Source organism: Nicotiana tabacum, chromosome 8 (genome assembly GCF_000715075.1).
Source record: "Nicotiana tabacum cultivar K326 chromosome 8, ASM71507v2, whole genome shotgun sequence".
Taxonomy (NCBI): domain Eukaryota; kingdom Viridiplantae; phylum Streptophyta; class Magnoliopsida; order Solanales; family Solanaceae; genus Nicotiana; species Nicotiana tabacum.
Window position 1 is genome coordinate 8,922,659 of NC_134087.1, and position 60,948 is coordinate 8,983,606.

At 37.3% G+C, this 60,948-nt stretch overlaps 3 protein-coding genes and 1 long non-coding RNA gene across 7 annotated transcripts in view; 2 read left to right on the forward strand and 2 right to left on the reverse strand.

Moving 5' to 3' along the window:
- The window catches only part of LOC107814273 (uncharacterized), a 6,424-nt gene extending 6,212 nt beyond the window's left edge, over positions 1 to 212 (forward strand). The window contains exon 7 of the mRNA XM_016639653.2: positions 1 to 212. This exon is cut by the window's left edge and continues 323 nt beyond it. The gene's annotated coding sequence lies outside the window, so the exon portion shown is untranslated.
- Positions 213 to 1,865: 1,653 nt separating this feature from the next.
- Positions 1,866 to 5,846, reverse strand: LOC107814272 (BIIDXI-like protein At5g11420). Its single transcript, XM_016639652.2, has 3 exons — positions 5,702 to 5,846; positions 3,662 to 4,174; positions 1,866 to 2,631 (listed from the first exon to the last, which is right to left on the reverse strand). Exons 1-3 carry the CDS (start codon positions 5,769 to 5,771, stop codon positions 2,096 to 2,098), a joined length of 1,119 nt encoding a protein of 372 aa, XP_016495138.1. The 5' UTR covers positions 5,772 to 5,846; the 3' UTR covers positions 1,866 to 2,095.
- Positions 5,847 to 20,000: 14,154 nt separating this feature from the next.
- LOC107814270 (cytochrome c1-1, heme protein, mitochondrial) lies at positions 20,001 to 32,591 on the reverse strand. Of its 2 annotated transcripts, XM_075218950.1 has the most exons (10): positions 32,364 to 32,591; positions 32,243 to 32,275; positions 32,057 to 32,142; positions 23,274 to 23,345; positions 21,935 to 22,122; positions 21,315 to 21,594; positions 21,175 to 21,246; positions 20,808 to 20,924; positions 20,662 to 20,727; positions 20,001 to 20,346 (listed from the first exon to the last, which is right to left on the reverse strand). In XM_075218950.1, exons 1-10 carry the CDS (start codon positions 32,365 to 32,367, stop codon positions 20,233 to 20,235), a joined length of 1,032 nt encoding a protein of 343 aa, XP_075075051.1. In that variant the 5' UTR covers positions 32,368 to 32,591; the 3' UTR covers positions 20,001 to 20,232. The 2 variants fall into 2 exon arrangements, with proteins under 2 accessions (XP_075075051.1, XP_075075052.1); XM_075218951.1 differs by lacking the exon at positions 23,274 to 23,345.
- Positions 32,592 to 47,363: 14,772 nt separating this feature from the next.
- LOC107809105 (uncharacterized) lies at positions 47,364 to 54,328 on the forward strand. Of its 3 annotated transcripts, XR_001653333.2 has the most exons (5): positions 47,364 to 47,933; positions 48,554 to 48,692; positions 52,294 to 52,384; positions 52,496 to 52,633; positions 54,097 to 54,328. It is a non-coding gene; the product is annotated as an uncharacterized LOC107809105 (long non-coding RNA). The 3 variants fall into 3 exon arrangements; XR_001653334.2 differs by lacking the exon at positions 52,294 to 52,384 and having other exon boundaries at positions 47,365 to 47,933; XR_001653332.2 differs by lacking the exon at positions 48,554 to 48,692 and having other exon boundaries at positions 47,366 to 47,933.
- The last annotated feature ends 6,620 nt before the right edge of the window (positions 54,329 to 60,948 follow it).

Here is a 60,948-nt window from a genome sequence, read left to right on the forward strand (position 1 = left end):
TCTTATTTTTGTTTTGCAGATTCTTATGCCCGGTTTTGGTTTCTGTTATTCACCACATAAAGAGTGGCGATAACATCTGTGTACTATTATTTTTTCATCTGAACATTGTAGCAGATTTCCTGCTACAATCTCTCTCTCCTCTCTCTCTCTCTCTCGTGAAAACCCTGAGGAACTGAATGATTGACTATAAGAATGTCAATTCTTTTTTGTCACACTTATTTCTGTTTGTACGTGCTTGTCATGGATAGTATGCATTGATATATTTGGTTGTAAACAATAAATTAATAGGGCGTTCTGCTATTTTGGTTCATCATATTGTATGATTATGGCCTTTTGCATGATTTCTGAAGTTCGCTTGAGAATATTTCATTTGTAAGGTCCTTTTGAGTATAGGAATTGAGGATTCTCAATTCATAGCAACTAACCATGACTGCGTTTTGACAATAGAGAGGGAGAAGGATTATGAAACTTTGGTAATTAAGTGACTGATTCTTTTTTTTTTTGGTTTTCCACCCGGTGTCCGGTACCCACATTGGTAATGGCAAAGCCACATATTGATAAGGGTGGTCCCTTTGTCGAAAAATTGCACTGTTTACATAGGTAAAATATTACATTTTAAAAATATATAACACATATTGAACATCCTTTGTTGGAATTTTTTCCACTTCTTTTAAATTTGAATATCCTTGGATAAATTCCTAGCTTGCCACTGCACATTGAAGCCCGACTATATTCGGATTTGTGTCGGGTAGGGCCCCATTTGAGAGGTAGCACTCCCTACCAAGGATCGCTACCAAAAAGGATTGAAACCTCTGGTTATTGGAGGAGCAGCCCCATCTGCTGCACCACATCTATTCTTAAATCTCAAGGAGGTTAGTTTTACGAATCAAAACCTGGAGAGAGCTAGGTCTCTGAAATTATTCCTAAGAAAATTGCAATTTATAGTGTTTTTCATTATATTTTTGAATTTATCTCAAATTTGATTTAAAAGAAAGAATTACTTTGGTCTGATCGAACTCCTATAACTAGTGAAATTTACTCTCAATAAGTGGAAGGTGCTGAACAAATTGGGGATATCTGCTCGTGTCACAGAATACTTGTTCTAACTCGAGATTGGTATTGAAATCCAAATAGTTTTCCACAATAGTTGACTTTACCACCAAAATTCATAAATGTGTGAATTTCATTCTGCATTACTATTTGACTATTTGTTTTAGTCTACTTATTAAAACTTCTCTAAGATGTGTTGATCTGTTGGTAGAAAAGGAAAAGGAGGAGAAGAAGCTAGCATGCCATCTACATAAATACATTTCTAGCCACTACATGGTTAATTTATAGAATTTATAAATAGGACAAAAAGTTGTTACAATTATATTTGTTCTTTAATTAAAAACATCTTGAACTCAAAGAAACCAATCTTTTTATTAAAGAAATTCGAAGGAGTGCACATGTCCTAAGAAAATTCATATACTCCTGAGAATTAATTGGAAGAAAGATTGAAACTCATTTCCTCTAACTTTCTATGGTTCTGGAAAATATAAAAAGTTACTTCCTCTGTTTCAATTTATGAACATGTTTGACTGGGCACGGAGTTTAAGAACAAATAAAGACTTTTGAAATGTATAGTCCTAAACAAGTCAAAAAGGGGTCAAGAATATTTGTGTGATTATAAAAGCTTTTCATTAAGGGTAGAATTGTATGTTTAAGTTAAATTGTTTCCAAATTTAAAAAGGGGTCATTCTTTTTGAAACGGGCCAAAAAAAAGTTAGGTTCACATAACTGGAACGGATGGAGTAATAAAGAAGTGATGATTGAGACTTGAGTCCCCAAATCCAATTAACGAAAAGAAGGAACACATACTATGCTGAACCAAAAAGGTTACTATTTAATTTGATTATTCGAAAACTTTACTAGGTACATGTAAAATGCGACAAATATAATGTAAAAAAATACATAATTTCAACTCTCTTGCTTATGTGACAGGCAAAAGCAACACATCAACTATCGTATTATAAGGAATAACATCTCAATATTCCGTCACATGCATAAAACTTAAACTCAATCAATAATTATCAGACTCAATTAATTAAAAAACCTATGGATGACGGGGATTGCGAACTCCAACCAATCTCACATCATCAACCACAGGACCACACAAAGAGCCAGAGTTATCACTCTTCATATGATAATATGTGCTCAAAAACCTAACTCTCGTACGTGGAGAAATTGCTGTGAACCTAAGCCTAGACCTTTTGACTCCACCTTTGCCTTTAGATTCATAAGGAAATTGCATAGTAATTTTCCCTGCAAATGCTTCTACAAGCATAGATCCTTCACAAGAATTACTAGCATCTCCAATTGAGAAAATAAGATCATATACTTTTCCAGGTCTAGTCCTCACTACTTGTGCTATGGCACTCTCTCTTCCGGCCACGAGCTCGACGGCGCGCTTGCCCTCGGGCACGGTGAAGTGTTCAGCGTCAATGTATTTTACTGCTTTAAGAGATTCAATCATCCATCCTAGCAATGGAGAATGGTCATCTTCAATGTTGGGAGGAATTAGAACACCCCATGTTGTGTTAGGAAATATATATGGACCCTCCTCAAAATTTCCATTCTTCAACATGTTGCCTGCATCCATATATATATCATCAATATGTTAGCAATATGGCATCCTAGTACAACAACAAATCGAGTGTAATCTCACAAATGGGGTCTCGCGAGGATAGTGTGTACACAACCATACCTCTACGTTGTGAAGATAGAGAAATTGTTTTCGATCGTAATGGAAATATATAACTCCCATTTTCGATTTTTAGAATTGAGAAGATATCATCATACTAATAGTAAATATAAACATATATATTGTCACGTCACGTACTCCTTGAATTTTTAAATTATATAACACTGAAAGAGTAAAAGAAGTTTACATTATCAATGTAATTTAACTGAATATAGCAATTAATTAGTAGGTTATTATTATGTTTTCTGGATTACTATACCAGACTTGTTGGGCAAAGTTATTGTTTGATATTTTAGGTCAACTTAATGTAAATTTTAAGAAAAGAGAGAAGACTTTTGAACTTGTAGTGTAAAATGAGACACATACAGCTTGTGTTGCTATAAATCATTGCATAAAGGTAAATTTTTTCCAAATAAGGAAAGAGGTCATTCTTTTTTGCACGGACTAAAAATGAAATAGGTTCACATAAATTGAAACAGACGGAGTACTTGTTTTTCAACGGATCATAACTTGAAAAGATAAATTAAAGATCTATAGATTATCAACACACAAACTTAAATCAGAGTAAACTAGTGATTTGGGAAGGATATAATTTATCTTACACCTACTGATAGCGCGAATGAATTTTTACACAATCAGTTGCGCAATTTAACATATTGTAAAAAAATATTTCCCTTATTTTTCAAGTTACTAACTGCACTCATAGTCATGAGTTTTACCTTTAAAGTGCAAAAAAATTATGTCAGTCATAGAAGTTAAATCCACTAGAAAAAGAATATAGATAAGGTTTTTTTTTTAATTTTTAGCCCGCGCCAGATATTATGTACATTTAATAACCGAAAAAGTGTATAGTATTTGTATAATTTTTATATATAACATACAAAATATATATATATATATAATTGTAGCCTAACTTACCTTTTGGTCTTTTAGGAGTTTTCAAAGCCTTAAGAGCAACAAAATCAATGAGTGGACCACAAGCTGGATCCTTTTCCACTGCAGGATTATGAATCACAACATCAATTTCATTAGCCTCAGCCAAGAAACCCCAAGAATAAGAATCCCAACCATCAGAACTATACATAGTTTGCATAGGCAACATTCCCCAATCATTTGGCTCAGAATTAGGCGATACAGATACGTTGAGTTTCTCTTCTTGTGCACAAGTCCTTGCAAATACAAATGAAAGAGAATAGAATACTCCTTTTGTTACTTTTACTTTGGTTTTTATTGAAGCATCTTCCCCAAGTCTAACTGCATAATCTCCAACAGGCACTGGAAGTAACATGTCACCTTGTGTTTGGCCTGATTTAATGTACTCTACGTACCCTGATATTTCCCAGTTAGGAATAGCGTGACGGTTTACCACTTTTGTGCCTTTCATTTGGGATGGTTTTGGACCTAGCTCGAAATTGCCATTTGGTAATATTCCTGATCAAATAAACAAGAAAATGGATTATAAAATGAACTATTGTTACATATATAATGTTAACCGCAGCCCGATACACAAGGCATACAACATACTCATTCAGAGGCGGATCCGGGGTTTTAAGAGGATGGATGCACTGTTGTGAAGAGTTGGATCTAGAATTTAATTATATTTGACTGGTTTAACTTTAGTTTCTTACCATAAAACCACTGTACTTTTGAAATTATAGGTTCAAAATTATATTCTTCTTAAAATTTTAGTTATTTTGAAGAAATATAACATTATTATACATGATTCAGGGAGAGGAATATGGGTTCATGGGACCCATATACATCAGCTTGGATACACCTCTGACATTCACGCAGGGTTCGGGAAGAGTCGCCACCACAAGGGGTGCGATATAAACAACACATCCTAATGCAAGCATTAATCGTTACTTACAAGGCTCGAACCCATGATCTATAAGTTAGAGGGAGACAACTAAGAATTAAATTAGATACATTGACCGTGTAATTATTTTTTTTAGCTTGTGATGGGCACATGATTGTGTAAGAAAATTTATACCAGTGTACGTCAAACTATAGTACTTATTCTCAAAAAGCCTTTAATCTAACTACTAGTGTAGATCTTGTATCAACTCGAGGGATCTAAGTTTACATGGATTTACTAAAGTAATATTTAAGTGGGAAAAAAGAGCATGGCCTGTTGGTACAACCATCATATTCTCTTTAGTTAAAATCACATGAAAAAAGCAAGTGCAGAACGTGTATATTTCTCTCTCCTTCCCTTATTCCTTTGGCGAAGCTATATGTGATCACCCTTCGTCAGAAAATTACATTTAATATATAAGTAAAATATTAGATTTTAGAGGTATATAATATATATTGATCAACACTCTTTCTCGGAGAATATTTTTACTTTTTTAAAGTTTGAACACCCTTAAGTAAATTTCTGGCTTCGCCACTGCGGCTTATTCATATTTAAAGTTTGTTCATAGTCCGATTTGATGCGATTTTATTTACAAAAAATCCAAATCAATTACTAAATCGGTTTCCTAATTTCCTAGCTGTTCATATTACCACTACTCCTAGGAAACTAGGACATATAGTCAAACCTGTAACAACCTTATTTATTCCGAATATTTTTGGATGCTATAGCGAAATGCTGTTATAGAGAACATATTTATAACATTATAACATGAAACTTAGTTTCTTAAAAACTTGGCTTTTATAGTGAAGTGGTGTTATATAGAGACGTTATAGAGTAGTATGACCATATATACTACTACTATATAGTTTGTGCTTCGCACAGTCATTTTTATCGTGAAGAATATACTTCAGATAAGATTTTACCAAACACTATAGCCTGCATGATCACGAATACAATTTAATTCCATAATTAAATTTTCATAATATAAACCATAACAAGTTTTAGTATCAATGCGCATAAAATGAAATGGAGAACAAGAATTATAATGATCAGATTGAAAACACAAAATGAAAACGGATATTAAAAGAATAAAAACTTACCATCCTTTTGAGATGAACAAACATGTATGGTGGCACAGAGCAGCACCAAAAATATGGCTGCTTTCTTCATTTTTCAAAGATAGTCAGACTCAAAGAGAAAGAGAGAGAGTGAGTGAAGATATGCTGGATGAAATTTACAAATGATCAACAGGCTTTTATGAATTTCTACTCGTCAAATTACCCCTAAGACAGAAGGAAATTACAGTAACTGCCACTATTTCTCTTTCCTAGTTGATACAGTAAGGAAGCAAAAGTGCACGTGCAATCCTCGTGCTGAGGGACAAAGATTTGGAATAAACCTAATTAAATACTAATATGCCTGTGAAATTCATTATCCTGTAGTAAATAAACCTAAGCTTACATATATATAATACTCTCGTGGGCATAGTGGGTTCAAGATTTGAAGGCAGTGAATGCATGGTTGATGGGTGCACTCGATCTTAATGAATATATATATATTTTACGTATTAGATAATTTATATACATAATACTGATATACACAGATCGAATTAATATATATTTAGCCTACGAATGATCGTCGTCTTCCCTCCGATCATCCTCAAAATCTCAGGTACAATGAATTATAGTCAGACAAAGGTCGTATCTGCAAGTCAAGATTTTGACCAGCTAGCGGCGATTGGACATGCTCTTCTACTAGTAGTTAGCTGAGAGTAACGTAGAGGAGCTAAGAATTTTTATTAAGGAATATCAAAATATAAAGAAATAAACTCACCAAGAAGTCAAGGGATGACATTACATAGTATATATACATATTTTTAAAAAGAATTACCGAGCTAAATAATGTAAAATGTCAACGAAGGGTATCGCCTACTGACACCCTTGAGTGCATGTGGCTCCGCCACTGTAATCATCTCATTCTGCTACTTTTACTTCATTCTTTTCACGTACAAAATTCAACTTTCATTGCAATGGTTAGGATAACCAACGACGACAACAACTAGCCTTAGTTCCAAATACGTATTATTATTATTTATATACTTTCACTAGCTCAAACTATTATGACAATATTGTTACGTTTTCTTGGTAAATTTACCATATACTGCTACTACTCTCTCTTCATCTTTTTCAAAAAATGATTATATCTTGTAAAAGCTAGTCCAATGATCAGTTGGAATGGACAATTAACTAATGGGAGTATATAGTTGAACCAATCACAGAGAATTCCAATACTAAACTTTAGATGACATACTTATAATTATATTGCCTTAAATTTTATCTAACAGTAGATTATAACTAGATTAAAACAACGTATTAAAAAGGAGAAAAAACATAAGAAAGATGAACAACACTTATGAATTTTCTCTACATTTTACTAATGAGAATTTTAGTTTATTGAGCATGTAGTATGATCCAAAAAGAGTTTAGATTTACAACCGACGAATCACAAAATGTTAGCCTGTCATGGGCACATGGTTGTGACAGGATAATGTTGGGTTTCGTTCCTTTTACAACCTAGGTATTGTACTCCAAGTTTTTGAAAGAGAGAATGACATAGTTATCCTTAAGAATTAATATCGATTTTACAAAAGGTACCTTGAAATCAGACTATTAAAACTAATGTAGAAGAGACATTCAAGATCTGGTACTGAAGCAGTCCCATGTGCAATTCAGTGCATTTTTAATTTATTTGTCTTACTGTCTTTTGAGAAGGAAAAAGAAAGAAGAAAATGAGAACGGTTTTGGCAACTCGTTTGTGGTGGGCAATAATTCGAAAATGTTTAATGAAGAGAGCATGTGCAATTAGTGAATGGACAAGGAGTAAGGTTTGCAGGTGTCACTGCTGCTATAACAGCAAGCATGTGTACAGTTCATTATCCATTCTTACTAATTAGTATAGCATCTATTATTAAACCCTCTACTTATAACACTACTAGAAATCCGGAAAAAGCGACCAAAGTTGGTCGCTTACAGGTCAAAAAGCGACCAAAAAACGTCCAAAATGGCTTGGTCGCTATTTTGCTGGTCCCTTTACCTAAAAGAACCAAATATTCCGGGTAAATAATATACCGACCAACTTTGGTCGCTTTAATATTTTAATAAAATAAATTTAGCGACCAAAGTTGGTCTCTATATTTAAATTACATTTTTTTATTTATTATTAATCAAAATATGGCGACCAACTTTGGTCTGTAAACCAAATATTATATTTTAAAATCTGGAAAATAGCGACCAAAGTTGGTCGCTTTTTTTTTTTTTTAATTTTTTAAACATAAGCGACCAAAATTGATCGCTAATTTCAAGAATTTAATTATTTTTTAAACATAAGCGACCAAAATTGGTCGCTATTTTCCAGATTTTTTTAATAGAATAGCGACCAAGGTTGGTCGCTTTTTAAGAAATCTAGGTTAATTAGCGACCAACATTGATCGCTATTGCCCAGAAAATATTTTTTTAAATAGAAAAGCAACCAACAAGCGACCAAAGTTGGTCGCTTTTCTGGGTATAATTTCGGCAGAAACTACCTGTTTTGGTAGCTACACCACCTGCCAGCATACCAAATTCCCTATTACAAGCAACAACAACAACAACAACAATACCAACAACAACACAACAACAACAACAACAACAACAACAACAACAACAACAACAACAACAACAACAACAACAACAACAACATTAACAACAACATTAAAACCAACAAAGTATAAAGTTCAATAGAACTAACACATTAAGCTAATCAAACTAAGTTAACTCTTATTACAAGCTCATTCGAAAATCGGTTCTATTTGTCTAGTTCAAAGTGTATAAAAGTCAAGGAGTATTTTGTACATCATTATCATCAACGTCTGATGAATTTTCATCACCAAGACGGTATCCAGAAGGGTCTACTTGTCGAGGACAGGAAGAACGATCACGAGGAGGACGAGAGGAACGAGCACGGGGAAGTCGAGCCTCTGGTGATGACTCACGAGACGGGGGAATCAGAAAACCTCCAGAAGCTAGGAAATATTTGAGTTGCTCTTGCATGTCCTGACACTGAGCTTGCATGCTAATGTACTGAGCATCTCTAAGCTTTTCTCTTTCGTTGGCCGCTTCTAGCTCGGATGTGAGCTTTGTCACAGTCTCCCGCATAGCGGAGAGGCTCTCCCCATCAAGTTGCTCGCTTGCGAGGAAGTCTCTATTCCTTGCATTCGACACTTATAGCGATGGAATTTCTTAGTAGGAAGCCCATATACCTTCCCCCATTTTGGACCGCCAGCAGCCTCCGTCCACATTCTTTCAGCATCCTCGTCCGAAGGTTGGATTGGCTCGCCCGACTCATTACATGGCTGACTGCGTATGAATTCATCCACTTCAATTGTGAAGCGACCTTATAAGAAAATTACATTGAATTAGTATTTCAAAATTTATATAAAAGTAAATCAAAATACTTAATAAAAAGTGAAAACTTACATGTACAGTCGAGGCTCGCCCCTCGACCCACCTTTCTTGATCCATCTCTTTTTTTTTTACAATATGAGTCTCGTTGAATAGCTCATCTTGGTTCATCGGACGCCCCAACTTCTTTTCCGGAAAACTCAAAATTTTTAGTAAATAAGCAGAATAGATATACTTTGAAAATTAAAATAAATTAAGCAATTACGTATCATTCTTCTTTTTACTGTCTCTAGGCTGATCGCACCTCCAGTGTACAAGGATCCTCCCTTCTCAGATGCGCGAGCTTTCTTTCCTTTTTCTCTCTTCTCTAAGAACATTGCGGTAAGCCATTGCCTTTGCAAATCCTCCCATAAATTCTGAAGCAACTAGCCAGGCTTCTGGTTCAACTTTCTAGCTTTCTCATTTTCAGTGGAGCAATTGGGAGCAAGTCAAAGAAAATGAATTTTCGTCCAAGTTTGGCATGTCGGAATAAAATACGGCCGAGCGGTAATACCTGATATTTATGAACTAGTACCATACAAGGTACCATATGATCATGATAGTATGATATATAAAAAGGTATATTAAAAATAAGTAGAATTTTAAGTAAGGTAAATCAATTTTTAATTATGCGGGTAATTGGTTAATTATCGGGTAACATGACTAATTACCCAATAAGCAAATTAAAATTAAAATTCTCACCCCACCCCACGTGGAAGCAAGCCCCTAATCAAACCAATGACTCTAGGTCATTTGGGATTAGGTGGCAACCAAGGTTCAAGACACATAGTTAGATCTTTTACAGGTTTGAGAATTCTGTGGCCTACATAATACTAACAGTCTAACCATTAAACCAAACTCTAACAAAATCTTTGCTCCAACATAGTGAAACAAAAACATCACCAAAACAACAATGCACTGCCAAAGAAGAAACTTGAACCCAAGAATTACATGACAATAAAAGCTCAAAGCACAAGTTTTTCATTAAGCTATCCTTGTAAGTTTGTGAATAGGGAGAACGTGATTTGTGATTGAAATTGTCATTTGTGATTCTCATAAGTCTTATGGGTTATTTGTGAATTGGATTAGAACGTTAGCTAATGCCAATTTGCCACACTAAAAAACGTGAATTCTTGCAACGAAAAGAAATCCAACGAGAATTATTAGAACCTTAGCAACGTAAAATTTTGCGGTTCTAAAAGAGTACGGTGCAATATTTTTCAAGAATATATACGGATTTTTTTCTACTCTAGGTATATTAAGGCTAAGTCTTTCCTTCATTTTGGCATGATCTCGTCATTACACAAGTTTGATAACGAGACATAAAGAAAAATTCATATCCCGGAATTTATGTATATTTTTCTAGTCTCGCAAGTTACAATATTTATTTTATCGGGACTTCATATTCATTTGAGTATTTCTTTCTACCAGTCAAGAGAGCAGAGAGTCTATATATATATATATACAGTATCACAGTATATTCATTACCATCGAGCTAATCGATGGTCAGACCTTATTGGGCAACTTCAGATCAGATGGTAAGTTATATACCGAGCCTACTGTGAACGAGCGCCTATGAGCGAGCCTACTATGGCAGAGCAGTTATATATATATATATATATAGAGAGAGAGAGAGCCGGACAACTATTTTACTTACTATATTGAGACAGTTAAGTCAGTATCAACAGGTAAGCATATATTCAGATTATCTTTGACTTCCAGCTACTTTCAGTTATTATAACATCAATTCAGTTTCAGCTTTCAGTTATATTATTGTCTTGCATACTCGGTACATTATTTCGTACCGACGTCCCTTTTCTGGGGGCGTTGTATAGGTTCAGACAAACAGATGAGTAGACCTCCTCAGTAGGTGTTGCCCGAGTTTATCTTTATCGGTAAGCTCCACATCCTTCGGAGTTTCCGGGTCTAGAGTTTTGTATTCATCTTGCGTATATATGTAGATAGGTTATGGGTAGGTGGGGGCCCTGTTCCGATCACGGTACGCCCATCAGTAGAGGCTTGTAGACATATCTTATCAGTTAGTGCAGTATGTTGGGCTTGTAGGTCCTCTATGTATATTTTATTGGCTTGTCAGTTACAGTGGTTATGACGGTCTTACCGGCCCAACTTTATATTGGTATTTCGTCAGCGTTAGTTTACATTCATTTTTATATTTTGTTTCGCTAATTGACTTGCAATGTGACCCCTAGCCAAAGTATGACATTATATATCCAGAGTTCTTGAGTCGCAAGTTGGTACGCAAGGATAGATGAGGCACTGGGTACCAGTCCTATCCCCAGGCTCGGGGCGTGACATTTTCGGATGTGTTTCCTGTTGTTGGTCATGTCACCGGACAGGGTTATTGATTTGGTGTTGGGCACTGTATCGTATGGCACCGGTGGAGTTAAAGGAGTTGAAGGAGCAGCTTCAGGAACTCCTTGGTAAGGGGTTCATTGGTAGGCCAATATAGATGTGTGTTCTAACTCGAGTTGGCTTGGTTGACACCGAGTTTTATTGTTGAGGGATGTGTTGATTCGATTGTTATTGAGTTTATTAGTGATCTGAGGATATCTATGAGTTATCTTTCCGTGTTGCGAAGCATAAGGATTTGTTGGTTATATGCACATGTGGTGCGGTTTTATTGTGACCTCCCAGTGGAATTCGAGCGGGAAGAGTATTGGGTATTGCTTGGCGGATGGCATATCGGTTGTGTCTTTTCGGATTTCTGTAATGTTATGTCAATTGCTTCGTCGTGGCTATGATGATTTGCTTTGGTTCTAGACATCAAATTGCGTGTGGTTGTCGATTTTAAGCATAGTGACTTGAGGTATTTTATGTGGACCAGTATTTGGATAGGGTCGCGCATTGCAACGAAGTTATGTGGATGTATGACCCTTCGGCTTAGATTCGTGTGTTTTGTTTCTATAATGTGTGACGAGTTCTCAGCATTGTGTGCAGTGGTACTGGTGAGCTTACGGTACAGCTATCTCATTTGAGACATTTTCATGATTTGAGTATGTTCAGATTGTTGCTTGTTGATACGCCGATTGCACGAGTTATGGCTTTAAATTTTATTGATGTGTCATGTCACCAGAGTAGTTGGGTTGGATTAGATGATATCGTTGGGATCCATAATGAATACAAACGGATTTGGTTTCAACATGTTGGAAGGATAATATCGATGTTCAGCTCAGAAATTTGCTATGGTCCTTGCCAACGGAGAAGTGGCTTCACGAATGGTTGATATGAGGAATGGTTATGGCTTTCTATGTGTTTCTTTTATCACTGGCAGTATACGAAAGTGTTAGAAAGAGGCTTTATTTGATAAGAGGCTTATTATCGAGATTCGGATGTTTTGAGCAATTGTTGTGATTAGAAGTTATCGCTACGAGTGTTTGAGTTATATGGTATATCATGTAATTGGATTTGAGGTTACAGGTATGGTTTATTACACCTTGTTCGGGCTTATTCAGAGTATAGATGTGAGATTCTGGTCTTGTGGATGAATTCAGAAGTGGAAATGTGGTTCTAAGGTTTATGAGTTAGGTTGGATGGTGAAATTTTAGTTACAAGGTGTTAGCGGACATATATGAGATATGTTGACATGGGATCACCCCCGGGTATGTGCATGGTAAGGTTACTCAACGATTGATGGTTTTCAAACAACTCTGGGCATGTTCGAGGACGAACGTATGTTTAAGTGGGGGAGGATGTAATGACCCGACCGATCGTTTTGAGCTTTTACATTTTGCTCGCCAATTCTCGGGCAATACCAGCCCCGTATGATATATTATGACTTATGTAAATCGTCGGTTTTGGTTTTCAGGGTAATCGGAGTGGATTTGAAAGAATAATTCTCAGTTTGAAGCTTAAAAATTTGAAAGGTTTGACCAAGTTTTGACTTGTTAGTATATAATCTCGGATTTGAATTTTTATGATTTGGTTAGCTCCGTTATATGATTTGGGACTTAGGAGCGTGATCGGAATGTGTTTTGGAGGTCCGGAGTAGATTTAGGTTTGAATTGGCGAAATTGGAATTTTGGCGATTTCTGGTTAATAGGTGAGATTTTGATATGGGGGTCGAAATGGAATTCTGAAAGTTGAAGTAGGACTGTTGTATCATTTGTGATGTGTATGCAAAATTTCAGGTCATTCGGACAAGGTTTGATAGACTTTTTGATCGAAAGCGGAATTTTGGAAGTTTTTGGAATTCTTAGGCTTGAATCCGATGTAATTTTGGTGTTTTGATATTGTTTTGAGTATTCCAAAGGTTGGAACAAGTTTGAATGAGGTTATGGGATATGTTGACATGTTTGGTCGAGGTCCTGAGGGCTTCGGGTGAGTTTCGAGTGGTTGAACGGATCATTTCATGTTGTAGGAAATTGCAGAAAATTATTTTTGGTGTTGCAGGTTTTTGACCTTCGCATTCGTGATGGATGTCCCGCGTTCGCGAAGAGTTAGGATGTGAGGCTGTAGAGTTAGCCTTCGCATTTGCAAAGGTGGTCCCGCATTCGCGAAGGGCTGAGGTGAATGGCCACGCGTTCGCAAGGTTTATGCCGCGTTCGTGAAGAGGAAGTGGAATAGCTGGGACCCCAAGGCATTTGTTCTACGCGTTCGTGTAGTAGAGGTTGCGTTCGTGAAGAGGTGAGTTCGTTATTCATCGCATTCGCGTAGAAGGAATTTTGGTTAGTGAAGCTTTGTGCTTCGCGAACGCGAGGGTGTTGTCGCATTCGCGATGAAGAAAATATCTGGGTAGACAGATTATATTTGGAAATCGAGGGTTTAGGTCCAATATCACAAAAACCATTGGAGAGCTCGGGAGAAGGTGAAATTGGAGGAGATTTTCAGTGGAGCAATTGGGGTAAGTATTCTTCACTCATATTTAATTTAATTCCATGATTTAGTCTTGAATTTCATCATTTAATTTAAGAAATTAGAGTGGAAATTGGGGAAAGCTTGAAAAAAAGTTTGAAAATTTCTTTTGGGGATTTGAATGGGCAATTGAGGTCGGATTTGGATGAATTTGATATGGATAGATTCGTGAGGAAATAAGAATTCTAGTTTTGTGGTTTTTATCAAATTCCGAGACGTGAGCCTGGGGGCGGGTTTGGCCAATTTCAAGATTTTGGTGTAAATTAAATATTTTTGAGTGAGCTTTGTTCCCTTAACATATTCTGATGGTATGAATCTGCTTTTGGCTAGATTTAGAGCATTCGGAGGCCGAGTCGAGAGGCAAAGGCATCGCGGGCTAGAGTTTGGATCATTTTGAGGTAAGTAATGATTGTAAATGTTTGTCCTGAGGGTATGAAACTCCGGATTTCACATCGTTGTGCTATTTTGAGGTGACGCACAAGCTAGATGACGAGCGTGGGGTCGTACATCGTTGGGGATTATGACTTAGTCCGTCTTGCATGACTGTTAATTCGCGTATTTGATTGAAAATGTTTGATATCATTGTGTTTAAGAAATTATTATCATGTTTTGGGCTGAATGCCATATTTGGACTTCGTGCCAACTGTTTTGGACCCTTGAGGGATTTTTACTACTACTCCTTACTGTTTTGACTTCATATTTGTACTCAGTCATGCTGTATTATACTGTTTTCATAACTTGGCCATATTTATTCCGTTTTGACATTTTTAAATGATATTTTGGGCTGAGCATCATATTTTTTTACTGTTTGCCGAGTGGCTTGAGATATTTCTGACTGAGTAAGGCCGGGGGCCTGTGTTATGAGGATATTATGGGATCGGGCTGCGCGCCGCAGCAGTGTGATACTAATTTATGATTAAGAGGCTGAGGGCCTGATTTGTTACGCTACAAGGTGGCTTGATATGAGGTCGAGAGCCTATTTGATTATGCCACAAGATGACTTGTTATTGTGCTTGGGCCGTAAGAGGCCCCTCTCGAAGTCTGTACACCCCCAGTGAGCGCGAGTACCCAGTGTGAGTAATATGATATAGCCCGAGGAGCTGTTGTTGTTTCATATTATTGCCTGAGAGGCTGTTCTTGATCCATGTTTTGCCCGAGGGGCAGTTCCTGATTTATGTTATGCCCGAGGGGCTGATTACGAGTGATTGTGAGGTAGCCCGATGGGCTGGTTCTGTTGATATTGTGCCCTGCGGGGCGGTTTATAGTACATGTTTTTCCCGAGGGACTATTTACGTTTCTATCATGTTTACTCACTGTTTTATCACTCGTTTGAAACTACTGAAAATTGTTTTAAAAGGTTTTACCGAAACTGAGCATGATTTACGAAGAAAATAATTTCTGTACTGTGTTGGAAATATCCTGCATTTGTTGTAGCGTTTTGACGTGGTTTACATATTTTCTTATTTGCTCAGCTTTCAGTTACTTTTATTACTTACTAAGTTGTCGTACTCACATTACTCCCTGCACCGTGTGTGCAGATTTAGGTATTTCTGAACTCGATAGCGGGTGTTGGTTGCTCAGTGGCAGAGTCATCGGAGTTAGCAAGGTAGCTGCCCGATGTTTGCAGCCCTACTTTTCCCCCTCTTGTCTTCCTTACACTGTATTTAGTACATTTTTAGACTCTTCGTTGTATTCAGACCTTAGTAGATGCTCGTGACTTTGTGACACTCCGATGTCGGGCTTGTGTATTTATTTTGCACTGTTCATTTAAACTTACATTAAGAGATATTTGATTAATTAAAGACTTAAAAATAATTTTTATTGATAAATGGTTAATTCGGAAGTTGTGTCGGCTGACCTAGTTTCACGATAGGCGCCATCACGACCGGGTCGATTTTAGGGTCGTGACATTGTACGAGTCTAACTGAATTCATTACTTGTAATTCAAATTATTTATATATGTACAAAAGTAAACTAAAATATATTTATATGTATAACAAAATCTTATAGTACAATTTATTCTGAATTCAAATACTCTTGATTTGAAATTCGTCCTTGCACCCATTTGATTTTTTATACGAATTTTTCAGATATCAACCTTATAAATTTTGTCCCGAATGGAGTCTTATGCGGCGAATTCGGAGATAATCGGGCTCCAATATTGATACCGAATACCGAGTGAAGAAAAGTAGCAGTTAGACTTGAATTTTGATGTACACCTGATTCGGAAGCGGATCCAGGATTTAACTGTAATTGGTTCAACTTTTAAGATTTTTAGCAATAAACTCATTGTATTGTTAAAGTTATGGGTTCGGATTTCATATTTATTGGGATTTTAGTAAGTTTTTACGTATATATCTCTACTACGTCTTGAAAGTTATATATAGTTAGTTAGGGGTGTTCATAAGAACCCGAAAAACCAAACCAAACCTAGGTTTGGTTTGGTTTGATTTTGAATTTTAAAACTCGATCAAATTTGATTTAGTTTTGGTTTTAATAAAAAAAATAACCGGAAAAAATCGAACCAAACCGACTATAAAAGTAGGTATTTAAATTTATTATTACACCTATGTATATTTTTATATAAAATTTCTAAAATTTTATAGTACATATTAGTCATTTATATTTCTAGTCTAGTTCTTTGCTATTTGATAATCTAATTCTTTGTCTTTATATTCTAGTTTGATTGGTAGTTTTCTTTTGCTAAGTACAAAAAAAAATTATTTTATGTTAAAAATAATCGATTTTTAATTGAGTACTTAAATTATTCATCACTATTTGATTTAATTATCATCAATATATCTTGATAAATGGTAGATTCCTCAAAAAACAATTGATTTGATAGTGTTATATTGAAAATATAGTCGCCAGAATATGTGCTTGGTAGTGTATGTCTCATATTTAAGAAAAAAATCGATGAAAACCCGAAAAATCGACAAAAACCGAATCGATAAAACACTGACTTGATTGATTTGGATTGGCTCCAATATCTAAAAAACTGACTTACTTGGTTTGATTTCTTTTTCGGGAAAAATTCGATCCAAATCGAACTATAAACACTCCTAATTTAAGTTCCTCCTTGAAGTATAGTGCGGCATAAAACCACGCTATATATATAGAATGGTCACTTTTTTTTTACACATATTTATGTCACACTTATCCAAAAAAATCACAATTGGGTTCCGGATTCGGCTACCTCCGCCCATGTAATTCTATTTAGGTTGCAGCTAAGCTCCAAAGTAGGAACAGGTAATTATTGGAGCTAAGTCCAAGGTTGCCTCAGTGCATTAATCCCAACAGGTAAGTTAATTTGCCGAGGACTCTCAATAAAATTACTCAACAAAGTTAAAGATTAATTGGGCGTTTGGACATCAGAATTGTAAAATTTCAAAAAAAGTTAAATTTTTTTCAAAGTGAAAATGATACTTAAAAATTAAAGTTGTGTTTGGATATGAATATAATTTTGGGATGTTTTTGAATTTTTTAGTGATGTGATTGAAAAATTTGGAAAAATAACTTTTTGGAGTTTTTCAAATTTTGAAAAAATTCCCAAATTCATCTTCAAGTGAAATTGAAATATTAGGATGTTTTTGAATTTTTGTGAGTGATGTGATTGAAAAATTTGGAAAAATAGTTTTTTGGAATTTTCAAATTTTCGAAAAATTCTAAAATTCATCTAGTAAAACTGAAATATTTATGGTAAAAAAGTGAAATTTTTTCGAAAAAGTTCTTAAGTCTCACTAGGAACAAATTTTTATAATCATTAGATCATTATCATCCGGTACAAGTTGAGGTAAATATTTAAAGGAAAGTGGTTCACACGTTGTAAATTATGTAACATTGCGTATTTTTAAGGGGTTCTAGGTGCTAAACGAGAAGGGCTTTTAAGTAGGGGTGTTCAAATCGAACCGGAAAACCGCATCAAACTGAAAAATTAAATCAAATCGATTAAAAAATCCGACTAGATTTGGTTTGACTTGGTTTGGTATTGAGTAAAAAAAAAATCCGAACTAAACCGACCGATAAATATATAAATTTTATTTATATTTTAAAGACTTTATAGTGAATTTTCTTTAGATAATGTAGAAATATTTGGGATCCTCTCATGTATTAACCTTGAAAGCGTAAATTAACGAAAAATTATTGTTAGACGACTAATAAAATAACTATCATGTGTTACAAAAAAAAATTCTTCCATTAGAATATTTTAATAGATCATATGTTTGTCAGTTTTTTTTCCATATTTACTAAACATATATTCACTTATCAAAGTTTTATCTATAATTTTAACAAAGTAAGATTGAAATAATATTCATGTAACAAAAAAAACCCGAAAAACTCGACAAAACTGAATCATTCCAAACCGATATAGTTGGTTTAGTTTGGTTTTGATAAAAACGGAACCAACACAGTCCATGTACCCCTAGTTTTAAGTGAAAAGGTAAAGAACAAATATCTAGTGCTCAAGGGGGTACAGATCAATTGGAATTATGTGGTGGAAGCGGCTGTATTTTTCCTCACACATCATCTAATCAGTAAATTTAGATTCATGGTTAGCTGAACATAAAAAATTGTTGCACTTTCTACTGTCAAATCTGTATAAGAAAGTCTCTGATTTTTAACCTAAAAAGTTCATTTGTGTCTAATACAATAATCTGTTACACCAATGTGCAATGTACTCTATACAACCAATAAATCTATTTGTAAAAATCTATAAACACACACACACCGAGAGACAGGCACACATGCTATCTTTAGATCTTTGATTATTGCAATAGGACAATGATCCACTATTATTTTATTGTCATTATTGTAACATTCTATCATGTTACTAGTCGTCGCTGATCATCTTTAAATACAAATATTCTAAAAGTTCTAAGGTCATCCAAAACTATTTTTATCCGTACTGTGGCAATTTCTCTCTGCAGTACCAATCACAAGCCAAATTCTTAGAAGTTTCACCAGCTGGATGTATAGTTCAATTAAACCCATAACTTTCGACGCGAAGTAAAAATTTATATATAAAATTCATTAAAATTACAAAAATAGTAAATATGAACGCATAACGTTAAAATATTAATGAGTTCAATGCTAAAAAATTTAAAAATTAAACTCATAGGATTAAATTTTGGATCCGCCTCTGCTACTCTTAACAGTTAAAAAACCATAGATTGAGAAGTGGTCCCGTATAATTTTTTTTTTAGACGTCATTATTATTAGACAACTTCAGAAAACTCGAACTTACAATCGTGACTGAATATCATAACTGCCTGATTTGTTCTGTATTTTGTTCAGTTACGTCTTATCTACATTTATGAGTAAAGCCTTCTCTCAATGAACTGTCAATATCTATCTGGGTATGTGTTTCACTCACCGACTTGCAAGCTTCTTATCCCAGTGTTGTTGTGTCACTTAATTAGTTTGTGAGCGTGGCTACATAACAAGCATTCGGCATGTGGTATGACATTCTCTTGTGTGCTTGAAATTTAAGGTGAAAACCAATAGTGGTTCAACCTCAGCAGTCGCACTGAGTGCCATCATGATCTATAGGAGTCCTACTTAAAGTGAAAGGTAGTTCTTTAGTTAAAGCAAGAAGAGCAGAAACTGAGGGGAAAAACCTATGTTGTTACGCGGGATGGGAATAAAGGCTACTAAGAGCGAGTACTAAAGTTCTGTTAAAAGGCACTGTTGTCTTCGCATTTAGTTTCTGATTTGAATGTTAGAAACCACAATTAGAATTAACCCAAATAGCTTTAAAAGAATTTATTTTGGAAAATAATTGTGTTTAGATTTGCTTGTTTTCAGAATTTTTGAGATATTTTATTCAAAATCTTCAAAAAGTAAAACTAAGACACCAAAATATTTTATACATTCAAAATGCTTTAAAATGATGAGGAAATCTGTGTAAACCTGCTATCTCATCGACTGTTATGCCACCGGTTGGGGCACCGAGTAAACACTTATTTGCCACTAAACATATTTCAAACGTCAGTCCTCTAGTGGCTTTCAACAAATAAGAAAGAAAAGGAGCCCATAATTGGCATTCTCAGGTTCCAATATAGAGTTCTCATATGAAAGATACGAGTACCATAAATAGTTGATAGTTATTTATTTACCCCTCAAAAAGAATACCTGCAGAGAGACAGTTCCACTTGCAGTCTATTGTCTAAACTAAGATGTATAACCCCAGCAAACCTAAATCATTTGGCAAAATGACCGGAGTAATATTGTTCTCTACGCCCTTGCACCTGCTTAGTATGTGGAGAAAGAAATCCTTGAGATTAATTGACAACATCAAGGACCAACTTGCGAGATTTGAGGACAGACCATCTCAAGCGACGGTAGTAAGCTGCTTGAAGTGCAAGTGATAAAACAAATATCCATTTGAAGCCCATCTGTAGGAATAAAAAATGTCAGAGTCAGAAATCCGTTTTATAGTACTTCGTATAGGGTGATCAACTGACAGTGAGGATCCAACATGGGGTCAACATGCACACAAAACAGCTACTCAGAATGTGATAGTAAAACACTAAACTTGGTAATAAGTGGGATTCGCTAAGCAAGTTAATTTCTTTCAGGCTTCAAGCGGCATACAAGCACATATAGACACTTTTGGAAGAACTTTAGTACAAAAGGATGCCCGCAAAATAATAGAATTGGGATTGATATGAATGCAGGATAAGGAGAAAGGAGAATTCATTGCAGCTTACCAGCTTTCTCTCTTCCATTTCTGGCTCAGCAGCCCATGACAAGAATGACACGACATCTTTTCCCATCTGTTCAGTGTCAGCACTTTAACTTCCGCAACAATGGTTCAATATATAAAGGAGAAGCAAAGGGAAAAAGGATATATTACCTGTGCCTCCGTTGCAGGGGTGCCATCCTCATACTCAACAGCACCATCGTTAAGCATTTTAGGCATTGCTATAGCTCCACCAGGGAAGTAAGGATTATAGTGAAGTCCTTCTCGAATCTACAATGAGATGTGAGCAGCAAAATGAGTCTTACCAAATGGAAGAATTATGACAAACTGGTATCAAAGGACGGTCACGACACAATGTCAACCAACTATATTAGAATGTGACAGTACCCATATCTCCTTGCAACATCTTCAGATGCACTTCATCTTTCTTTTTTTATTATTATTTTAATTTACTGGTTCCTCTACTCTAAGCAAAAGAGAAACAATCACAAAGGAAAACAGTCTGAGGCAGAGGAATTACCGAGACGCCAGCAGGAGGGTCGCGGTAGCCAGTTAGAAGAGCAAAAACATAGTTTTGACCATTATGACGAGCCTGAAAAGTGGAAGTAAATCAGGCAACGCATATGAAATGTTTGTCAAACTTTAGAAGACAAACAGTACCTTAGTAATTAGACTAAGATCAGGAGGATAGGCTCCTCCATTAGCAAACCTTGCAGCTGCTTCATTTGTGTAAGGCTGAGGGAAACGATCACTCAGCTTCCCAGGGCGGGTAAACATCTCACCTTCGTCATTAGGCCCATCAACCACCTCAATTTCTGCTGCCATAGCCTTGGTCTCTTCCTCAGTGTATGCGACACCAACAAGATCACGATAAGAAATTAGAGACATTGAGTGGCAAGATGCGCACACTTGCTGGTAAACCTGGTGACCTCGACGGATACTGTATCAAAAATAGAGGCACACAAGCTATTTGGATTTCCATCTCATTTGAAACTTAGTGTACAAATTAGCTCTGGAAAAGCAGAAAATTGATATACATTCTATGGTAAGAGACTTAAAAAATAAGGCTACAGAGCAAGAACACCAACTACACCTACACCAACTCTGATACAGGGGAAAATGCTGTAAGAAAAGGCTGAATCACCTTTGTCTGTGGGCAAATATTTTCATACGGCATATAACAACTACGTGAAAAATTTAATGACCCAGATCTTTACCAATAAAAAGGGAGTATAAACTAAGAAGCTTTAACAATCATGTAGCAACACTTAAGTACTTACGAAGCATGGTCATAAGAACTGAGAATGCCTTCGTGAGGCCAAGGATAGCTGGGACACTCTAGTCCATGCTCCGCCTCATCAGAATAAGCAATTGTTGCAAAACTAAGGAGCCCAGAGACTCCAGCACCAATGACTGCAAGTGCTCTGAAAGACTTCAAGCCAGCAGATCCAACTCCATCCAGGCCATGCTTCAAAATAAATAATAGAATTGTTTGATCAGCTGAATATTATTCCATGCGCTTTTATAAAGCATCGGATGCAAATGTTAATTGACTTAACAGAACACCACTATAGCTGCCATTTGCATAAGCAAAGAATTCTTCTAGGAAAGGATAATCAAATGAACATAAGGCTAGCTACTTTGAAATATTGTATCCATCTCATGATCTAGAAGCAAGAGCTTCATCTCTTTGGTGGTGTTATACCATAACACAATCTAAGCGTTTGTCATGTCCTCCATTTTCCAAAGTAAGCACAACCAACTTCAAACAGTGTATGCAATTGACATCCTTGTAGATGAGCAATTGCTCTCCTCAAAGATAATATAGCTGGCACAAGGCATAAAGTATATATTGGCACATAGTCAAAATCAAATTCAGGTATATGGCAGCAATTCTGGGGCACATAATATTTTCCAATGGTTTTGTGCCAAGAATTAAATTAGAATAAAGTTTATGAGAGGTTCAATTATATGGCACTCTTCCAACAGGCAAACAGCTCCCTCAAGAAAATGCAAATATATTGGAATACCATAGATGCAAAGGGAGGCTTCCATGAGACCTTCGAGTATCTCCAGCTACGCATCTTTATTCTTCCTTATTGGAATAAAAAAGAGCATTGTTGGCAAGACAACAACTGTCTTCCTCCCCAATTTGTTTGAGGCTGAGGCCACACTATTGTTGAAGTATTGGAAAAAAGAAGCCTAATGTCACGCCCTGAACCTGGGCCTGGATGTAACACGGCACTCGGTGCCTGACTACATGTGACCGAGCGAACCAACTGGCTGGCTGAATCAACATGTGGCATCATAACATACTGAATGCGGAAGATAAACTAACACATGTTGATATACTGAAAGTCTGGATGATATAAATCAAAGTGCAGAAATACTAATACAATTCTGAAACATATTTGTAGCCAACATATTTAATATGAAAAGTCTGCGACTCTGTCTAACTGTTACTCTAGTCTATGAAGCCTCTAATAAAGTAATGTAAACACTAACTGTCTGAAAATACTGAAGGCTATAGTAATGATAATGCCCCGAAAGAACTGGGGATCACCAAATAGCTGGTACGAGAATCCTAGTGCTCGGAATCATCAACCTGTAAATCATTACCTGCATTGTGAGATGCAGGCCTCGGGCAAAAGGGACGTCAGTACATTTGAATTGTACTGGTATGTAAAGCAACTGAAAGAAAGAATTATAAATGCTGAAACTGAAACTAAGCTGATAATTGAGAATTTATAATTGATAACTGAAATGATAACTATTCAAACTGAAACTGAAATGATAACTGATAACTAGTAATTGAACTGATAACTGATAACTAAACTGGTAACTGATAATTGAATGGTAACTAATAATTGAACTGAAAGGAAGTAAGGATATGAATACTCCTTCTTCTGAATGATGAACAACCTGTTTATCTGAATATTAAACTGCGGCCTCAGGCTCAATATATATATGTGCACAAGCTGCGGCCTCGGGCCCAAGTATACGTATACATAACTGCGACCTCAGGTCCAAAATGCATAAAGCATAAACTGCGGCCTCAGGCCCAAAGATGCATAAAACATAAACTGTGGCCTCAGGCCCAAATACAAGTGTTCAACATTCAGAAATTTAAAATCAGGAACTGAGAATCATACTGCAATATATGATAGTGAAATACTGAATCACATTGAGTTACATGATACTGGAATACTGGATCACATTGAGTTACATAATACTAGAATACTGAATAGGACTAGACTGAGACATGTATTCTTGAACTGATTATGAACACTGAAACTTCAACTGTTTATGGCATACTGAGTAATCTATACTAAGACTCGGGGGCATCAAACCCAAGTCTATATTGAATACGCACTGAGCTCACAACGTTCAGAATGAAAGTCATGAACGAGTTATGAAGCTAAAGAATAGAAGTTCTACAACGATTCAAGGAACTAGGCTTAACTATATTTCTGAGGCAATTGATACGTCATAAAAGAAACGTAATGTAGGGAGAGTCATTAACATTCCCAAACATAGAGAGTTAGCCTCACATATCTTAACTTCCTGCTCTTGAGCGTAATACAACATTCGCTAACTCTTTCAACTTTAATCTATATCAATACAAGTCAAAGGGATTCCATATTAGCAATAATTCTCATGTTTTGGTTACTTAGGCATTTTCTCAAACACTTGGTGAGAATAAAACTTCATAGTCCTTATTAATGGTTCTACACACAATAACCCATTCTCTTGGTCCTAGATAAATTCTAAAGTTTCAAATGGTTATAATCAACATTATTCTTTATCACCCATAAGGTAAACAACACCCTTAACCAATAATCAACAATCAACACCCCAAACCTATAACCGTTCATGCTTTTCTATTAAACTCATCAACTCATATCTCATGAACTAGAGTCTATTATCATTAATCCAATGCTAGAATCAATTAGAGGGTGAAGACATTACCTTTTTGAAGTTCAATCCCTTTGAACTCGAGTTCTAGGGTTTCTTCTCTCAACAATGATGTCCCAATCGAATATCTAACGATATGGAGGGTTTACCCATGTTAATAAGATGTTGGGGAATTGAAATAAACATAGAATCACCATTAGAACTTACCTTGGGTGGTGGAGGGACCTTTAAGGAGTTAGATTTTTTTAGAGTTTTCCTTTCTAGGGCAAGTTTTTATTTTTGGGGCTGTAGGGGACGAAATAAGGCTAAAAAAATGACCTCCCAAGTCGTCCACCGCGTCCCGGTTGGCGTGACCGTGGTCCCGACCTCGGTAAATCGCTGAGACACTGCCTCGCCACCGCGGCCGCGGTAAAACGCGGCAGGACTGCGGTGGTTGCACACCTCTATGTAAAAGGGGCATAACTTTTTGCACAGAGCTCCGTTTGGGCTCCACAATATATCGTTGGAAAGCTATTTCAAAGGCCTACAACTTTCATGCTTTGAGTTTTCCCAAATTCCTTACAGATTTTCACTAAAACCTGCTGGAATACGAACCTTCTGCAAACTTAGTCGATTTTGTCAAATCTTATGCACCTCACTTTCCATCTTGATTTTGAAACAACCATTTTCACCCATAATCATCCTGATGGAACTTCACATGTTCAAAATATATCCTTACTACTCCTTCAACTCATTCATACCTAAGCCGAATTTTTTTTCAGGGTGTTACACCTAATTGGTAAGACGAGTCGTATTAATATATAGGACGGGAAATAAAGCCAATGCTAGCTAACTTCCATGGTTGTGATAGAACCACCTAGAAGAAAGGAAAGAACATAGTTTTGTGTTTTTTGGTGTAGTGTGTCTTCCCATATGCTGCCTACTAGTGCTAGTTGAATAGGATTGGTCTATACTACTAAACCTCTAGGCGTAACCTTTAGCTTAATGTTAGAATTGAGAATTAAAACATAGCATCTGAGGTTGTATTTATAGAGGATACACGAGCAGAAGGATTTGACTTATTTCCAAACTCCACCTTCAAAGTGTAAGTTACTAAAATTTTCTCGAAACGTTGTATTTCTCCTCATACAACTGAGAGAAAATGAATACATGTGAAATAGCAAAAATTAAGCTTCTTCTGTTTCATGTGGGGTACTGAACGTATTCAAGATGCTCCAGAGCAGATGCTTCATACTGAAGCTTAAGAAGCAAGCAAGGTGGTCAGTCATACACTAGCTTGGAAATGCAGTAGCTGTTACAGTGGGGAACACCGACTACATAGACCTTGAAAGATATTGGTGACAGGTTCAGTAAAAACCCGTGAAATATGCTTTAGCATTTCAAAGGTTACTCTAAAATAAGCTATCTTAGGAGGTAGTCCCTCCTGTTCAAAATTTTAGATGGACACTATCGAACAACTCCATTTTAGAACCAGGTCTAAAGAGTAAAAAGAAACTGACTGTGTGAGAAGGCACGGGAGAAAATATGATATATTGATATTGTATGTGATGCAATACAAGAGGTGCTATTTATAGCTACTCTATACAAAGGGGATACTATTCCTATTCCAATGTGGGACAATTACATAGCTATCTCTAACACTCCCCCTCAAGACGGAGCATATAAATCATATGTACCGAGCTTGTTACATATATAATTAATGCGAGGACTAGTGAGGGACTTGGTGAAAATATCTGCAAGTTGATCATTCGATCTCACAAACTTCGTAGTAATATCTCCTGAGAGTATCTTTTCTCTGACGAAGTGACAATCAATCTCAATGTGTTTAGTTCTCTCATGAAACACCGGATTTGATGCAATATGAAGTGCAGCTTGATTATCGCACACAAGTTCCATCCGACTGATTTCACCAAATTTCAACTCCTTAGCAATTGTTTGGTCCAGACTAGTTCACATGTTGCCATAGCCATTGCTCGGTATTCTGCTTCTGCACTAGACCGAGCAACTACATTCTGTTTCTTACTTTTCCTGGACACCAAATTTCCTCCTACTAAAACACAATATCCAGACGTAGAACGTCTATCAGAAGGTGATCCTGCCCAATCAGCATCCGAGTACCCAACGATCTGCTCATGACCTCGATCCTCAAACAGTAATCCTTTACCTGGAGCCGATTTTATATACCGGATAATGCGGACAACTGCATCCCAATGACTATCACAGGGAGAATTCATAAACTGACTTACAACACTCACAGGATAAGAAATGTCGGGCCTAGTCACTGTGAGATAATTTAATTTACCAACCAGCCGCCTATAGCTTGCAGGATCGCTAAGCGGCTCCCCTGTCCAGGCAGAAGTTTAGAATTCGGATCCATCGGCGTGTCAACAGGTCTGCAACCTGTCATCCATGTTTCCTCAAGAATGTCTAACACATATTTCCTTTGAGAAATAACAATATCTGAGCTAGATTGAGCAACCTCAATACCTAGAAAGTACTTCAATTTGCCTAGATCCTTAGTTTGAAAGTGTTGGAAGAGATGCTGCTTCAGATTAGTAATACCATCCTGATCATTGCCCGTAATAACAATATCATCAACATAGACTACCAGATAAATACATAGACTTGAAGCAGAGTGGCAATAAAACACAGAGTGATCAGCTTCACTACGAGTCATGCCAAACTCCTGGATAACTGTGTTGAACTTACCAAACCAGGCTCGAGGAGACTGCTTTAGACCATAAAGTGACCGACGCAAGCGGCATACAAGGCCACGAGACTCCCCCGAGCAATAAAACCAGGTGGTTGCTCCATATAAACCTCATCCTCAAGATCACCATGAAGAAAGGCATTCTTAATGTCCAACTGATAGAGGGGCCAATGACGAACTGCAGCCATGGATAGAAAAAGGCGAACTGATGCCACTTTAGCCACTGGAGAGAAGGTATCACTGTAATCTAGCCCAAATATTTGAGTGTATCCTTTGGCAACAAGACGTGCCTTAAGTCGATCAATCTGGCCATCGGGACCAACTTTGACTGCATAAACCCAACGACAACCAACGGTAGATTTACCTGAAGGAAGAGGAACAAGCTCCCATGTACCACTTGTATGTAAAGCAGACATCTCGTCACTCATAGCCTGTCGCCATCCTGGATGAGACAATGCTTCACCTGTAGACTTAGGGATGGAAACCGAGGACAATGAAGATATAAAAGCATAATGGGGAGATGACAGACGATGATAACTCAAACCAACATAATGAGAATTAGGGTTTAGTGTGGTCCGTATACCTTTTCAAAGTGCAATTGGTGTATTAGGAGCAGGATCCGCAGTAGGAGCCGTGTCAGGTGCAGGACGAGAACCAGATGGGCCTGATGTAGGGCGCGAACGATGATGATAAGTCAAGAGTGGTGTTCCTATGGCTAGGGAACTAGGAGGGATAACACTGGACTCCTCAAAAGTTGGTATGGGTGAAACCTCTATGGTTGAAGGTGGAGGAGGATTACTAAACTCCTCAAAAGTCGGTATAGGTAAGACCTCAGATATGTCATGGTGGTCAGCAGAAGTGACATCAGTTGTGAAGAAAGGTTTAAACTCGAAAAATGTGACGTCAGCTGACATAAGGTACCTATGAAGATCAGGTGAATAACAACGATATCCCTTCTGAACACGAGAATAACCAAGGAAGACACACTTGAGAGCACGAGGAGCTAACTTATCTTTCCCCGGGGCTAAGTTATGAACAAAACATGTGCTCCCAAAAACCCGAGGTGGAAGAGGGTATAAGGCTGACTGGGGAAACAATATTGAATGTGGAATCTGACCCTTGATGGGAGATGAAGGCATCCTATTAATCAAATAACAAGCTGTGAGAACTGCATCGCCCCAAAAACGCAACGGAACACGAGACTCAATTAGAAGTGTGCGAGCAGTCTCAATAAGGTACCTATTCTTTCTTTCTGCAACCCCATTTTGCTGAGGGGTATAAGGACAAGATGTCTGATGAATAATTCCATGAGAAGACATAAATTGCTGAAACTGAGAAGATACATATTCTAAGGCATTATCACTGCGAAAAATGCGGATAGAGACACCAAATTGGTTTTTGATTTCAGCACAAAAACTCTGGAATATAGAGAATAACTCAGAACGATCTTTCATTAAGAAAAGCCAAGTACATCTTGAGTAATCATCAATAAAGCTAACAAAATAACGAAATCCCAAGGTTGAACTGACTCTACTAGGACCCCATATATCAGAATGAACCAAGGAGAAAACAGACTCTGCATTACTCTCAACACTACGCGTAAAGGAAGCTCGGGTATGTTTCCCAAGCTAACACGACTCACAATCTAATCTAGATAAACTGGATAAACTAGGCACCCTCTTTTGAAGTTTGGATAAACTCGGATGTCCTAAACGTCTGTGGATTAGATCTGGAGGATCTGTAACTAGACATGTTGTGGAAGAACTGAGCGAGTTAAGGTAGTAAAGACCTTCTGATTCACGACATGTACCAATTGCCCGTCCCGTACTGCGATCCTGCATAATAAAAGAATCATCAATAAAATATATACCACAATTGAGGGCACGAGTCAAACTACTAACAGATGCAAGACTAAAAGGACAACCAGGAACATAAAGAACGGAATCTAGGGTGATAGAAGACAATGGGTTGGCTTGTCCAACTCCTTGTGCCTTAGTTTGACATCCATTGGCTAAAGTAACAGTAGGAAGAGACTGTGAATATACAATATTCGACAAAAGTGATTTATTACCAGAGATATGATCAGAAGCGCCTGAGTCCATGACCCATGGTCCAAGAGTACTAGACTGGGAAACACAAGCAAAAGAATTACCAGCAATAGGAGTGTCAGTCTTGGCAACTGAGGCTACTTGTGGAGATGTTTGCTTACTTACTCGATACTGAAGGAGCTCATTATATTCTTCTTTAGATACAGAAAAGCCCTGGTTACCTGTAGTCTCGCTCTGAGCAACGTAGGCATTTTTGGGTGGACGACCATTTAAGGAATAACACATTTCGCGAGTGTGTCCAAGTTTGTGACAATAAGAACACTTGGGTCTAGATCTCCCAAAAAGACCGCCTCCTCGTCTATTCTCCATAGCTTGAGGTGCCCGAACATCCACTGTCTGGGATGCAAGAATAGAGGAATCAAGTATGTGTGATAAAATCACTAGGTGACTTGGTGTTGCAGCAAGGCGAAGTAATCGAGAGAATAATTCATCAACTGTTGGGACAGTCGGACTTGCCAAAATATGGTCTCGTACTGAATCAAGATCACGAGGAAGTCCAGCGAGTGTAAGAACTAGAAACATTTTCTGTCGCTGCTTTTGTTGTTTTGACACACTAGCAGAAACTGGCATCAATGTCTCAAATTCCTCCATGACTGCCTGTACCTGACCCAAGTAAGTAGACATATCTAATTCTTGCTTCTTTAAGTTTGTCATCCGTGATATCACATCATAGAAGCGAGATATATCATTAGTGTATAACGTACGAGCCTTTGCCCAAACCAAATAACATGTCTGGAATGGCCGAAACAAAGGCATCAACTTAGAATCAATAGAACGCCACAAGATGCTACATAATTGAGCATCAATTTTTGCCCAAAGCGCTATCACCTTTTCATCTCCTTCGCTAGACTGTTTAATCAGATGATCTTGCACACCTTGACCTTTACACTACAACTCGACAGATGAAGCCCAAGCTAAGTAGTTTGAACCTCCCATTAAAGGTTCCGAGGTAATCATAACATTAGAGTTTCCAGAACTCATGCTTTTAGACCCAAAAACATCAATTCCCAAAGACATCTTGTAAATTATTACCAAATAAGAGAAATAATCAACTGTAATCCACTGAAAATAGAGTAAGGAACACTGAACCAGAATAGTAAACTACTGTAGCAGTTGGAAAGTTACTGTTGCAGCCGGAAAATATTCAAAGTGGTCGGAATGAAATAAAAATAGTAGGGGTAGGATCGGAATTACCAGAAGACCCAACTGTTCTGAAGGAACTTTTTCAAAAAATGGCCGGAAGTCAACTTTTTGAAATCACTAATCACGCTGGAAAAATAAAAAAGTGGTCGGAATTTGGTGTAACCTGGATGGGTAGGCTCGGAATTGCAAGGGAAACAATCTGTCCTGAAGAGTCGTCGCCAAAAAATGGCCGGAAGGTGGCCCACGCAACGTTGGAATTTCGCCGAAAAATTCTCTTTGGACAGCTACAGTACTGCCGAAGATTTTCACTGGGATTTGGTCGCCGGATAGTGACTACTCTTGTGGTAGTGTTGGATTTTGTGCACAACACTGACCGAGACAAAGCAGACGCAAAACAACTTTGAAAGTCGCCGGAAAAAAAGGGTTCCGGTGACTGATTTTACTTCCCAAAATCGCTGGAATTTATGCACAGCGATAAATCTCTCACGATAGCTCTGATACCATGTGAGAAGGCACGGGAGAAAATATGATATATTGATATTGTATGTGATGCAATACAAGAGGTGCTATTTATAGCTACTCTATACAAAGGGGATACTATTCCTATTTCAATGTGGGACAATTACATAGCTATTTCTAACAGACTGAAGGAAGTTCCTCTACACAAACTCGTTGGATTGTTCAGTATCCTCCTAAATAGGAAATAACACGTCATTTTACAAGGTAAGAAAAGCATGGTCGAAGATATAAGCTACAAATGTATCATGTTGTCACAACATGGAAAAGAACAACATAAGCACTTCTCTCCTATCTATGGCACGAACTATTTGGTTCTTGTCAATCGAGAAACATTGACAATTTCACTCGCAACAAACAATATGTTGTACTGTATGTAGCATTAATCAGGTGTAATTGCCTTATCGCAAATATTAATATGGTGGCAGATAGAAAGATTGAAGCCAATTCTTCTTTTTTTTATTCTTTTTTTCTTCTTTTTTTGATGAAAAGGGATTGGAGCAAATTCTATAGCTCCTATGAACCTGCTTCATGTTGAAGCTATTTTGGCGCTTCTTCCATTTCAATTTTCTTTAGCACTTTTCCCTTTCCCAACGCCACTAAAACGAAACGTGGCATTTATATTCACAACTTTCAATTATTCAAATTCTCTTTCTTCTTCTTTGATGAAGTAACATTCAAATTCATTTAACTATTCAATTTTTAAACTTTAATAAGATGTTTTAGTGATAGAACTACTTTTCAACTATTACACAATATTCTCTTCCACTACCGCTATTACAATATACAAGTCAAATTAACTTTTTAACTCCATGTCTAGTCAAATCTTGTCACATAAAATGGTACAGATAATATATCACATATATATCTGATTTTAAGCAAAATAGCATGAGAAGGCCCAAAGCATCAAATCGTACAAACAGTGTTTCTGGTTCATCATATACACAACAAATTGCTCTTGCAATTTAACTCTGCCCGCACTGAAATAACAATACTATAAAAATTGATACCTTAAGTGCATCATTTCCACTGGAAAGCTTCGAGTCGTTCCTTTGGCCAGCTGCTCTCGTAATAAACCGATTGATTCTTCCAAATCCTGAATTAGAAAAGAACAAAATTTCTAATTTCTAATTTTACACACGAAAACTAGGAAGCGAAAATGATTTCGAAATTTATGCTGAGAGTTAAGCTGATACCGTCAAATCCTATTCTGATCTTCTTCCCTAAACCTGTAAAAAAAAGCGACAAGATTTAGCTCATTTATTCATCGGCATCAGTAAAATCCAAATCGGGATTAGGATTAATAGAAAATATTACTCATGATTCAAAGAGAGGACGTTGTTCGGGTGAGTAGCGGAGGTAGAAGAATGTAGCGTTTGCAAGATGAGTGCACTGTGTTGGAGATGATTTTGTTCGTGTGCGCGCGCGAGAGAGGAGGGGGGGGGGGGGGGGCGCCTGGCTCATAGACTTTGAGAATGAAGGGTCAGAAATTGATCGAGTCTTCAAGTCGGGTTTCCAACGTTCGGGTCAAATTCCGGTTGCTACAGCCCGAATGCCTGGCCTTGTATTATTTAATTTTGGGAATCTTATCGAAATGTATTAGATAAGTCCTAACTTACTAATAACATCTCCTATACTTACCAAAATTAGTCAAGCACATACAAAAAATAAAAACTCAAATAAATAAAGGTTTTTTCTCTCCAAAAATCACACGCAAAGATATTCGTCCATATTTTTAAGCATGATCAACAACATTAAATACAAGACGAGGAAAGGAAATTTCATAGATTAGGTAGCAAATAAAGTAGATGAAATATAAAAAAATATATACAATATTTCAAAAATCTTAGCAAAAAGGAACATTTTTCAATGGGTATGGTTGAAAATCATTGAAAACATACAGATGAATTGTTGGGATTTTAAGTATATGATATGCTTAAAATAGGGTGAATGAGAAATGGAGGGAAATGAAATTTTTGAGTGAAATTTTAAGTTTCCCCCTTTTGCAAAGGGACATTGTCTCATATTAAAAGAGGAAGAATTTTTTTATGGGTATATAAGCAATTGCTCTTCTTCTAACTCTTAAAGAGAAGGCAAGTCTCACGTCGTCGTCGTCACTCGCTCGGCTCGGCTTCGGATTCAGATTTGGTCAAATGATTGATTGGTTAATTTTTTGGACCAAATTTATTTGTTAATAGTAAAATATTAACAAAAATGTTATTAAATATTTGTTTTAATAACAGAATATTAATATTAAAATAAATATTAATATTAAATCCAATCCGTTTTTCAGTTGTGTAACTGAAAATTAAACTACCATCTTCAATTTCCCCTCTTTATTGTTGAGTAAATAGCCATTTATGTTATGGCATTTATGATGTGGTCGTTTCGCAAAAACAATCATTCTGAAGAGTTGCACCTCTTCAGATTTCAGCCCAACTTTGACTATAAATACAAGACTCTTCTGCTAAGAATTTCCATACGATTTTCTGAGTTTCTCCTCCTTCTTCTGCATACTTTTAACATCAAACAAAGTAACAGTAAGTGTGATTTGCTACCGAACTTTGTGTTCACTGAAATACTGGGGTTTGAAGTACCACTACACCAGTGTGTAATTCGTTCTATCCTGGGAGGAAATAATCTCTAACCTTGGGTTCTAGGAGGGGACTAAATTCTTTAAGGAAACACTGTGAATTCAGTGGGCTCGGATTAAAATTCTGTTTCTGTTTTTCATTTCTATTTATGTTTATTTATATTTTCCAGAATTATTTTACAAATACAGTTTACTAACGAGCTTAAAGAATTTAATATATTTTCTGTATTTGTACTCACTGTTTTGGAGTTGTGGTTTTGTACTCTATTGGAGATTAAAATCTACGTGATTTTAACATTTGTGTCATTCTTTTACAGAAATGACTAATGATAATGTGAACCAAGTTGTTCCAATGGTGACTGCCAATGCCTTAACGAGCCGAACAACACCGACAGCATTGGCACCAGCAAAGAAACCCGAAAATTTTTTCGGGATTGATTTCAAAGCGTTGTCAGAAAAAGATATTCTTCTACTTGACTACTCTAAGTCTCTAGAAGTTCATCAAGGAAGATGTTCCTATGCTATCCGATGAAACTCCAGAAACTGAACGTTTTCTCGTGATTGAGGCGTGGAAGCATTCAGAATTTTTGTGCAAGATTATATTCTAAGCGGGCTGGAGGATGCTTTGTATAACGTCTACAGTGGCGTGGAAACGTCAAAAGAACTGTGGACTGCGCTTGAAAAGAAATACAAAACTGAAGATGTCGGGTTGAAGAAGTTCGTTGCTGCAAAGTTTTTGGACTACAAAATGGTAGATAGCAAGTCTGTTATTACTCAAGTCCAGGAATTGCAAGTAATTATTCACGATCTCCTTGCTGGAGGTATAAATCAAATTAATACTTATGTTGAAAGTAGTAATCTTAGTATTTTTACTAATAGAAATTTCATTGAAGGTCTTGTCATCAATGAAGCATTCCAAGTAGCAGCGATAATTGAGAAGTTGTCTCCTTTGTAGAAGGACTTCAAAAACTACTTGAAACACAAACGCATGGAGATGTCCCTTAAAGATCTCATTGTTCGGTTGAGAATCAAAGTGGACAACAAATCTGCTAAAAAGAGAGGCCGTGGAAACTCAACAATAATGGGAGCAAATATTGTTGAAGAGAACAAAAAGAGGAAGAAGACTTCTGGACCGAAATACAACCCAAGCAAGAAGCGGTTCAGTGTAAATTACTACAACTGTGAAAAAGCCGGACACAAATCTACGGAGTGTTGTGCTCCGAAGAAACACAAGAAGAAGGGTCAAGCAAACATGGTTGAAAAGCATGATGATGTTGATGACTTATGTGTCATGCTTTCCGAATGCAACTTGGTGGGCATTCCTAAAGAGTGGTGGATTGATTCTGGAGCCACTCGTCATGTTTGTGTTGTTAGAGAATCTTTTGCTACTTATGCTCCTGTTGGACCCGATAAGACGCTTTCTATGGGAAATGCTACAAAGGCCAATATTGAAGGATGTGGGAAGATATTTCTCAAAATGACTTCCGGTAAAGTGGTGACTTTGAACAACGTCCTTCATGTTCCCGAGATTAGAAAGAACTTAGTCTCTACTGGACTTCTTGTTAAGAATGGTTTTAAATATGTTTTTGTTTCTGATAAGGTTGTAATAAGTAAGAACGAAATGTTTGTAGGAAAAGGCTACCTCGCTGAGGGCTTTTTCAAGCTGAATGTAATGGTTGTTGAAAATAATAATAAAATTTCAGCTTCGTCTTATTATTTGAGTCAAATGAATTATGGCATATACGTTTGGGTCATGTTACTTATAAACCCTTGCGGAAAATGATTAATTTGAAAGTATTGCCTAAATTTGAATACGACAAATCAAAATGTCAAATACGTGTGGAATCTAAGTATGTTAAACATCCTTATAAGTCAGTTGAAAGGAATTCAGATCCTTTAGACTTAATTCACACAGATATTTGCGATATGAAGTCAATACCATCTCGCAGTGAAAAGAAGTATTTCGTAACTTTTATTGACGATAGTACTCGATATTGCTATGTTTACTTACTTAATAGTAAAGATGAAGCAATAGACACATTTAAGCAATACAAAAATAAAGTTAAAACGCAACTTAACAAGAAAATTAAAATGATAAAAAGTGATAGGGCTGGTGAATACGAATCTCCTTTTGAGCAAATATGTTTAGAATATGGAATTATTCATAAAACAATGGCCCCTTACATGCCTCAATCCAATGGGATTGCAGAAAGAAAGAATTGTTCATTAAAGGAGATAATGAACACATTATTGATAAGATCTGGTTTGCCACAGAACTTGTGAGGGGAATCCGTTATGACGGCTAGCCGAATACTAAATCGAGTACCCCATATAAAAACACAATCCATTCCATATAAAAATTTAAAGGAAGGAAGCCCAACTTGAATTATTTTAAAGTGCGGGGGTGTTTGTCAAAAGTGCAAGTTCTTAAATGCAAAAAGATAAAAATAGGACCGAAAATCGTTGATTGTATTTTCATAGGATATGCGACTAATTGTAAAGTATATCGATTTCTGGTTCATAAATCAGAAAATTCCGACATTCATAATAATATAGTTATAGAATCAGATAATGCTGAGTTCTTTTAAAATATATATCCGTATAAAAAGGAATGTGAGTCGATTGGTGAAGGATCTAAACGACATCGGGAAGAAACAAAAGAAATGGAGGGAGAGTTGCAGTTTTGGTCTTGAAATTCATCAAATGGATGTTAAGACAACCTTCTTAAATGGAGAGTTGGAGGAAGAAATTTACATGGAACAACCTGAAGGGTTTGTGGTTCCAGGTAAAGAAAAGAAGGTATGTAGACTTGTTAAGTCCCTTTACGGACTAAAACAAGCACCCAAATAATGGCATACGAAATTTGACCAAACAATGTTGTCAAATGGTTTTAAAATAAATGAATGTGATAAATGTGTGTATATTAAAAATATTTCAAATCACATAGTCATTGTTTGCTTATATGTGGATGATATGTTGATAATGAGTAATGACATTGCCAACATAAATTCTACTAAGCGTATGCTAACTGGCAAGTTTGATATGAAAGACTTGGGAGTTGCTAATTTAATTCTAGGGATTAAGATCCATAAGACTCCTCAAGGTTTGACATTGTCACAATCTCATTATATTAATATAGTACTTGAAAAGTTCAAGCACTTAGGGTTTAAAGTTGCAAAGACTCCAATTGATGTGAATCTTGCATTAGCAAAGAACAAAGGCCAAAGCATATCACAATTGGATTATGCTCATGTGTTGGGATGCTTAATATACATCATGAATTGTACACGACCAGATATAGCTTGTGCTATAAGTAAACTGAGTTGATACACGAGTAATCCAGGTCAATCTCATTGGATGTCAATGAAACGAGTTTTGGGATATTTAGAACATACTCAGGGCTTTGCTTTGCACTACAGTAAATATCTTGCGGTGATTGAGGGATAATGTGATGCAAATTGGATCACAAGTTCAACTGATTCTAAGTCCACAAGTGGATATGTATTCACTATTGGTAGAGGAGCGGTATCTTGGAAGTCATCCAAACAAACTTGTATTGCCTGCTCTACAATAGAGGCTGAGTTCATAGCCTTGGATAAAGCCGGTGAAGAAGCTGAATGGCTCTGGAATTTCTTGGAAGATATTCCATTTTGGCCCAAACCGTTGGCACCAATATGCATACATTGCGATAGTCAAGCGGCAATTGGAAGGGCTGGGAGCGTTATATATAACGATAAATCTCGTCATATACGATGAAGACATAAAACCGTTAGACAATTACTCTCTAGAGGAATTATCATGATGGACTATGTAAAGTCAAGTGATAATGTGTCAGATCCACTTACAAAAGGCCTAACTAGAGAGGTAGTTGAGAAATCATTAAGGGGAATGAGACTGTGGCCGAGAACAAGTCATAGTGGCGATAACTCTACCTAGAAGACTAGAGATCCCATGATCTAGGTTCAAGGAAATCAAATAAAGTCATTAATGGCGGTTCAACAATATCAACTAAACTTTTGGTCCATTCTCATGATGAGACAATGTTCAGTATCAAGAATAAGCAATAAGGCTTTTAAATGATTTCTAAATTTGATACGGGGTATATCAAATAGTTTATCTACGGGATGACACGTTTAGGAATCACCTATGTAAGTGTGAAGTGTTAGCCGCTTCAAGAAGAATTTTGCAAGGCCAGTTCTCTATGCATTTATGAAACCAGGCTGTGTTTATGGCTGAAACGAATACAACAATGAGAACCAAAGACGGTTAAGAGTTGGTTGTATGACTTATGGTTGTCTAGATATACACTAAAGTTCGACGGTTTAAAGATATCAAATCTACCGATTGACCGAGTATATCCGACATAAGTTCACTACGGAAAGTTCAAAGGGAAACCTACTTATCCAGATGTAATTAATCCTTGCTTGCAAATCACACAGTTTTTCATGAATATTTTCGTGATATAGCCATTACCCATTCATGTGGGGGATTGTTGGGATTTTAAGTATATGATATGCTTAAAATAGGGTGAATGGGAAATGGAGGGAAACAAAAAAAATTGAGTGAAATTTTAAGTTTCCCCCATTTGCAAAGGGACATTGTCCCATATTGGAAGAGGAAGAGATTTTTTATGGGTATATAAGCAATTGATCTTCTTCTAGCTCTTAAAGAGTTGAGAAGAAGGCAAGCCTCACGACGTCGTTGTCATCGCGAGCTCGGCTCGACTTCGACTTTGGCTTTGGATTCAGATTCGGATTTGGATTTGGTCAAATGATCGATTAATTAATTAATTTTTTTGGACCAAATTTATTTGTTAATAGTATAATATTAACATAAATGTTATTAAATATTTGTTTTAATAACATAATATTAATATTAAAATAAATATTAATATTAAATCCAATCCGTTTTCAATTGTGTAATTGAAAATTAAAGTACCCTATTCAATTTTCCTTCTTTATTATTGAGTAAATAGCCATTTATGCTATGTCATTTATGTTATGGCCGTTTTGCATAAACAGCCATTCTAAAGAGTTGTTGTGATGATCCAAAAGGTCATCACTTGTTTTAAAAGTAAATTCTACATTTTGAGGCCTTAAAAACCTCTTTCTGTCTCACTTCGACTTGCATGCGTAGTCCGGGCACGTAGCCGGAAAGCCAATTTGTGAAAATCTATGAAAAATGATGAGTTTTGACTTTAAAATGAATTTAAGTTGACTTCTATCAACATTTTGGGTAAACGGACCCGGACCTGTGATTTGACGTTCCTGGAGGGTCCGTAGGAAAATATGGGACTTGGGCGTATGCCGGAATCGAATTCCAAGGTCCCAAACCCGAGAAATGAATTTTTAAAGAAAATTATTTTCTGAAATTATTTATGAGTTTTGTAAATGAAATTTGTTTAAAACTTGATGGTATCGGGCCCGTATTTTGGTTTTGGCGCCCAATACAGGTCTTATATGTGATTTAAGATAAACTTGTGAAATTTGGTAAGAAACGAACTTAAAACGACGTGAATCGGATCGTATTTGAGAAAATAGAAAAATTTAAAGTTCTTGAGAAATTTCTTGATTTTGATGTTAAATTAATAGTTGTTGATGTTATTTTAGTGATTTGAATGCACGAGCGAGTCCGTATGATATTTTTAGGTTGGTGTGCATGTTTGGTTTGGAGCCCCGAGGGCTCGGGTGAGTTTTGGATGGCCACGGGGTGAATTTTTGGACTTAAGGAATTGCAGGCTTCAACTGTTTTAGTGCAGGCCTGTAGGCTTCGCATTTGCGAAGCCTGGCTCGCAAATTCGAAGTCGCAAACGCGAGGGCTATGTCGCAATTGCAAAAGTAGCCCAGGCCAGCCTATCTCGCAATTGCGAGGATTTTAATCGCAAATGCGATCCCCCAGCTTGTGGCAGTCGTCGCAAATGCGACAAGTTGATCGCAATTCCTAGATCGCAAATGCGAGCCCATTTTCGCAAATGCGAACTCAGCAGAAGTTTGGGTTCGCAGCCGCAATTGCGACATCTGCAACCTGCAATTTTGTAACTTAACCGAAAATGTCTCATTTTTCACACTCTTTCAAAACCTAAACACTCTTGGGCGATTTTTCAAAGACAACTCTTCTTCCAAATCAGTTGTAAGTCAATTTTAACTCGTTTTCTTCAATCGTTAATATCTTTTCACATGATTTCTACTCAAAATCAATGATTTTCATGGGGGAATTGGGTGTTTTGGGTAGAACCTAGGTTTTTTCAAAAAACTGGGGATTTGGACCTCGATTTGAGGTTCTATTTCAAAATAAATTATATATTTGGTTTCGGTGGAAAATAGGTAATCGGGTTTTGGTTCGAACCTCGAGTTTTGACCATATGGGCCCGGGGGCGATTTTTGACTTTTTGGGTAAAACTTTATAAAACCTATTTTCATGCATTGGAGTTGATTTATTTAGCATTTATTGATGTAATTAAGTAACTTGTGGCTAGATACGAGCGATTTGGTGGTGGAATCAAGGGGTAAAGCGATAATTGAAATGTGAATTGTGTTCGTGGCATCGAGGTAAGTGTTTGGTCTAACCTTAGCTTGAGGGATTAGGAGTCGAGTCCTATTTGCTATGTGGTAATTGTTGAGTACGACGTATAGGTACGGTGACGAGTATCTATACGTTGGTGTCTAGCATGCCCGTGAGTATTATATTGTGATTATCATGACTTCGTTGTATTATTCATACTTTGGTGATGATTTCTATTTGTTGGGCAAAGTTTGTGGAAATAATTATGACATTTGAACATTGAGGAGCGTTGGCTCAAGTTGTATAACGAATTGTGAAAGTATAAGTGGTAATTGAACCCTTTGGAGCATTGGCTCAAGTTTTAAAGTGAGTTTGAAGTAAAAATGAAAAAGAGAAAAGAATCACTACATTAACTCCCTTGCCGAGATATTGTTGTTATTTTGATGTTGTCCTTTGCCGGGACTCGATTGTTGAACCATTATTCCCTTGCTGAGATTCTTATTGTAATTTCATTCATTTCCTTGCCCTATTGTTTGTGATTGTTGTTTGGGTGAGGAAGAGAGTTAAAGCACGAAGGGTGATGTCGTGTATTGTTTTGGTAAGAGAGTGTTAAAGCACGAAAGGTGATGCTGTGTATGATTTGTAAGGAAAGAGTGTAAAGCACGATGGGTCATGCCGTGTCGTACGATGTGCCATTCCGTGCCAATTTTATTGATTATATGGTAAGGACAAGAGTAAAAGCACGAAGGTTGATGCCGTGCACATTTTCATTGCTTGATTGCTTTGGTGAGGACGAGTGTAAAAGCACGAAGGGTGATGTCGTGCACTTATTGATTTCTGATTCTTTGTTGATATTTGAGATATGTTGCTTCTTTCATTTACCCACTGTCTTTCTAATCTAAATTGGTATTTCCCCCGCAGCTACCCCTCTCATACTTGACTGTATATTACTGTTCTTCTTTTCCGCTATATATATTTGAATTGCACAAGTTATTTGGTAGTCTGGTCCTAGTCTCGTCACTACTTCGCCGAGGTTAGGCTAGGCACTTACCAACACTTGGGGTCGATTGTGCTGATACTACACTCGGCACTGTATGCAGATCCCAAAGCAGCTTTTGGATCGTAGATTGGGTGGCTGCCTTCAGTCCACGTGGAGATCCAAGGTAGTCCTGCAGGCGTCCGCAGGCCCTAGCGTCTCCCTCTATCCCTTTATTCCTGTTTCATTTCCTTAATTCAAAAATAGTGTATCGTTTATTTTTTGGACTTTATATGTAGTAATCTTAGATCGTCTGTGACACCAGTTCTGGGTGGTTGAGGCTTAAACAGTTGTATTAGATACATATTTTAGATAATTTACTGCATTTCTTCCGTTTATTGAAATTTTCGCTGTTTACACGTTATTGATTTATAATTGTTAAAGAGTATAAAAAGGGTAAAAAGGTAATTTGCTCAATAGTCAGCTTGTCTAGCTCACATTAGTAGGCGCCATCACGACTCCCGAGGGTGAAAAATCCGGGTCGTGACTGTTGCACCTCTTCAGATTTCAGCCCAACTTTGGCTATACATATAAGACTATTCTGCTCAGAATTTCCATACGATTTTTTGAGTTTCTCCTCCTCCTTTTGCATACTTTTAACATCAAGCAAAGCAACAATAAGTGTGATTTGCTACCGAACTTTGTTTTCACTGAAATACTGGGTTTGAAGTACCACTACACCAGTGTGTAATTCGTTCTATCTTGGGAGGAAATAATCCATAACCTTGGGTACTATGAGGGGGTTAAATTCCTTAAGGAAACACTGTGAATTCAGTGGGCTCGGATTAAAATTTTATTTTTGTTTTTCATTTCTGTTTATGTTAATTTATATTTTTCAAAATTATTTTACAAATACAGTTCACTAACATGAATCAATACACAAAATTTGAGGAAGATTGGAGGTGATTTTGACTGATTTGCTATCAAAATTCATAGTTAATTCGAGTTCAAAAAAGTCTTGTAGGAGACATCTATCAAATATGTATCATGCATGTATCTCACATATATATGAATATACATGTGATACACATTTGATACAAAGATGATACATATATGATACACAAATGGTACAAACTGTGATATTGTTCATCTTTACTTGGAATCCACCTCAAAACTCTACAAAATCATCTCAAAACTTAGATTTAAATTCCTTAACATGTATAGAATATATTCCACCAACATCCCCTTAAAAGAAAGCGAAAATTTAATTTTTTTTTTGCTACAAGTAACTAATTAGCTAATATTTTATAAATTGGCTAATTTTTGTACTAACTTACTTATGTGCTAACATAACTAGTAATTTCCCTTTAATTTTTCTATGTCCATAACTATATTCTTTCAAGTTGAGTAATTTTTCTCGGAAAAGGGCCAAAATTACCTATACATGTATTACATCTTCCTTTAAAAGTTGGTAGTATTAATACCTAAAAATGGCAGGTGGGGCGGGGCAGGTTCTGTTTGAAGCCGCGCAATTTAGACTCGCCCCGCCCCGCATAGGATTTAAATTCGCGTTCACCCGTCTTGCACTCTTCCCGCTCCGCCCCGCAATTTTTTTTAATAAAAATTCTTTTATTAACACTGAATAAAACTTGAATCATTCTCTTGGATCTTGTTTTCTTCTTGCTTAATAAAATATTCTGGGTATATAAAAAGTTATGCCTTTTTGTCACGATCCTAAACCCAGACCCGGTCGTGATGACGCCTTTCGTGAAGATAAGGCCAGCCAACACAAACTCCCAATTAAATTAACAGATAATAATTCATAATTAAGTCATTAATAATGATAAATCCCATAATAGAGTGAACTATATCAACTGCGGAAAACCAAATACATCCCGACATCGGGGTGTCACTAGTCATGAGCATCTAACATAGTCTAAGAGTATGAAAGAGTTTATACAATCTATTACATGACTAGAACAAGGGAAATAAAATCGGAGGGAGAAACACTGGACTGCGAACGTCGAGCAGCTACCTAGTGGACTCCGAATAGCCTGCTGAGTAATCAACCCTCACTGGCGGGACCTGAAGAACTTGAATCTGCACACAGGGTGCAGGGAGTAAAGTGAGTACTTCAACTCAGTGAGTAATAAAAATAAATGAAGACTGCGATAAGAAATCATGTAAAACACAACAACATGTTATAAAGAAGTAGTGTAAAACCAATAAAAGGCAATGAAACAGTGAAATCTTATAAAAACACCTTAGTTCAGAATAAGCTTCTTTAAAACACTTTTTTAACAGTTAAACAAGTAAATGAAAGGCAACTAGAAAAGATAAACACATAAAATCCGTCCCTCGGGCACCATATCAATAGAATCAGCCCCTCGGGCAATAACATAGAACAACACCAGCCCCTCGGGTTATATCTCATATCACAATGGGTACCCGCACTCACTGGGGGTGTCCAGACTCCGGGAGGGGCCTCTTACGACCCAAGCGCAATATCAAGCCATCTCGTAGCATAATCAAATAGGCTCTCGGCCTCATATCAAGCCACCTTGTGGCGTACAACTTAGGCCCTCGGGCTCATAATCATAATCAATACAACATTGTTGCGGCATACAACCCGATCCCATAATAATCCTCACAACACAGGCCTTCGGCCCTGCTTAGTCAGAAATCTATAAAAGCCACTCGGGTACATTATAACATGATGCTCAGCCCAAAATATCATTTAAAGTGTTAAAACAGAGTAAACATGACTGAGTTATGAAAACAGTAGGATATAGCATGATTGAGTGCAGATATAAAATTAAAACAATGAGGAAGTAGCAGTAAACATCCCCTAAGGGTCCAAATAGTTGACACGGGGCCCAAATATGGCATTCAGCCCAAAACATGATGATAGCAAACAATTTTTTAATCAAATATGCGGTACAATAGTTATTTGGGATGGACTAAATCCCCAACGGTGCATGACCCCACGCTCGTCATCTAGCGTGTACGTCACCTCAATATAGCACAACGATGTGAAATCTGGGGTTTCATACCCTCAGGACAATATTTACAATCATTACTCACCTCTATCCGGTCCAAACTCTAGCTCGCGACACCTTTGCCTCTTAAAATCGGCCTCCGGATGTGCCAAATATAACCAAAATCAGTGCAAAACCATCAAAATATGCTGAGGAACAAAGCCCACTCGAAAGAAATCAAATTACAACACAAAATCCCGAAATTGGCCAAACCCGACCCCCGGGTCCACGTCTCAAAATCCGATAAAAATTACATCAATAGACTCCTTATCACTCCCCGAGTTCATTCATATCATAAGCACCAAAATCCAATCACAAACGGCCCCTCAAATCCCAAATTCTAAGTCTCCAATTACAAGCCCTACTTCTTCAATAATTAGGCTTAATTCAACAATTTCCATGATTAATTAGGTAGAAATCACATTAGTATTGAGTATTAAGTCCATAAATCTTACCTCCAAGTGTTCCCCATTGATTCCCTCTTCAATTCCCTTCAAAAAGCTTCAAAATCGCAAAAAATGGAGGAACTTAGGCTAAAAATTGCGGAAATGGCCTTTTTAAACATTCTGCCCAGTTATTAAATTTCCTTCACTGCGATCGCGAAAGTAGCATTGCGATAGCGAAACATAAAAGCTGACTGCCCCCGCTTAACCTTACGTGATCGCGAAGCAATAACACGCAGACCCACACGATCACAACAAGACTCACGCAAACGTGAAGGTACACCACATAGACCCATGCAATCGCAACCAACTCTATGCGATCGCGTAGGGAAACTCTGCCTCAGCCCCTACCTAAGCCTACGTGATCGCAACCCCTTCTATGCGATCGCGAAGAACAAAAGGTTTGCAACAGACCTGAAGCAAAATCTGCAACTTCTCAACATGCAATTTCATCCGTTTAACCACCCGAAACTCACCCGAGGCCCTCGGAACCTCAACCAAACATGCCAATATATCCCATAATATCATTCAAACTTTTTTCAACCTTCGGAACGCTCAAAAACAACATCAAAACACCAAATTTGCATCAGATTCAAGTCTGAGAATTCTAAACACTTCCAGATTCCTCTTTCGATCAAAAAGTCTATCAAACCACGTCCGAATGACCTGAAATTTTGAACACACATCCCAAATGATACAACGGACCTACTGCAACTCCCGAAATTCCATTTCGACCTCTATATCAATCTTACCTATCAACCGGAAAACACCAAAATTCCAATTTCGCCAATTCAAGTCTAAATCTACTCCGGACCTCCAAAACACATTCCGATCACGCTCCTAAGTACCAAATCACCTCCCGAAGCTATCCAAACCATCGGAATTCACATCCGAGCCCTTTAACACATAAGTCAACATTCGGTTGACTTTTCCAACTTAAGCTTACTCAAAAGAGACTAAGTGTCCCAAACCTTACCAAAACCACTCCGAACCCGAGCCAACCAACCCGATAGCACAAAATACAATTGAACAAGGCAATAAGAAGCAGAAATGGGGGAAACGGAGTGGTAACTCATGAAACGACCGGCCAGCCATTACATCCTCCCCTCTTAAACAAACGTTCGTCCTCGAACGAGTCAAGAAACAAACCTGAAACCTCAAATAGGTGAGAATATCTACTCCGCATCTCCTGCTTGGTCTCCCAAGTAGCCTCATCTACGAGACAAACTCTCCACTGCACTTTCACTGAAGCTATATCCTTTGATCTCAACTTTCGAACCTGACGCTCCAAAATAGCTGCTCGCTCTACATCATAAGTCAAATCACCATCTAACTATCCAAAACATGATACAGATCCCCAATATACTTCTAGAGTATAGAAACATGAAATTCCGGATGCACACTCGATAAGTTGGGTGGCAAGGCAAGCTCATAAGCCACCTCCCCAATCCTCCGAAGCACCTCAAAAGGCCCAATGAACCGAAGACTCAATTTACCCTTCTTACCAAATCTCATAACACCCTTCATGGGTGAAACCTTCAACAGAACCTTCTCACCAACCATGTAGGACACATCTTGAACCTTCATGTCAGCATAACTCCTTTGTCTCGACTGCGCTGTACGAAGCCTCTCCTGCATTACCTTTACCTTTTCTAAAGCATCTTGCACCAAGTCTGTCCCCAATAGCCTAGCCTCACACGGCTCAAACCAACCAACTGGAGATCTACATCGCCTCCCATACAAAGCCTCATATGGAGCCATCTGAATACTCGACTGGTAGCTGTTGTTATATGCAAATTTTGCGAGCGGTAGAAACTAATCCCATGACCCTCCGAAATCAATGACACAAGCACACAACATGTCCTCCAATATCTGAATAGTGCGCTCGGACTGTACGTTCGTCTGAGGGTGAAAAGCTCTGCTCAACTCCACTTGAGTACCCAACTCTCGCTACACAGACCTCCAAAACTGCGAATAAACTGAGTGCCCCTATCTAAAATGATGGAAACTGGGACACCATGCAAACGAACAATCTCCCGGATATAGATCTTTGCCAACCGCTCTGAAGAATAAGTATTACACACAGGAATAAAGTGCACGGACTTGGTCAGCCGATCCACAATCACCCAAATAGCATCGAACTTCTTCAATGTCCGTGGGAGCGCAACTACAAAGTCTATGGTGATCCGCTCCCACTTCCACTCTGGAATATCCATCTGCTGAAGCAAGCCACCCGGTCTCTGTGAGCACCTAATTTTTGCCCTACATGAAAATAACTCCTAAAAATAAAACAAAAATTTTTTTTAAGGGATTTTAGAAGTTTTTCTTTATTTAGTTGCATTTCATGCATTTTTAATATTTTTTTAAAATCATAAAAAATTGTCATGTTTTAATTTCATGCAATCTTAGGTTCAATTTGCATGTAGGAGTTAATTTTATTAAGGAAAAAATCATAAAAATAGTCATTTTTACATATTTAGAATTTAGTCTTTAAAATTAGCATTTTGTATTTGGTTTTAAGTTAATTAGTTATTTTAGTGTTAAAAATGAATAAAGAATTTTAATTTCTAAAAAGATAGATTGATTTAGGATTTTAATTGATTAAAGAAAAGGAAAATAGGAAGAATATATTTTTGGTCTTGTTTCTTTTAAAATTGGGCCAATTCCTAAAGACCCAAATTAATTTTAAACCCCAACCCAATTCCAATAGCACTATCCAAATACCCATTACCCTTTATTAAAACTCTACCCCTACATATAAAAACACATTAGAGCTAAGAGAAAAAACACACTTTAGACCCCCCTCCTCCTTTCCTAAATGAACAACGACGCCTCATCCCTAATCCTTTCGAATGATATCTTCTCCAAACAGATAGCCACAACTCAATGCCCCTTCTAATTTTCCATCTCTAACGAGCAGCCACATAGAGCCAAAGAAAAAAATTAATTACAAGAGCTTTCATCTTCTCCATAGGCACAAGGACGACAAAAACAAAGGGATTTGCAGATAGAAACGAAAAACAGAGCACACATGAGAACACACACATATACGCAGATAGAGTAGAACAAACAGACGATAAGAGAGACCTAACCCCTAAGAGAATAGCTGCTGCTCTTCTGCTGAAGAATAAAAGACCAAAACAGAAAATAAACCCCCAAAAAAGGATGCAAAGTTATTATTAATTTCTAGCTTTTGTTTCAAACCTTCTGGATTTAAGAAAAAGAAGTTGTCTGTGTATGAAGAAATCATTGTCTCTGCTGGTTCGATGTGGCTGAGCTTGGTTCTTCGGGTTCGAGACTTTTATTTGGTCATTTTTCTCCCGTTTTATCCTTTAGGTATGTACATATCCACCTATCCGTATTTACTTGAATTTATAAATGAAATTTGGTTAGTTTGTTTTGAGATTTTATTCATCTACCTAAATTCTGACTGTGATGATTTGTAATGAACATGAATATGTCTGGAAGGACACTAGTACAAAAAAAGTCTTTGACGGCAATTATTTAGTGGCAATAAGACAATTGCCGCTAATGAATTATTCAAGGTAAAATATTAGCGGCACATGACCATTAGCCAGTAAAAGATTTCCTTTTACCGACAAAATAAAATTACCGCTAAAAATTACTAATTGAATTTTTTTTATTATTATTTTAACTTTTCCTCCCTACAAAAAGAAGAAAATATTTCCTTCCAACTTTTTTAGACAAGAAATTACATTCCCTCTAATTAGAAAACAATAGGAAAACATATTACTACTAGAGCTTCTGGTCAATGTGAGATTACCAAAAAGGGAACAAAACCCTAAGACTCTCAAATGCTTCAAAAAGGGCTTTGAAAAATTAGAAAAACTGCATTATTCTCTGTGGAGTCATCTTAATCTTACCACCACTTTCTTTTATCTTTGGCTGTAACTTTCTTGTTTCTCTCTCTTGCGCTCTCTCTGACGTATATAAAGGTAGGGGGACATGGCGATTGCACCACACATTTTGTAAAGCAGATAAAAAGGGTGACAGGAAGATAGATCCAGAAGAGTGGAAGGAGTTTGCTTCAAAGAATCCTTCTCTTCTAAAGAATATGACCCTTCCCTCTCTGAAGTAAGTTATAAGGCATTTAGTTGCATTTTATAAAAAAAAAATTGAATAGCTAGGTTATTGTTACTTAACAAGTGGCCTTGCTTTATTATAGGGACATAAATTTAGCATTTCCTAGTTTTGTGATGAGCTCTGAGGTTGAAGATTTGGAAATATAAGACTATATTAGGGTGATTAAAGACATGTATGCTGGAGCTAAGACTCGGGTTAGGACAGTAGGAGGCGACTCTAAACACTTTCCAGTTGTTACGGGGTTGCACCAAGGGTCTGCGCTCAGCCCATTCCTATTTGCCCTGGTGATGGATGCACTGACTCATCATATTCAAGGGGAGGTGTCATGGTGCATGCTATTTGCTGATGACATTATTCTAATTGACGAGACACGAGGCGGCGTCAACGAGAGGCTAGAGATTTGGAGACATGCTCTTGAGTCTAAAGGTTTCAAGTTGAGCAGGACGAAGACGGAATACCTCGAGTGCAAATTTGGAGTTGAGCCGACGGAAGCGGGATTTGAAGTGGGGCTTGACTCTCAAGTCATTCCCAAGAGGGGTAGTTTCAAGTACCTTGGATCGGTTATTCAGGGGATCGGGGAGATTGACGAGGATGTCACACACCGTATAGAAGTGGGGTGGATGAAGTGGAGGTTAGCGTCGGGAGTATTGTGTGACAAGAAAGTGCCACCGTTACTAAAAGGTAAGTTTATAGAGCAGTGATTAGGCCTGCCATGTTATATGGAACTGAATGTTGGCCGGTAAAGAACCCACACATCCAAAATATGAAAGTAGCAGAAATGAGGATGTTGAGGTGGATGTGCGGGCATACAAGGATGGATAAGATTAGGAATGAAGATATTCGAGAGAAGGTGGGCGTGACCCCCATGGAGGACAAGATGCGGGAAGTAAGACTCAGATGGTTCGGGCACATTTAGAGGAGGAGCACTGATGCACCGATGAGGAGGTGTGAGCGACTGACTGTAGTGGGAACACGGAGAGGTAGAGGGCGACCTAAGAAGTATTGGGGAGAGGTGATCAGACAAGACATGGCGCGACTTAGGATTATTGAGGACATGACCCTTGACAGGGAATTATGGAGGTCGAGCATTAAGGTTGTAGGTTAGGGGAAAGTTGTGAATATTTCTACTGCACAATAGAGTGAGACTAGCCAGTTAAGAGTTAGACTAAGAATGTCATTGGTCGTCTATTGATGCAGGGCTTTACCTGCTAGTTTTACTATACCAGCCATCTATTTCGTATTTCGTATTCTGTATTTCATATCTCTTATATTGCTGTTATTTTATTATGCATTTTTATGGTACTAATATATCGGCTCCTGTTGCTTTTTTGAGCCGAGGGTCTCCTGGAAACAGCCTCTCTACCCTTCGGGGTAGGGGTAAGGTCTGCGTACATATTACCCTCCCCAGACCCCACTTGTGGGATTATACTGGGTCGTTGTTGTTGTTGTTGTTGTTGTTGTTGTTGTTGTTGTTGTTTAGAATAGAGGACAATCTAGGAGGAAATTTGAGGAATAGCAAATATAGGTTTCATTTTTGTTGCCTCATTATACGTATAGTTCGTTAATACCTCTGAGAGCGTATCAGGACTTTCATCAACCACATGATGCAATTCAGGTACTCAAATACTATATAACTAAAGTTCTGTCATTATGAATTCCCTTTAGGAGCTCTCTAATATACTATTCTGCTCAATTTTTCTGATAATAATAATAATTGATCATAGATGAAGAGATATTTTAGTTTTTTTTGATAAGGTCATATTTTAGCTTCTTTATTGCCAGAGTATCACCCTTAAATCAGCAAGTACTTGACATTAATTTATTATATATGTCAAAAATGTAAAAGCTTATAATTGAAAGTACAATCAGTATTTCATTAGCATGACACGTAAAACATACCTTCTTGCGTGTCTAGTCTATTCTCGGTTTCCAAACCTCTCTATTTGGCTCTCTGAGAGATCAAGTATGGTAAGTTCACTTGGATAATAATCAGAATAAAATCTTGAAAGTGCGCATCTTTTCCATTGGAACCGTTTTAGTGAAGCAGGTAATTTTCCCAAATTTCTCTCTAGTTTCACATTATCGAATTGGAGTAGCCGCATATTAACTATTGGATCAAATACTTCGGTGTTCAATACCAACTCGTTGGTTTCTTTTGCATCATTTTGAAATTGTTCTTTGTACACTCTTTAATGTAAGCTAATGCAGAAGTAAAAGTGGGAACTTGTTGAAAATGCTCTCTAGTAATTGCTTTCGCACTTTTAGTCTTTGATGATGGCTTCTGATATAGAATTGAAGATTGTCTCATTGGAAAGTTACAGCAGGGCTATTGCTCGTGAAAAATATTATTTCAAAGAGTTGGTGATCTCAAAATTAGGCCCTTGTTTTTTAGATATAACTTGGAATGGTATAGTTATTTTTAGTTTTGAAGTTTTAATACTATGCACAAAATGCTTCAGTTATCACATGATAGAAATTGCACCTGACAAGTATGTTATTTATTCAGTTGTTCTTTTATTCTTCAATATTATCTTTAGTAGATCTAAGCAATGTCCATTCAAGGGCATGAAAATAATTTCACTTAAATAGTCACTATTTCAAATCCTTTTGAATATTCTGTTTGATGAAAGAAATAAATCATGGCGCCTGCATCTTTGTTCCAAGATTAGGGTGATGCACTATGCAGTATTTTATGACTTAGGATATTAAAATATTTGTGCCATAGACATCGTAGTCATCCATAACAGCAACTCGAACTTCTGATCGTTTACCACAATAAAGTCAATCTTCAGTTCCACAACAAGATTCAAACACATACTTTTTTCATGTTCCTTTACAAAGATCATTCCTTTTTTGCCCAAGAATCGTTCTTGGACTTTTGGGTATCTCTATAATTGCTTTATCATTCTGGTCTTCACCTTCACAAGAGACCCTTTTTGAATTAAGAGATGTGGACCGTGATGATAATAATAGTTTCAAAAGTTCTTTTATTCTTCCTTTGTATCCTAAGCGTGGTAGTATTTGGAATTCAAGGACAAATGTAGAGTTCAAACTTGGGAGGTTTGTGGATTTTAAACCTGATATTGTTATGGAGCTGGTCAATGATCAAGAAAAGATTGCTAAGTCTGTGTTTGCTGCTACTAAGTTAGACTCTTCTGCTAATTTTTCTGTCAAGGGTAATATTCATTCGGATGGGTACGTACATCTGATTGAAGTATATTTGGTATTGTTTTTAACTTGTTCCTATATTTTATTTCATGATAATTTCTAAAATCATTAACTATTCCTCAATCTCAAAATAATTGGGTGTGTTTTATGTTAATTTTCTATATCCATTTCATTCTATTCATGTCATTTACTTATTTAGAGGAATATCACACAATTTGACTATATTTGACTACATTGAAAAATTTGCGAAATATCTTCAATTACCTGAGTTCAAAAAAGGAGTTAGGGTTGTGGATTAGGGATTTCTCATGGAAATGTTTTAGAACAAAATAGAATGTTGACTTTCTCCAGCTCTGTTTTATTTGGGGTGTAAACTTTTTTTTTTTTTGTAAATTGGATTTATTAGGATTTTTAACTTCTGCAGGGTCTTTTGACGGCATAGTGGTGGATAACCTGAGATGGACTCCACTAATTTTCACATTAAAAAGCCCCTTGGAAGAAAAAAATCCGGTCATGTATAAAATACAATGATAAATAGTATATAATAGATGATTAAACTTATAATTAGTTTAGCTACTCAACTAATCATGTTTTGTTAATTCAAGATATTATTCATGCTTTGGCAGAGAAAATTCGGTCATGCTTTGGCTAAGAAAATCCGGTCATGCTTTGGTGGAAATAATCAAGCATTTCAGTGCAATTCTTCAGGGGGAGTTCACGATAGGAAGCGACACCTTTAGCATTCAGAGTACTTACTCTTAAGGGTGAGTGAATTACATTAATTTTAAAGTTTGCAGAATTAAATAAAGTGTGTAGCCTCTATATATCTATCAAGTTTATTAGTTGTCTACTGAAGGCATTTGCTTGCTTTTCTTTTGTTAGTCGTTGCATATGTTGCTTTGATGTTATAAAGGCTATAGTTCTATAGTAGTGTTCTGTCATAAAATGATGTTGCATAAAGAAATATGGTAATATCTTTAGTCCCTTTATGTATGCCTTTTTTGTTATGTTAAAACTTGTGTATCTCTCATTTTATCAGTAATTTGATATTTTTAACAATTGTCATGGCTGCTTTATATAATTCTTAAGCCATCATGTTCAGTATCATACTGTAAAATTCTTGGGGCCTGGGAGAACTGTGAATCAATTCTTAGCTCATTGATCTAGCTCACTTTTCTTAATAAACAACCAACTTCTTAATGTTCTCTCTGTATACTTTTGCCACATGAAGTTTGCAACTATATTCATAGCCTTATAATGCCACCACATTGATAGAAGCTGCATCAAATGTGTTTTTCCGCAAGTTCATCTAAACTTGCAAGAAATGGAAACAATATCCATAGGTCCTTACTCTTTTTTTTCTTTCTAAACTTTATGGTATAGGATTGTCCATATTATATATCAGTTAATCCAAACAAATTTACTAGGGGCTTACAGTGGCCTTGATAGTCCATATTAGATGATTAAGTTGAAATACCATCCAGAACATTTTAAAGCATTTTTGCCTTTTCTGAAGATCTGGAATCACTTGATTAATATCCTTTTAAGGAAACAAAAGAAGGAAATGCAAAATTAAGATGGCGACCTTAGGGAAAACTGAGAAAGTAAGGAGACCATAGTTGAGATTCTATATATAGATCAATAGAAATTACATGAAAAGAAGTAGTAGCAATACATATTCTCCAAGCTTAGATGTAAATTGCTTACGATCTTCAGTGAGTTTGACCTTATTTTAGTGAGAATAACAACACAATTTGAGCCTTAAGAAGGTCAATAAAATTCTGATAAATCCCTTCAAATTCTGCTTATGAAGCTGAGAACATTGAAAGACTAGTGATTGTGAAGCTAAGAACTTCAGCTATATGCCAACGGTCTATCTTTGTTGTAGTTTGTGTTTGTTATATGGCTAAGCACTTCAGTGTTGCTCTTCTGTTAATTATGAGAAAGTGTGCTGTTTTTTTTCACCACGAGAAAGTGTTGCTGTAAAGGAAAAATGCTGGCAAATTTAAAGGATTTACATGCTCTTTAGGTACGTTTATAACATAGAATATAACTATTTCTATTCTGCTGCCCACATAGAGTTGAATTTACATATTATATCGAGCATTGTCGTTCTATATCAAACAATTATGCCATGATACATAAATTTAATAATTTTGCTCGATAAATATCTTAGTTGAAGACTATTATATTTCATCTCCTTGACATAATTATTTTGTAATTTCAGGTCATACAGTCTGATGATTCATAATTTAGCGGGTGGAAGATTTCAATAAGATGAAGTGTTGCAGAAATTATTTGAAGACTTATTCGTTAGGATTTGTTATATAATGACATTAGCCATTTTCTTGAAAAAATATAAGTTTATTTTTTAAGTTACTATGATATTAATATTTTGGATCACTACTTCCTTTTGTTTGTTAAGATTTAATAAAATACATTATGTTTTTATGAATCAATATTAATATGTTTTATTATTTAGATCATATTTCAAAAAAGTGTGTAGCTATTGTTAATGGTGGCTAAACTATTGTCATTAAAGTTGGTGACTTTTAGTGCCAATTTAACAGGATATACCGATTATAAAAATTGATGATAAAAAGACAAATTATGATGTTTCCATCGGGAATATTGCCGCCATTATAATTGTTGTTAAAGACGAGTTTTAGCGGCAATTTTATTGAAGGGAAAATGCATAAGTACCCCCTTGACTTAGACCCGGATTTTCAACTACACACTTTTTCTTTGTGGGAATCCTATTACCCCCTAAACTTATTTTAAATGAAATTATTTGCACCCTTAACACCGACAACCAAACTCTTGGCAAGTGGTGAGTTACACGCGTCCCCACATGTATTTTTAGTACTTTTTTTATTCTTTATTCTTTTTCTTATCCTTTTTCTCTTATTTCTTATTTCTTATTATTCTCATTTTTTTTGGTTATTTCATTCTCTTTCTTTTTGTTTTGGTCACCGGTAGTATAAAATGGTGGTCATCGAAATTTCACAAACACAATTTTTTTCGGTGAATTTTTTTTTTCGGCAACAAAATTTTACCCCGATCTAAGTGTGTTTTGTTTTTTATATATATAATTTTTTTAAAGTGTAATTTATGTATGGGAGAAAGAGCAAAGAAATAAAAACGAATATAAGCAGAGAAAACTTTTTCCAGTTAAAATTTCAATACATCATTTTTTTTTCCGGTGTGGGAAGGTTTTCCGATGATGAATTCCCCCCCCCCAAATCTGAGTGTATTTTGTTTTGCTTATGAATAGATCTTTTTGAGAGTTTAATTGTGTGTGAAAAAAAAATAAAAGAAAAACAGTTAGACAAAGTCGCCGATGAATGAATATCCGCCGGAATTAGAGAAGAAACGAAAAAAAAGTAAAAGAAAAAAGAATAAGAAAAAGGAAAAGAGAAAAAAAAGGCAAGAAAAAATGGTAAAAAGGAATAAAAAATAATCTGAAAATCGTTTTTTCTTGCTTCCCACTTTCCTTTGGGAGAGTGAAATATACCCACTCTGCCAAGTCCAAAAATATTTTTGCTTTTCTTTAGAAGTGCTTTTGTAAATAAATAAAAACTCAGAAATCCAAAACATTTTCTTAAAAGTTTCCTCTTTCGAAAATTAAGAGGCAACATCCAAAATCCAAAAATATTTTGTTTCTTCTTTAGAAAAAGAGAAAATAAATGAAAATTCAAACAAAAAATATTTTCTTAAAAAAGACTAGGCCGAATGTACCCCTTATCAAGGAGTTTCCTGAAGCTGTTCCTTTAATTCCTTCAACTCCGCTGGTGCTATATGATATGGTGGAATAGAAATGGGCCAAGTGCCCGGCACCAGATCAATACCAAAATCAATATCCATATCCGGCTACCTGCCCGACAGGTTTGCAGGAAACACATCGGAAAAGGCCTCACAACTGGAACAAAATCAATACTAGGAGTGTCTGCACTGACATCCCTCACAAAGGCTAAATATGAAAGACAACCCCTCCCAACCATTCGTTGGGCCTTCAAGAATAAAATTACCCTACTGGGAACATAATTAGTCGAACCTCGCCACCCAATCCCTGGCACACCCGGTATAGCTAATGTCACTGTCTTAGCATGACAGTCTAAAATAGCATGACACGGAGATAGCCAATCCATGCCTAAAATAATATCGAAGTATACCATACATAACAACAAAAGATCCACTCGGGTCTCCAGACCCCCAATAGTCACCACACACGACCGGTACACACGGTCTATAACAATAGTATCGCCCAACGTAGTAGATACAGGAATTTGTGAAACAAGAGACTCACAGGGCATATCCAAATAACGAGCAAAGTATGATGACACATAAGAATAAGTGGAAACAATATTAAATAATATAGAGGCATCTCTGTGACAGACTGAGACAATACTTGTGATCACGACGTCTGAAGCAATAGCATTGGGTCTAGCTGGAAGTGCATAGAAATGGGCTTGACCGCCACCTGATCGACCTCCCCCTCTAAGGAGACCCCTAGCTAACTGACCTCCACCCCTAGCTGGGTGGGTGGGTGGTGGTAAAGTAACTAGCGCTGAAGCCGATGGCTGACTCATCTGCTGAGATGGACCCACAAGACGACAAGGACATTGCCTTTACATATGACCCATCTCTCCACACTCATAGCAACTCCCAGGTGATAGAGACGGGGACTGAAGGGAACCCCTAGCACCGGAATGACTAGCAGATGCACTTGGCATAAAAGAGCCCTAAACTGATGGAGCACAGGACGAACTCTGAGATGGAAGGGCACTAAGTGATGACTGACCCTGATGAGAACTATGAGAACCATGACCCGATGATGCCCCACGATAACCTGAGTGAGCTGGCTGAGCATGCCCGAATGGAGGACCTCTATCGTGCTGAAACTGACCTCTCGAAGGAGCACCACCATAACTATCAGATCCTCGAGGCCTCTTGGACTCCCTCTCATCTCGCTCCTGGCGAAGAACCAACTCAATCTCACGAGCAATGTCAACAACCTTCTTAAAAGTAGCACCAAACACACTCTCCCTGGTCATAAGAATACAAGGCTGATAAGTAAGGCCATCAACAAACCTCCTAATCCTCTCTCTATCTGTCAGAACCAACAAAATAGCATGACGAGCTAACTCCAAAAACCTTATCTCATACTGCATCACAGTCATCTCTCCCTGACGTAACCACTCGAACTTCCTGTGCAGCTCCTCTCTGCGAGACTATGGCACATACTTCTCCAAAAAGAGAACGAAGAACTGCTGCCAGGTAAGGGGTGCTGCACCAACAGGCCTACGCTTCTCATAAGCCTCTCACCAAGTGAAGGCAGCTCTAGAAAACTGAAAAGTAGTGAAAGCGACCCCGTTGCTCTCCAGAATACCCGTTGTACGAAGAATTCTCTAATACTTGTCCAAGAAACCCTAATCATCCTCGCCCTTTGCACCACTAAAAGTCGGAGGCTGAAGTCTACCAAACCTCTCCAACCTGCGTTGCTTGTCCTCTGGCTTGGCAGGAGCTACATAGTCCTGAGCAGCTGCAACCAGCTGGGCTGGATGTGCCCCCAGTGTCTGAAGTCCATGCACGACCTACTCAGGTGTGTGAGTGGCGGGAGTCTGAGTGCCTCCCCCAGCCTGAGAAGTAGCTACGGCTGTAGTAACTGAGACCGCCTGAGCTAGGCCAGTGTATACTGATAGAATCTGAGCCAAGGCCTCTTAAAAACTCGGAATCACAATGGGCACAGCTGGTGCCTAAGCTGGTGCTGCTGGAGTGTCTACAACTGGGATGTGATCCTGAACTGGGGCGGCTGGTGGATCTGTAGGTGCTGCCCTAGCTGTTGTGCGGGCCACACCCCTGCCCCTACCGCGACCACGTCCACGTACTTGGCCTCTAGTGGCCACAACTGGTGGTACTGGTGGTCGTCCATCCTGTCCGGTAGCGTGTGTCCTTACCATCTGTGAGAGAATAGAATAACAAAAGTTTAGTACTCGGATCAACATATTCGAACAACAAGAATTTCAAGAATATGAAGTTTTTTCTAGAGGTTCTGTAGCCTCCCGAGGATAAATACAGACGTCTCTGTACCGATTTGCGAGACTCTACTAAACCTACTCATGACTCGTGAGACCTATGTAACATAGGCTCTGATACCAACTTGTCACGACCCCAAACCGGACCCGGTCGTGATGGCACCTCTCATGTAGGCCAACCGACATAATTCCCAAATCAATCAACAGATAATAATTCATAATTAAGTCATTAATAATGATAAATCCTATAATAGAGTGAACTATATCAACTGCGAAAAACCAAACACAGCCCGATATCGGGGTGTCACCAGTCATGAGCATCTAACATAGTCTAAGAGTCTGAAAGAGTTTATATAATCTATTACATGACTAGAACAAGGTAAATAAAATAGGAGGGAGAAACACTGGGCTGCGAACGCCGAGCAGCTACCTAGTGGACTCCGAATAGCCTGCTGAGCAATTAACCCTCATTGGCGGGACCTGAAGCTCTTAAATCTGCACACATGGTGCAGGGAGTAAAGTGAGTACTCCAACTCCGTGAGTAATAATAATAAATGAAGACTGAGCGATAAGAAATCACGTAAAACACAACAACATGCTATAAAGAAGCAGTGTAAAACCAATAAAAGGCAATGAAATAATGAAATCTTATAAAAACACCTTAGTTCAAAATAAGCTTCTTTAAAATACTTTTTTAACAGTTAAACAAGTAAATGAAGGGCAGCTAGAAAAGATAAACACATAAAATTCGCCCCTCGGGCACAATATCAACATAATCAGCCCCTTGGGCAATAATATGGAACAACACCAACCCCTAGGGTTATATCTCATATAACAATGGGTACCCGCACTCACTTGGGGTATACAGACTCTGGGATGGGACCCTTACGACCCAAACGCAATATCAAGCCATCTCGTGGAATAATCAAATAGGCTCTCGGCCTCATATCAAGCCACCTTGTGGCGTACAACTCAGTCCCTCGGCCTCATAATCATAATCAATACAACACTGCTGCGGCGTGCAGCCCGATCCCATAGTAATCCTCATAACATAGGTCCTCGGCACTACTCAGTCAGAAATCTCTAAAAGCCACTCGGGCACAGTAAAACATTATGCTTAGCCCAAAATATCATTTAAAATATTAAAACAAAGTAAACATGACTAAGTTATGAAAACAGTAGGATATAACATGACTGAGTACAGATATAAAATCAAAACAATGAGGAAATAGCAGTAGAAATCCCTAAGGGTCCAAATAGTTGGCACGAGGCCCAAATATGGGATTCAGCCCAAAACATGATGATACCAAACAATTTTCAATCAAATACACGATAAAATAGTTATTCGGGATGGACTAAGTCACAATTCCCAACAGTGCACGACCCCACGCTCGTCATCTAGCGTGTACGTCACCTTAATATAGTACAACGATGTGAAATCCAGAGTTTCTTACCCTTACACAACATTTAATATCATTACTCACCTCTATCCAGTCCAAATTCTAGCCCGCAACGCCATTGCCTCTCGAATCGGCCTCCAGATGTGCCAAATCTAACCAAAATCAGTGCAAAACCATCAAAATATGCCGAGGGAACAAAGCCAACTCGAAAAAAATCAAATTACAACACAAATCCCGAAATTGGCTAAACCCGACCCCAGGGACCACGTCTCGAAATCCGATAAAAATTACATCAATAGACTTCTTATCACTCCTCGAGTTCATTCATATCATAAGCACCAAAATCTAACCACAAACGACCCCTCAAATCCCAAATTCTAGATCTCCAATTACAAGCCCTAGTTCTTACATATTTAGGCTTAAATTCAATAATTTCCATGATTAATTGGGTAGAAATCACATTAGGATTGAGTATCAAGTCCATAAATCTTACCTCCAAGTGTTCCCCCTTGATTCCCTCTTCAATCCCCTTCAAAAAGCTTCAAAATCGCCCAAACAAAACTCACGCGAACGCGAAGGTACACCACACAGACCCACACGATCGCAACCAACTCCACGCGATCGCATATGGCAACTCTGCCTCAGGCCCCCACTAAGCCTACACGATCGCAACCCCTTCTACGCGATCGCGAAGAACAAAAGGTCTGCAACAGACCTGAAGCAAAATCTGCAATTTCTCAACATGCAATTTCATCCGTTTAACCACCCGAACTTACCCGAGGCCTTCGGGACCTCAACCAAACATGCCAACATATCCCATAACATCATTCAAACTTGTTCCAAACTTCGGAACCCTCAAAACAACATCAAAACACCAAATTTGCATCGGATTCAAGCCTAAGAATTCTAAAAACTTCAAGATTCCGCTTTCGATCAAAAAGTCTGTCAAACCACGTCCGAATGACCTGAAATTTTGCACACACATCCCAATTGACACAACAGACCTACTGCAACTTCTGGAATTCCATTCCGACCCCTATATTAAAATTTCACATATCAACCGGAAAACGCCAAAATTCTAATTTCGCCAATTCAAGCCTAAATCTACTCCGGACCTTCAAAACACATTCCGATCACGCTCTTAAGTCCCAAATCACCTCCCGAAGCTATCCGAACCATCGGAATTCACATACGATCCCTTTAACACATAAGTCAACATCTGGTTGACTTTTTCAACTTAACCTTATTCAAAAGAGACTAAGTGTCTCAAACCTTACCAAAACCTCTCCGAACCCCAGCCAACCAATCCGATAGCACAAAATACAGCTGAACAAGGCAATAAGAAGCAAAAATAGGGGAAACGGAGCGGTAACTCATGAAACGACCGGCCGAGTCGTTACACTTTTAATAAAAAGTTGACATAAAATTGAAAACTTGTCTGTAATTGACTTTCGTTTAGAAATTAAATTAAAACATTTAGTGGGTGTTGAAAGCTTCGTGTGCATCTATTAATAAACTAAACTTTATGCATATTTTAAAATAGTTTTGTTGAGGAACCACCAGAGAAAGAAAATTAGAGGATTGACCTCATATATACAACTTGTGCAGCTAAAGCAAGTTTTAATATCAAAATAGATTCTGTTA

Bases quoted from the DNA above. Each gene is read 5' to 3' on its own strand.
- LOC107814272 (XM_016639652.2), bottom strand. From the start codon at position 5,771: ATGAAGAAAGCAGCCATATTTTTGGTGCTGCTCTGTGCCACCATACAT. The intron at 4,175-5,701 runs GTAAGTTTTTAT...TTATTTGATCAG, and splicing joins TTGTTCATCTCAAAAGGATG to GAATATTACCAAATGGCAAT. The intron at 2,632-3,661 runs GTAAGTTAGGCT...ATATGGATGCAG, and splicing joins AACTCCTAAAAGACCAAAAG to GCAACATGTTGAAGAATGGA.
- LOC107814270 (XM_075218950.1), bottom strand. The intron at 22,123-23,273 runs GTAATGATTTAC...TTTATTTTGAAG, and splicing joins GCCTGCATCTCACAATGCAG to CATGGCCTGGATGGAGTTGG. The intron at 20,925-21,174 runs GTAATTCCTCTG...ATCTCATTGTAG, and splicing joins ACCCTCCTGCTGGCGTCTCG to ATTCGAGAAGGACTTCACTA.